At 52.5% G+C, this 71014-nt stretch overlaps 1 protein-coding gene across 2 annotated transcripts; it reads right to left on the bottom strand.

Annotated features, from left to right (window-relative positions):
* Positions 1–29237: 29237 nt before the first annotated feature.
* On the bottom strand, positions 29238–53208 carry TESPA1 (thymocyte expressed, positive selection associated 1). 2 transcript variants are annotated; one of them, XM_054012967.1, is made up of 11 exons: positions 53123–53208; positions 41904–42110; positions 41162–41204; positions 39663–39712; positions 39240–39293; positions 38648–38684; positions 38103–38204; positions 36356–36564; positions 34217–35460; positions 32028–32112; positions 29238–29795 (listed from the first exon to the last, which is right to left on the bottom strand). In XM_054012967.1, the coding sequence occupies exons 2-11, from the start codon at positions 42067–42069 to the stop codon at positions 29638–29640; spliced, it is 2148 nt and encodes a 715-aa protein (XP_053868942.1). In that variant the 5' UTR covers positions 42070–42110; positions 53123–53208; the 3' UTR covers positions 29238–29637. The 2 variants fall into 2 exon arrangements, with proteins under 2 accessions (XP_053868942.1, XP_053868943.1); XM_054012968.1 differs by having other exon boundaries at positions 38103–38201.
* Positions 53209–71014: the final 17806 nt, after the last annotated feature.

Raw genomic sequence — 71014 nt, 5'->3', positions numbered from 1 at the left:
TTACTGCTATCCAAGTTTCCTGTGTAAGGCTTCATGAGCCATGGCATTAAGAGGCACACTGGATCTCACTGTGAGCATTTCAACATCCCCCACTGTAATCTTCTGGTCTGGAAAGAAAGTCCCCATATGCAGCTTTCTGTACAGATTGGTGTTCCTAAAGATACTTGCGTCATGCACCTTTCCAGACCACCCCGCACTGATGTCAGTGAAACACCTGTGGTGATCCACAAGTGCCTGCAACACCATGAAGAACTACCCCTTCCTATTGATCTACTCCATCTCAAGGTAGTCCGGTGCCAAAATTGGAATATGTATGCCATCTATCGCCCCTCTGCAGTTAGGGAAACACATTTCTGCAAAGCCATCCGCTATTTCACGCACATTGCCAAGAGTCATGGTCCTTCGTAGCAGGATGTGATTAATGACTTGCATTAACACAGCTCCAACGGTCGACTTCCCAACTCCAAATTGATTCACGACAGACCGGTAGCGGGCTGGAGCTGCCAGCTTCCCCACTGTGATCACCACGTGCTTCTCCACTGAAGGGAGACCAATATTCTCAGGAATAGGCTGGCTAGAATAGTCAGGAAAGCATTAAACTATTAAGAAAAAGGGAGGGTTAAAGAAGGAAGAGATTCATACTCAGCACAAAATTGAGATGTTAAGAACAAATTAGTCAAGGAACCAAAGGACACGAAGAGAAGAAATTCTTGAATTCCATATACACCAGTGCTAGGAGCCAGTGTAACCAGGGCCAGCTCCAGGCAGCAGCGAATGAAGCAGGTGCTTAGGGCAGCCAATGGGAAGGGGCAGCACGTCTGGGTCTTCGGCGGCAATTTGGAGGTGGGTCCCTCAGTCCCTCTTGGAGCAAAGGACCCGTTGCCAAATTGCTGCCAAGGAATGAAGCGGCGCAGTTGAGCTGCCACCAAAGTGCTGCCGGTCGTGGCTTTTTTTTTTTTTCTCTTCACCGCTTGGGGCGGCAAAAAAGCCTGTGCCAGCCCAAGCAAGAAATATTGGAATTGCTCATTTATAAGCATAAATGTGATGTGGTATCAGTTGGTATTACTGAAACCTAGTGGGATGATCCCCATGACTGGAATGTTACAATCAATGGCTATTATCTATTTAGGAAGGATCAAGTGAGCATAAGGGAAGGGGGAGAATGACACTCTATGTGAAAAATGGAATTACCTGATCCCAAATCATGGATATCTCAGAAGAAAATTATCTTGATTACTTATGGATCAATGTCCTACCAGCTAAAGCACAAGATCAGGTATTAGCTAGTGGCGGCTACAGACAACCAAACTACACTAGGAACAGGATGACCAGCCATGGTGCACCTAACTATAATGTGTAGGGGGAAAAGCAAAATCCTTGGAATTTTTAAACATTATAGGCAACAATTTCCTAACTCAAGAAGTGTTGCATTTAACACGGAAATTCTATATTAGACCTCATCTTGACAGATAAAGAGGAACTGATCTCAGAAGTAATTAAAAACAATGGTAACATAGATACAAGGGATCGTGACTTGATCACATTTATAATGTGCAAACAGAATACAGTCTAGATCACTGCAATATATATTTGGTGCTTTAAATGGGCCAATTTCACAGAGCTGAAAACAATTATGTGCCAAATCAGTTGGGAGGACGAATTTACTCAGAAAAAAGTGAATGGTAATTTGGAATTGTTTAAGAACACTTTACTAGATGCCCAAAAAGCCACAATCAAGGACAAAAGCAATATTGATTTAGAGGGCAAGTGAAGGCAGCTATAAAAATATATATAACAAATGGAAGAAAGGGAAAAATTATAGTAATTAATATAAATCAGAAGCCAGCAATTGTAGAAAATTGATAAGGAGAAATCTATGATCAGCAGAGATAAGGACAATAAGAGGAGTTTTCTAAGTACATTAAGAACAAAAACAATCCTGACAATGATATTGGTCCATTAATAGATGGCATTGGTAGAATTATAAATAATAATGCAGAAGTGTTCAAAAAATATTTCTGCTCTGTATTTGGGAAAAATAGATTATATGACTATATCATATGATAACACACTGCATTCTACTAGTATCTCAGGAGGATGTTAAATAGCAGCTACAAAAGTCAGCTATTTTTAAATCAGTAGATCCAGATAACTTGCATCCAAGAGTTTTAAAAGAACTGGCCAAGGAGCTCGTTGGACTGTTAAGGTTGATTTTCAATAAATCTTGGAACACTGTGGAAGTTCCAGAAGACTAGCAGAAAGCTAATCTTGTGCCAGTATTTTAAAAAAGATAAACAGGATGACTCAGATAATTATAGCCCTGTCAGTTTGACATCAGTCCTGGACAAGATAATGGAGTAGCTCATGTGGGATTTGATGTTATGGTGATTTTGGAGTAAAAGTTTGTTACTATCCTAGTGGATGTAGATGGTGACAAACTTTTATTCCAAAATCATAAAGCATACTTTCAATATAGTTACATTATTCTGTAAATATTACCCATATGTACACCTCAAAATGACTATGAGTTTTGAAAAGTGATGAACTTTCATTAGATACCTTACATGTTACTCCTTCTGGATAACTACTCTGCAAGACATGTGTTTGGTGTAGTGAGTTTGTCAGGGCCGAGACAAGAGTTGACTGCAAAGAACAGGGAGCCCTTGCCAATGCGTCGCTGTGTCACAGCCCTCATAGCCTTAGCATCACACTGTAAGCTCATGATCAGTTATTTTCCATCATGACTCTTTTTCAGAGTTCCTGGTTTACAGGATACAATCCCCGTCTTGTAACTGTGACTGACATTCTTTGTTTCTAGGTGTATGACCTTATGTTTGGCTGTATTAAAATGATGTTCTTCAAATTAGCCCAGCATACCAAATGATCCAGATTGCTCAGCAGAATTGCTGTGTCCTATTGATTATTTACCACTTCACTTTACCAGCATTAATTTTTTGTTTTCTTCAAAAATGATTAGGGGTCTGGAGCACATGACTTATGAGGAGAGGCTGAGGGAACTGGGATTGTTTAGTCTGCAGAAGAGAAGAATGAGGGGGGATTTGATAGCTGCTTTCAACTACCTGAAGGGGGGTTCAAAGAGGATGAATCTAGACTGTTCTCAGTGGTACCAGATGACAGAACAAGGAGTAATGGTCTCAAGTTGCAGTGGGGGAGGTTTAGGTTGGATATTAGGAAAAACTTTTTCTCTAGGAGGGTGGTGAAGCACTGGATTGGGTTACCTAGGGAGGTGGTGGAATCTCCTTCCTTAGAGGTTTTTAAGGCCTGGCTTGGTAAAGCCCTGGCTGGGATGATTTAGTTGGGATTAGGTCCTGCTTTGAGCAGGGGGTTGGACTAGATGAGGCATTTCCTCCCTTTCCATCTGGATCAACCTCAGCAACACAGGCATGTGTGCGATGTAAGTAGGTACTGCCATGGCCTGTCACCAGTGTACCCAGCCAGTTCACACCCTCCCAGGGGGAAGGAAGCACTAACCACAGCTGGGAACTGAGGCCTAGAGCGATTCAATGACTTGCCCAAGTTCGCACAGGACAAGTGAGACAGAGCAGGGACTTGAATGCAGGGTTTTGGACCGCCAGTCCATGGCCCTACACACTAGACCATCCTTCCCTTCTTCGGAAAGGGCTTTCCCTACCTGGGGAGGAACCAGAACTGTAACCTGTTCTGCTGACTTTGATCACTTGCTGATATGGGCAGAGACCAGGCCAGCTCTGGGCGCTAGAAGGTGTTAGGTAATGCGCAGAGGTCTGCAAATGACTGTGACATGCTATAAACACCATGCAGACCCATCTTGCTGCAAGGGAGGCTGCACACTAGGCTGGATACGGTGGCCAGCTTATTAGTTTGTGCTTTATTGATGGATTTAGCAAAGGCTGGATTTTGACACTGAATGTTATTATCCTGGTGCAGGCTGGTGTCCAAGTGGATTCCATGCATGGCGTCATCTCTTCTCATCAGCCCAGACTCCAGGATGGTGGCCTGGTGCAGGCTGGTGTCTGAGTGGATGGTGTCACCTCTCAGCCTTTCCCAGACGCCTGGGCTTCCTGCATGGGAGGAACCAGCCTTGTTTCCAGCTTCTGGGATGCAACAAGATTTAATGTCAGGGAGCTGTGGCCATTGGCATGGAGACACAGGGCCCCCCAGGGCATGGCTCCTCCTGCACCCCCTGCTGTAGCTTTTGTCCAGGCAAGGGCTGCACAGCTAGCCCCTGTAGAATGACTGCAGAATTGCAGCTGCAAAGGAGCCCACAGGAGACTCAGGCCCCCTGTGTGGGGTTCTGTGTCTTCATCTCAGCTCTAGGTCGTCCCCTCCCAGCAGCTCCCTGACAGCATGGCATGAAGCCTCCCCTCAGCTGCCCTGTGAGCATGTCTTTCCCAGCCCAGACACAGCCCCAGAATAGTGAATGCAGCCTGAGGCCTCATTACCTTTGCTGGGGATGATGCGGTCTTACACCTCCTCTTCCTCCCAACTTGCCCCTTCCTCCACTGCCAGGCAGAGACTGTGGGTGCAGGGGGTGGGGGGTAGTGATGGGGAGGCAGTTAAACCACCCCTTTGTGGGAGGGGGTAGCCATACCCTGGCAACTGGCCGGGTGATCCAGCCCAGAGAATGTTCCTAGGCTCCATGGCAAGTGACTGAGTGAGAGGAACCTGGCCCGTGTGCCTCGCGGGGTTAGGCACATCTCTGCCTGGCAGGCAGTGGGAGATGAGCATTAAATCAGGTGGGAAGCAGGGGAGGGGGAAATTCTTCGTACCTCCATGGTGTGCCCCTGGCACAGGCGTGTCTGAAACAAAGCATGAAGGGTAAGAAGGGTATTGGTGCACCCAAACACAAAGGATTGTGGGAGACAAGGAAGAGGGGCTGGGAGTCAGTCTGAATGGGGGGGAGGATTCTGATCTAGTGGGCAGAACAGAAACAGGGTGGGACAATTCTCTTAACTGGAGCCTCTGCCCAGATGGGCATGAGCTGGAGGGGCAGACTCGGGAGGGAGATTAAAGCATTAGGTTTGTCTAACCTGGCTAAGCAACGGCCATATGTGGGGACATAACCCTGGTCCAGAACAGAAATGAGGGTGTGGATGCCAAGGCTGGGGAGGAATTCGTTAGCATGGTACATGGCAGTAGAACTAGGAGATGAAATTGCCATGCTCAGTGCTTTTTAGGATCAGTAGCACTGGAATGACAGACCCAGTGGCCAGCAATACACAGTCTGGAAGCAATTAAACCAAGATCGAGAAGAAGAGCTTTCTTCTGGCTGGGGCCATCTGTGTCAACTCAACGCCCAGCAGGGTGATGGACACACTGAGCTGTGTGAGAAAATCCAGGGATATGCTCGCTCACACAACGGGACCCCGGCCCCTGACTGGTGCCTATAGGTGCAACCGCAATACAAATAAACTATCATAAATCCAATAGTGGTGCCGCACTGGTGTGCCATTTACACCCATGGAATGTGGGTGTAAAATGGTGCCATGCTGGCAGAGCAGCATGGTCCACTCATGGTGCCCAGCTGTACATGATATGCCAGGTGTAGGGTGGGATTGATCCCCTGTGTGTGGAAATATTCCCCTTCAGGATTGCCATTTTGATTTTCAGGTCCTGACGCTGCTCTTCATGGTGTAACTCCAGAGTCACTCCTGATTTATGCCAGCATGAGAGACGGGATGGGAGGGGGGGGTTCTCATGAATCCCAGTCACACATGGGGCATTGGCCCCGGGCTGACCCTCTGCAGAATATCACCCAGGCTACAAATTCCCAAACCCCTCAGTTTCAATGGGAAGAAATGGCAACATCTCAGATTCCCATGCAGCAAGGCTATCGATCACATGCCCTATGGGGCTGGGATGGATTTGGAGCTACCCTGGAGCTAGTACCCCTAAGGATACAGGACACTGGAAGAGTGTTTGAAGCCACCGATATCCAGTCAGGGCTGTGTTTAGCAGAACATTGTTTTAAGCTGCACCAAAGGGTGAGTTCTGGGTAAGAGCAATTAATGCGACTAACCAGGAAGTGCCGCTAATGAAAATCAGACCATAGGGGCAGTGTCCAGTGTAGCTGGGGTCTCGAAGCCTCTCACGGGGCAGAGATCAAGCGCTATGTAGCAGCCCAGTCAGTAACAGAGCTAGGGGCTGACTTGGCAGAAGCAGCCATAGAAGGAAATTAAAGGAAGTGATTAAAACAGCTGCTCTTATTCCCCGAATGACACAGCTCCCTTGAGACCCTTGAGGTGTAAACGCTGCATCACAATGAGGCCCATCCCATCAGACTCTCATGATCATTCGGGATTCACATACTTACCGGAGCTGGTGGGGGACATCACGTCAGTAGCAGCTGCAGCTAGAACATCATAGAAAGAGACATGGTGCCATTCAATGGGATTCCTCCAAAAGGCAGAGAGGCCCAATGGAAACCATGATTCTTCCCATTACACCAGTCCCATCGATGGCAGGGGCCAGAGGAAGTTGCAAGTGAACTTGGCTCAGTCCTGTCCCCAAGACAGTGCTCCAGGGCACAGTAACAACCCTGACTGACAGCAAACACTGCGCTCCACTGGGACTCCTGCCCCTCAGTCGCCTGCCCCTCTGGCTCTGCTGGCTGCAGGTGGGCTCCCTAAGGCAGTCTAGGGCAGCTCTAAGGGTTGTGCTCCTGGCCTCTCTGGAGCTTTGCAGGGTGTTGAATGGCTGGGGCCTGTCAGATTCTAGGCTCCTGGGACAATGTTGGGGCCAGTCTACACTAGAATCGCTACAGCGGCGCGGCTGCATTGGTGCCGCTGTAGTGCTGCTGGTGCAGATGCTCTATGCAGATGGGAGAGAACTAATCAATCTAGCTCTGCGAGCGGCGGTGGCTAGGGCAGTGGGAGAAGCTCTCCTGCCGACATAGCTCTGTACACAATGGCACTTAGATCAGTGTAACTTATGTCCCTGGGGAGTGGGGGCTTTTTTCCTGATTATCCCAGAAAAGAAAAGATCAAGTGCTAGTAATAACTGGAGGTGCCATGGAAATGCTCCATCCACCAATTGTTTATTTAAATGAGGAGTAATAATGCCCAAGGTTTTTCAGCTGCACCCCTTCCCTGCCCCCCTAAATTTCCCATTTCAAAACCCAGCTATCCACCCTGTTAAAGCATCCCAGGTAACATAAGAGCTGTCTATAATTAGCCAATCAGTCAAACAGGCACTGGCCCCATGAACATCAATCGTTACAGCTCCAGCAGTGAGCAAAGTCCATTTTGATCACCCACATTAAAGCAATGACTCACAGAGAGGCTGTTGCTCAGATCAGGAGCATCCTGAATGTGCCCTTGCTGACACACAAAGACAATCGCCTGTGCTAAATTATCCACCCTCATAATTAATATCAGCTGATACCACCAGGGTCCCAGGACTATTGGAGCCTGGGCTCTGCTGGGAGAGTGAAGATTACCAATTTCCTTTAGACAGAGGGCACAGGGCACAGGGTATTAATCTCAGCCCAGCTCTCCCCTCCCTTGCTGTAACCTACACTAGCACAGTACGATTCTATCTCCTTGCTAGTGGCTGTACCAGGAAACAGGATAACAGTCTACTAGCATTACCAGTTAACAGAATCAGTCTTTAGCTCAAGTGGCAGAAACTTGTGGGTATTGTGCCGAAGGGCCAAGGTTCAATCCCTGCTCAAACAAACACAGGCCCACGGGGAAGGAACATAAGAACGGCCATACTGGGTCAGACCCAGGGTCCATCTAGCCCAGTGCTCTGTCTGATGACAGTGACCAATGCCAGGTGCCCCAGAGGGAATGAACAGAACAGGTAATCATCAAGTGATCGCCCTCTCGCCCATTCCCAGCTTCTGGCAAACAGAGACTGGAGACACCATCCCTGTCAATCCTGGCTAATAGCCATTAATGGACCTATCCTCCATGAACTTATCTAGCTCTTTTTTTAACCCTGTTATAGTCTTGGCCTTCACAACATCCTCTGGCAAGGAGTTCCATGGGTTGACTGTGTGTAAAAAAATACTTCCTTTTGTTTGTTTTAAATCTGCTGCCTATTAATTTCATTTGGTGACCCTAGTTCTTGTGTTATGAGAAGGAGTAAATAACACTTCCTTATTTACTTTCTCCACACCAGTCATGATTTTATAGACTTCTATCATATCCCCCCCTTAATCGTCTCTTTTCCAAGCTGAAAAGTCCCAGTCTTATTAGCCTCTCCTCATATGGAAGCTGTTCCATACCCCTAATCATTTTTGTTGCCCTTTTCTGAACATTTTCCAATTCCAATATATCTTTTTTGAGATGGGGTAACCACATCTGCACGCAGTATTCAAGATGTGGGTGTACCATGGATTTATATAGAGGCAATATGATATTTTATGTCTTATTATTTATCCCTTTCTTAATGATTCCCAACATTCTGTTTGCTTTTTTGACTGCCACTGCACATTGAGTGGATGTTTTCAGAGAACTATCCATAATGACACCAAGATCTCTTTCTTGAGTGGTAACAGCTAATTTAGACCCCATCATTTTATATGTATAATTGGGATTGTGTTTTCCAATGTGCATTACTTTGCATTTATCAACATTGAATTTCATTTGCCATTTTGTTGCCCAGTCACCTAATTTTGAGAGATCCCTTTGTAACTCTTCGCAGTCTGCCTGAGACTTAACTATCTTGAGCAATTTTGAATCATCTGCAAATTTTGCAACCTCACTGTTTACCCCTTTTTCCAGATCATTTATGAATACATTGAATAGGACTAGTCCCAGTACAGACCCCTGGCCAACACCACTATTTACCTCCCTCCATTCTGAAAATTGACCATTTATTCCTACCTTTGTTTGCTATCTTTTAACCAGTTACCAATCCATGAGAAGACCTTCCCTCTTATCCCATGACTGTTTAGTTTGCTTAAGAGCCTTTGGTGAGGGACCTTGTCAAAGTCTTTCTGAAAATCTAAGTACGCTATATCCATTGGATCCCCCTTGTCCATATGCTTGTTGACCCCCTCAAAGAATTCTAGTAGATTGGTGAGGCATGATTTCCCTTTACAAAAAACATGTTGACTCTTCCCATAACAAATTATGTTCATCTATGTGTCTGACAATTTTGTTCTTTAGTATAGTTTCAACCAGTTTGCCCGGTACTGAAGTCAGACTTTCCGGTCTGTAAGGAGCTATAAACTGGTTTAGAGCAGGTAGAGGGGGACAAAGGCTTTGGAAGTTGGGGCTCTTTTACTCTCCTGTTACAAACCCCAATCCTGGAGGAGCAGATCCCTCTGACAGGACTGTTGCACCTTCACACTGAGTTGTCTCCCTGTATCAAACTCTCCTGGGTGGGTGTGAAAATCTAATGTCTCTGGGCATCAGCTCTGCACTGATCACAGGGGGATCATAATCCTTCCTTTTCTTTCCCCTGTCTGGTCTATGTACTGTGAGCTCTTTGGGGCAGGATCAGTCTCTCGCTATGTGTCCATGTAGCACCCACCATGATGGGGCCTGATCTCAGTGAAGGTTACAGACACTACTGGTAGGTACACAGTAGTGCTCTAGACTAACCTCCGACGATCTCACCCACTGCTCGGACATTTCACACTCAGCTCAGGAGCCCTGTGATCACTCCCTCTTCGGGGAGGGGACTGTGTGTTCCTTCCCATGTCCAGCGCCCAGCGCTATGGGGCCCCGATCCCTCACAGGGCCTTGGGATAGTACCACATACAAATAACGAATCATAACAATTTGCAGTGAATGAGCCTAGCCCAACAACTGGTTCAGCCCAGTGGGGGATGAGCCACACAACGAAACAATCCAAAGGAATCTGCATTTTAACCAGGATTTCACAGGATCCCCTCACGGCATTGGAGCCATTCACTCAGCGCCCACAAGCCTGACCCTACCATGCACTTACTATTATAATTCATTATGCTGCCCCGGCACAAACACACAGGAAATGACTGTTCTGTTCTCCAGAGTGTGTCTTCACACCTTCCCCTTGTCCTCAGCTCTCTAAGAGCTCTGCCCTCTGTGCGTCTCCCCAGACAACACAGAACAGACCTGCCACCATCCATCCCCTGCTGAGCCTGGAGGCCCTCACAAGACCCCCCCAGTGACATGACTGAGGAACACACTGTGTTTATGTCTGAGACCCTCTGCTGGAGAGGCACAAGCTGTATCCTTCAGCAACAAGAATGGGGAACAACAATCGTTTGCCTGTCGGACTCCTCACAGAGGGCTGTTGCCCTTTCACTGTTATACGTATACGTCAGCTCGCAGACAGCTCTTTTGCTGAGGAATGTTTTGTCCTCGGTATAAATTAAAAGCATATTGGACCATAATGGGATGAGTGGGTGTGTAGCGTGGCCATGGCCAGCCCTTCTGTGCATCTGATCAATCCTCTGCAGACTTGGTGAATCTAGCAAAGCCAGAACAAAGCAGTATTTCTCCAGACAGGTATACAAATGTTTCTCTAGGAGTAGGAAAGGAAAGTTTTGCAACCCCCTCAGCAATGGAATATCATGCAATACAGATCCCAGATGGTACCTTTTAACATTCACTCCCTGCATCAGAACAATCCTACTCGATCTAGGAGTGGCGTGTTGGATTCTTCTCTGGATCACAGGTTCTCTGGGGGTGGATGGGGTGAAAAATAAGCAGGGTCCTGATGCATCAGTGTGTCACCCCCATTGGACTTACAGCAGCATAAAACTAGGGCCAGGCCGGGGTGATTCTGGGCTGAGTTTGATCAGTCTCCATTGCAGACTGTCTTCCTATCTGCAACTGGCTGGGGAGTCTCTCCCCTAGGAGATGGTGCTCAGGAGCTACCTAACCCCCATGTGCTCACAAGACCCCAGTGTACTCTCTGTCTCTCTCCTACATTCACAGAAATGTAGGGCTGGAAGGGATCTAGTCCAGCCCTGCAACTGAAAGCAGGACCAAGTATCCCTAGACCAGGGATAGGCAGCCGATGGCACGTGAACTGATTTTCAGTGGCACTCACACTGTCTGGGTCCTGGCCACCGGTCTGGAGGGCTCTGCATTTTAATTTAATTTTAAATGAAGCTTCTTAAACATTTAAAAAACCTTATTTACTTTACATACAACAATAGTTTTGTTATATATTATAGACTTATAGAAAGAGACCTTCTAAAAACGTTAAAATGTATTACTGGCACTTACATTAGAGTGAATAAATGAAGACTCAGCACATCACTTCTGAAAGGTTGCTGACCCCTGCCCTAGACCATCCCTGACAGGTGATTGTCTAATCTGTCCTTAAAAACCTCCACTGAGAGTGATTCCACAACCTCCCTTGGGAGCCTAATCACCCTTATAATTAGAAAGTTTTTCCTAATTTCTAACCTAAATCTCCCTTGATGCAGATTAATCCGATTACTTCTTGTCCTACCTTCAGTGGACATTGAGGAAAAATTGATGGCTATTCTCTTTATAATAGCCCTTAGCATATTTGAAGATTGTAACCAGGTCCTCCCTCAGTCTTCTTTTCTCAAAACTAAACATACCCAGTTCTTTTAACCTTTCCTCAGAGGTCCTCAAAGTTTGTCTAGACCTTTTATCATTTTTGTTGCTCTCTTCTGGACTCTTTCCAATTTGACCACATCTTGCCTAATGTGGGCACCCACAACTGGACACAGAAATCCAGCTGAGGCCTCACCAGTGCCAAGTAGAGTGAGACAATTACCTCCCATGACTTATGTCATAACTATAAAGGGAAGGGTAACAGCTGTCCTGTGTACAGTACTATAAAATCCCTCCTGGCCAGAGACTCCAAAATCCTTTTCCCTGTAAAGGGTTAAGAAGCTCAGGTAACCTGGCTGGCATCTGACCTAAAGGACCAATAAGGGGACAAGATACTTTCAAATCTTGGGGGGGGGGAAGGCTGTTTGTGCTCTTTGTTTGGGAGTTCGTTCGCTCTTGGGACTGAGAGGGACCAGACATCAATCCAGGTTCTCCACATCTTTCTAAACAAGTCTCTCATATTTCAAACTTATAAGTAAATAGCCAGGCAAGGTGTGTTAGTTTTACTTTGTTTTCTCAACTTGTAAATGTACCTTTTACTAGAGTGTTTCTCTCTGTTTGCTGTACTTTGAACCTGAGGCTAGAGGGGGGTCCTCTGAGCTCTTTAAGTTTGATTACCCTGTAAAGTTATTTTCCATACTGATTTTACAGAGAGGATTTTTACCTTTTTCTTTAATTAAAAGCCTTCTTTTTAAGAACCTGATTGATTTTTCCTTGTTTTTAGATCCAAGGGAATTGGATCTTGATCCACCAGGAGTTGGTGGAAGGAAGGAGGGGGATGGTTAATTTCTCCTTGTTTTAAGATCTAGGGGGGTTGGAACTGTATTCACCAGGAGTTGGTGGAGGAAGGAGGGGAATGGTTCATTTCTCCCTGCTTTAAGATCCAAGGGGTTTGGATCTGTATTCATCAGGGAATTGGTGAAGAGTTTCTCAAGGCTTCCCAGGGAAGGGAATCCATTTGGGAATGGTGGCAGCAGACCAGATCTAAGCTGGTAGTTAAGCTTAGAAGTTTTCATACAGGCCCCCACATTTGACCCCTAAGAGTTCAGCATGGGGAAGCAGCCTTGACAACTTACATACAACACTCCTGTTAATACACCCCAGAATGATATTAGTCTAGTTCACAACTGCATCACATTGTTGGTTCATATTCAGTTTATGATCCATGATAACCCCCAGATTCTTTCCAGCCGTGCTACCACCGAGCCAGTTATTCCCCGTTTTGTAGTTGTGAATTTGCTTGTTCCTTCCTAAGTGAAGTACTTCACACTTGTACTCACTGACTGATTTCAAAAAAGTTCTCCAATTTATCAAGGTCATTTTTCATTCGAATCCTGTCCTCCAAAGTCCTAGCAATCCCTCCCAGCTTGGTGTCTGCAAATTTCATATGCATACTCTCCACTCCATTATCCAAGTCACTAATGAAAATATTGAATATCCTGCAGGTCCCCAATAGATGTGTCCCCCAAGTTTAACAGTGAACAATTAATAACTATTTCTTGAATATGGTCTTTCAACCAGTTTTGCACATAGTAATTTCATTTAGACCACTTTTCTCTTCATCTGCTGTGGATCATGCACCAGTACCATGGATATCATACATGGGTGACACTCGCCCTCTGCAGAAAGTCTCACAAAGCCTATGCACCACTTCAGCTGCATTTAGAGGAGATAGGTGGTGCATGGGTCATGTGCTAGCTCCCTGCACAGGGTCAGCTTCCCTCTCTGCCTCTATCCACACTACTAAAAAGGAGGAGGGAAAATTGGAGAGGGTTTGGAAAAGAGCTACAAGAATGATTCAGAGTTTGGAAAAAACTGCCGGACAGGGAGAAACTGAAGGAGCTCTATCTGTTTAGCAGGAGCAGGTTAAGAGGTGACTGGATCCTGCAGCATAAGCACCTACATGAGGAGGAGAGTTCTGAAAGCAGGGGGCTCTTTAAACCAGCGGACAAAGTCAGAATGAGATCCAGTGGCTGGGAGCAGAAGCGAGACACATTCAGACTGGAAATAAGATGCACATTTTTAACAATGAGGTTGATTAACCATTGGAACAACTCATCTAGGGACATGGTGGGTTCTTCAACACTTGAAATCTCTAACCCAGTCCTGAGTGTGGCCTAAACAGCTGCTGCAATGATGGGCTGGATGCAGGAAACCCTGGGGAGGGTCCCTGGCTTGTGTTCTGCCGGAGCTCAGACTGGGTGATCGTAATGGTCCCCTCTGGCCTCAAAAAATATATGAATCAATGTCTCAGCGCAGCCCTTCGGTGGCTTCCTGACACTATCGCACCAATGTCTAAGATTGAGAACTGCTGATTAGTAAAACTATGGCTTATCCCCTGGCCTGGAAAGGGGAGGGTATTATCGGGACCGGTGGAGGACATCTGATCAGCTGTAGATACTGGAATAGCATATGAAAGAGGTTAGCATGAAATGAAAGTCCTCCTCATAACAGAGATGTTGGGGATCCCGGGCTGGCAGCTGCTTTCTCCAGGCACCATGCTGTGTCCTAGCAGATATGACCCATGCCCAAGGGGCTCAAAGGACTCCACCAAGGCACAGACGAGCATTTTAGCCACATGAGTTGAAAAGATGGAAGGATTTTGGTGGTGCTGCAGGGATTTGGGGACCAATGGTGTGTGCAGGGGAAGGAGAGAGGGCCACAGCTGACAGGGGGTAGAGCAGGGGAATAGTGGGTCAGTCATGGGGGGGGGGGAAATGAGGAGGGCACTGCCAGCTGCTCTTCTCTCCATGGTCCTGTATAGCGATAACCTGGGGCTCATTCCTGTCTCAGTTGTTCAGGGGAGTTCTCCCTGCAGTATTGGTTTGGCTGCTGGCACGACAGAGGCAGGAGATCTGACAGGGATTTATGTAGAGGGCAGGTCAAGGGATTCTCCAGTATCCTACTGGGAGTAGGGGAATAAGAGAGAGCCGCCTGTGATTCTGGGGCTGAAGGAGGAATGGGGCAGAGCCTGCTCAGATGGGGCCGGAGGGGGGATTGGGACAGGGACATGCTGAGATGGGGCTACAGGGGGGATTGGGGCAGGGGCATGCTCAGATAGGGCTGGGGGGGGCATTGCTAGCAGAAAGAATTAGTGGTAAGCAAAGGGATGGGTCCATATCACAGTTGGGGGACACACGTGAGAGTTGTGCTTTTTGCCCAGGCCTGCTGCACTGGGAATGGGTTCTCTAGAGCTGCAGCCCCACAGGAAGCCAGAGCAGGAATTGCACCTGGCTGTTCGGCAGCGATTCTGGATTGCGCCCCCATCAGGTGCACTCCCTCTGCGCAGAGTGGCCGGCACGGGTCTGAGCGCCATTGAAATCCCACATAAAGGCTGTTTGGAGGCCTTCGATGGGATGACACTGGCACATGGGCCTAGTGCTGGGCCTGTGCTCAGCGGAGCTGAAATAGGACACCAGTGCCATAGGTGGAGTGCTGCTTGCTGGGAGGGGGCTCAGGGCTGGGTCAGGGGGTTGAGGTGCAGGAGGGGGTGAGGGGTGCAGGCTTTGGGCAGCACTTATTTCAGGCGGCTCCTGGAAACGACTGGCTTGTCCAGCTCCTAGGCTGGGTTAGGTCCTTGTTCCTGCTCCCACAGAGATTAACTGGCCATAAACCAACACACCTGAGAGAGATGGTTTCCCAGCCCCAGGTGCTCCCAGTCAGTTTCCAAACCCTCCTTTACCGGGCAGCGCCTAAGCCAAGAGGAAAGAATTTTTCCACCTCTAAAAACCTTGTACTTTAGGTTTTTTTCCCCTCAGTGCCTAAGGAGAACCCCGGCCCTGCTCCCTTGCCCCAGCCAACCCAATGAAACTGACAAAATACAGCATGAGGTTCATATCGGCTTCTGGCCAACAGATACAGCAATGACAACATTTAGGCAGGTGGAGAGGGGTGTGAGAAAGAAAAGAAAGAGGGTGAAAAATCAAGGGTGGGGAGTAAATTCCCCAGCCCCCACCTGACCTTCCCTGAAGTGACGTTCCTCATTACAGGGCCTTTGTTGCTTTTTTGTTAGCATAATTCTTAAGCAAATGGCTGGGCGGAGATTGTCAAAGTTGCTGGGGGGGGGATGGTTCTGGGCACCCCATCAACATGAAAGGGAATGAATGGGGTGTCCAGTGCCTTAGAGGGCTGTGTAAATTGCCATTTGTACAGACATTAACATAGGGTTACCATTCGTCCGGATTTACCCGGACATGTCCTCCTTTTTGTGCTAAAAATAGCGTCCGGGGGGAATTTGTAAAGCACTCACAATGTCCGGGATTTCCCCCCTCCCCCAGAGCGGCTGGGAGGGCTGCAGGAAAGTCCCGGGCTGGACTCCGGAGCAGCTGGAGAGGAGCCGGATCCGCCCTGCATTCTGAGCAAGTGTATCAGCACAAAGTGCAGCCCTCCCCTTTTGCAACTGGGAGCGGTTACTGCCATGCAGTGTAGCAAAACGGGAGCGAGAGCACTTTGTGCTGATACAAGGGCAGCTCTCCCCTGCAACCCGGTCCGGATCTGGGACCGGGTTTTGTTGTGCTGCGGAGCTTAGCCACGTGTCCGGCTCGCACAGAGCCCAACACCCTGTTCTGAGCAGCAGGGTAAGGGGGGGCAGGAGAAGGGGCAGGGAGGTTCTGGAGGGGGCAGTCAAGAAACGGGGGGGGCTTTTTGGGGGGAGTGGAGAAAGTTTTGGGCAGTCAGGGTACAGGTAGGGGGTAGGGTCCTGGTGGGCAGTTGGGGGGGGTCTTAGGAGGGGGCAGTTAGGGGACAAGGAACAGGGAGTCTTAGGTAGGGGGTGGGGTTCTGGAGGGCAGTTAGGAGCAGGGGTCCCAGGAGGGGGCAGTCAGGGGACAAGGAGCGGGGGGGGTAGGGGGCTGGGAGTTCTGGGGGGGAGCTGTCAGGGGGCAGGGGTGGGGAGAGGGATCGGAGCAGTCAGGGGACAGGGAGCAGAGGGGTTTAGATGGGTTGGGAGTTCTGGGGGGGGCTGTCAGGGGGCAGGAGTGCGGAGAGGGATCGGAGCAGTCAGGGGACAGGGAGCAGAGGGGTTTAGATGGGTTGGGAGTTCTGGGGGGGGCTGTCAGGGGGTGGGGAGTGGTTGGATGGGGCGTGGGAGTCCCAGGGGTCTGTCTGGGGGTGGGGGTGTGGATAAAGGTTGGGGCAGTCAGGGGACAAGAGGCAGGGAGGCTTAGATAGTCCTGGGGGGCAGTTAGGGGCAGGGGTCCCAGGAGGGGGTAGTCAGGGGACAAGGAACGGGGGGAGGGTTGGGAGGTCAGGGGGGGCGGGAAGTGGGAGGGGCAGGGGCGGGGCTAGGGCGGGGCTCCTCCCGTCCTCTTTTTTGCTCGCTGAAATATGGTAACCCTAATTAACATATGCCTTGAAAACACACTGTTAACAACTACAGTTCTCTCTCTGCCTTGTAACTCCCTCTACAGCCACTAGGATTGCCACCTGTCTCCCTTATGCATATTCCAAACCATTAGCTCCCTCTCAGCACTAAAGATAATGAGTCTCATGTTCACACAGTCAACCTGTGGAACTCCTTGCCATAGGATATTGTAAAGGCCAAGACTATAACAGGGTTAAAAAAAACTAGATAAGTTCAGGGTGGATAGGTCAATTAATGGCTATTAGCTAGGATGGGCAGGGATGGAGTCCCTAGCCTCTGTTTACCAGAAGCTGGGAATGGGCGACATAGGATGGATCACTTGATCATTACTTGTTCTATTCATTCCCTCTGGGGCACCTGGCATTGGCCACTGTTGGAAGACAGGATACTGGGCTAGATGGATCTTAGGTGAGGCCTATTGATCATAAGAATGGCCATACTGGGGCACACCGAACAAGTGGGACATCTTGTCTGCAGAGTATTAATTAAGCTAAAGCTAAAATACACAATTCCCAGGAAAGGAGAGATCTGATACTTGAGACGGAATCTTCTAACTATTGTTAGTTCTTCAAACCAAAGAGAACCCCTGCCAGGTGACAGACAAAAATAACTGCCCCTTTCCCTGTATTGAACACCTATAGTGTCCTATACATGATCAGGGACAGGTGTGGAAACCATAGGAGTGAAGCCAACCAGAAATAAGTGGGTGTGAGATCCAGAAAACTGAAGGTCAATGGGGCAAACTGCCTGTTACCCCAAGAAACCCAAACCAAATTAGAAATGTGCAATTGTTTGACTTATGAATCAGATCTACTACATATTTATATATGTCTGCTATGTTCCTCCAATGTAATATCTCATATCCTATAATAAGCCCTGAAAGATGTGAAAGGAAAGGTATTAGCTTATTGAATCACAGTACCAACTCCAGCACAAACTAGCAGGACTGAACTTCCTGCTACAACCCCTGATCAGATACAACAACAACAGAACATACAAGACAACAACTTAATACTATGGCCTGGTCTACATTAGGAAATTAGGTCAGTATACCTATATCACTCAGAGGTGTGAAAAATCCGCACCCCTGACGGCACAGGTAAACCGACCTAACCCCCAGTGCAGACAGTGCTAAGTTGATGGACGAATTCTCCCATCGACATAGCTACCGCCTCTTGGGGAGGTGGTTTAGCTACACTGACACTCCAGCAGAGGGCAACAAAAATGATTAGGGGGCTGGAGCACATGATTTATAAGGAGCGGCTGAGGGAAATGAGATTGTTTAGTCTGCAGAAGAGAAGAATGGGGGGCGGGGGATTTGATAGCAGCCTTCAACTACCTGAAAGATGGATAAGATGGAAAGAGGATGGATCTAGACTGTTCTCAGTGGTGGCAGATGACAGAACAAGGAGTAATGGCCTCAAGTTGCAATGGGGGAGGTTTAGGTTGGATATCAGGAAAAACTTTTTCACTAGGAGGGTGGTGAAGCAGTGGAATGGGTTACCTAGGGAGGTGGTGGAATCTCCTTCCTGAGAGGTTTTTAAGATCAGGCTTGACAAAGCCCTGGTTGGGATGATTTAGTTGGGGATTGGTCCTGCTTTGAGCAGGGGGTTGGACTAGCTGGCCTCCTGAGGTCCCTTCCAACCCTGATATTCTATGAAATGAATCAGTTCTTAAAATAACGGTAAAAACAATAACATGGTATGACGAAAAGGCTCATTGAAGAAATGTGTTATACAATGAGGCCATCTACTGGATACTGATGAAAGCAGCAGAAAAGCAGAGAGCAGAAAGCTGAGTACAATTCAGCAAATGGCCAATAGCAATCAGAGGGCAGCCAACTCCAAGGAGGCCTGGAAGCTGGGTACATAAAACTGAGGTCACCATGTGGGATCTCAGAGCTTTGCTGAACCATCATCTGGGAAAGATTTGCCGTTCATTGAGGGTCACAGTCCTAAGAAGATTTGATTGAATCCATAAAGAGGCTGCAGAATCCAGATGTGCAAGCAACACCCACACCAGCCTTCTGAGCAGCCTGCCCCTGCTTCAGGTTGACAGGACAAGCAGAAGTGATGAGATTTCATGTCAAAGCTTGTCATTCCCCTCTGTGCTTTAATATAAATAACTCCAGGTTATCTTGTTGAGGCTACACTTTCTAGCCATACTTTGTACTGTAACTATCTCGTGCTATATGTATGCCATCCGTTACATGTCCAATCAAACTGGCCTAGGAGAGAGCTAAACCCGAGCTTTAAACAATTGCTTTTGATATTCTAAACTTGTCCCTTTCTGAGCAAACCATCCCAATCACAGGGCCCACACTTTTAGGAGGGCCTTTAAGATAAGTGCCTCCTTACTCCTTGGAGAGGTTCTGGCTATTGGATAAATGTATTTGAAATACTAAAGAATTGGTGATTGATGGTCTTAAGTGTGACAGACCCAGACCAGTGGGGTACAGGAGTCTGGTAGAGGGCAAATATACTGGTCACTGGATGAGTAGTTTTCTGTTCCCTGAGTGACCAGAGCAGGGGCTGCACTAGAGTAATCAGGAACCTGCTAGAACCAGGTAAGGCAGGCAGGCTAATTAGGACACCTGGAGCCAATTAAGAAGAAGCTGCTAGAATCAATTAAGGCAGGCTAATCAGGGCACCTGGGTTTTAAAGGGAGCTCACTTCAGTTTGTGGTGTGAGTGTGAGGAGCTGAGAGGGCATGCTGCTGGAGGACTGAGGAGCACAAGTGTTATCAGACACTAGGAGGAAGGTCCTGTGGTGAGAATAAGGAAGATGGTTGGAGGAGGCCATGGGGAAGTAGCCCAGGGAGTTGTAGCTGCCATGCAGCTGTTACAGGAGGCACTACAGATGGCTGCAGTCCACAGGGCCCTGGGCTGGAACCCAGAGTAGAGGGTGGGCTTGGGTTCCCCCCAAACCTCCCAATTGACCTGGACTGTGGGCTCTTCCAGAGGGGAAGGTCTCTAGGCTGTTTCCCAGCCCACATGGTGAATCTCTGAGGCAAGAAAATCTGCCAATAAGTGCAGGACCCACCAAGATAGAGGAACTTTGTCACATAAGTAAATGTGATAAATCTTGGACATTTGCTTTGTTTCTTAGTAAACTGCTGAGCCTCAGTGCTAGTCTACTATTTGTGTTACAGCAGCAATGAGAGATGCTAACAGAGCCTCATGGTAAATGGGGGGCAGGGAGGGGGCAGGGCAAGACAGCTGGGCACTGCATCTTTCTGCCTCTTCAGCAGTTAGACAAAAGTTAAAGTGACAAAAGCCTCCCACCTGAGGCAGCTGGGAAGCCAAAAAATTCCAGTTTGGTTTCCCTGGATGGAACTGGCTGGAGATCCCATGAGAAATGTAATGATTTTTTACTTTTTGTCCTGATCCAGGATGAGAAAAATTTAGAAAAACCAGAATTTTTGTGGGAATGGATTTCCATTTCCCCCACAGCACTCATTTGGTGCTGCAGTTTGCTCACTTGGCACACAAATTTCCTGGCTCACTGAGGAGTTATTGTAGATGTATTATTTGTATTGGAAGGAAAGATAACTCTGCCTGAGGGGAGCTAGTCTATAGAAGAGGGTTGGGCAGAGATCATAGCAGAACAGGGGGACTCCTTCTGGCATATTTGCATCTTAGCTGCTGGGGAGCAATGGGATGTGGGGGGCAGGAGGGTTGCTGAGGGGCAGGGGGATGGGTGGGCCGTGGCCCATTCAGGCTCACCCATGGCTACACCCCTGCGTTGCAGGGAGAGGGATTGGGTGGGGGGGGGGATGAGCCTAAGAGCATCCCTATGCCAGAAGGGCTGGGGCTCCCTGGTATCTAGCAGTGAACTTCAGCAGGCCTGATCAGCTGAGTGTTATAATCTGTATCTAAGAGGTGTCATGTAATATGTCTTTGTGAAACTAATAACTCACTGTTCAATAATATTCTTGTGTCAACCCAGAAGGAACTTTTGCTGGAAATATGTGAGATATGTGAGGGAAGTTGATAAACAGATTTCCTCTAGGCATGGGAAAGAGGCCAACACCCCAAACCAGGTGTGGCCAATTTCAATGGGCTATTCATTTGTATTAGAGGTTGAAGAAAGAGATCACTTACCTTGTCAAAATCCCCAGCAGGGGAGAAGCTAGCCTGGCATCCACACCAAGCAGGGAAAAGGAACTTGATCCAGGGAGAGCTTTCGGAGGAATACATTTCAAAGGGTCACTGGACTATAAAGAGAGGGGGTGAACCTTTAAGTTATCCTTCACCTGAGGAGACCAGGAAAACCAGCACCTTGGGCTCTGTGGGACTCCTGACTAAAAACTAGTTAACTGTTGCTGGAAAAGGAAGATCAGTGAGGAAACTACCTTGAATAAAGAGTGTAGGTTAGGTTTTAACCATTAGAAAATTTGTTTGTATCCCTTTCTGTCTTTATCCCTTGTACCTGAATTCACCTAAACCCACTTTTTAATTCAACTACTTTTTATCTAAACCAACCCAGTGCTTTGATTGCATGGCAGTGAGTGTTAACTCCAGTCAAGATAACAAGCTGTTCTTTCCATCTCCATAAAAGAGCAATGAACGCAATAACTTCTATGTTTGTTCCAGGAGAGGGCTGGACACTGCAGGGACACAGCTTTGGGGAAATACAGGATGTGGGAGGGTGTTGAGCTCACTCTGCAAACATTCACTGGGCACTGAAAGCCGGGGTGTGACCTGCATGCTTGTCTGCTGACTGCTGGTGTCCAGGCCCAGAGCTGCAGGGCAGGTAATGACACAGCCCCTTACTGGTCTGGGTTGAACCCAAAGGGTCACAGCGGATTCAGTAGGGGGCACTCTTCCCTGGCAGTCAGTGCTGACCCAAATGACCCAGCATTGCCTGGGTGGCTGGAAGAGCAGCCCTCCGCTGGACTCTCTCCAATTCATCCACATCCCTTCTGTAGTGGGGGACCAAAACTGGACACAATACTCCAGGTGTGGCCTCACCAGCGCCAAATAGAGGGGGAATAATCACTTCCCTCGATCTGTTGGCAATACTACTAATGCAGCACAATATGCCGTTGGCCTTCTTGGCAACAAGGGCACACTGCTGACTCATATCCCTATCTCTACCCTCCAGTGTATCTACCTCTCCCCCAGCTTAGTGTCATATGTGAACTTGCTGAGGGTGCAATTCATCCCATCATCCAGGTCATTAATGAAGATGTTGAACAAAACCGGCCCCAGGACTGACCCCTGGGGCACTCCGCTTGATACGGCTGCCAACTAGACATTGTGTCAAGTATCAGGGGGTAGCCGTGTTAGTCTGTATCTACAAAAACAACAAGGAGTCTGGTGGCACCTTAAAGACTAACAGATTTATTTGGGCATAAGCTTTCGTGAGTAAAAACCTCACTTCTTCGGATGCATAGAGTGAAAGTTACAGATGCAGGCATTATATACTGACACATGGAGAGCAGGGAGTTACTTCACAAGTGGAGAACCAGTGTTGACAGGGCCAATTCAATCAGGGTGGATGTAGTCCACTCCCAATAATAGATGAGGAGGTGTCAGGAAGAACACCATCCTGGCCACCATGGATGTAGAAGCACTTTACACCAATATTCCACATGAGGATGGACTACAAGCTGTCAGGAACAGTATCCCTGATGAGGCCACAGCAAGCCTGGTGGCTGAGCTTTGTGACTTTGTCCTCACCCACAACCACTTCAGATTTGGGGACAACTTATACCTTCAAGTCAGTGGCACTGCTATGGGTACTCGCATGGCCCCACACTATACCAACATTTTTATGGCTGACTTAGAACAACGCTTCCTCAGCTCTCGTCCCCTAATGCCCCTCCTCTACTTGCGCTATATTGATGACATCTTCATCATATGGACCCATGGAAAGGAGGCCCTTGAAGAATTCCACCTGGACTTCAACAATTTCCACCCCACCATCAACCTCAGCCTGGACCAGTCCACACAAGAGATCCACTTCCTGGACACTACAGTACAAATAATTGATGGTCACATAAACACCACCCTATACCGGAAACCTACTGACCGCTATACATACCTACATGCCTCCAGCTTCCATCCAAGACACATCACACGATCCATTGTCTACAGCCAAGCCCTAAGATACAACCGAATTTGCTCCAACCCCTCAGACAGAGACAAACACCTACAAGATCTTTATCAAGCATTCGTAAAACTACAATACCCACCTGGGGAAGTGAGGAAACAGATTGACAGAGCAAGACGGGTACCCAGAAATCACCTACTGCAGGACAGGCCCAACAAGGACAATAACAGAACACCACTGGCCATCACATACAGCCCCCAGCTAAAACCTCTCCAGCGCATTATCCACTATCTACAACCTATCCTGGAAAATGATCCCTCACTCTCACAGACCTTGGGAGGCAGGCCAGTCCTCGCTTACAGACAACCCCCCAACCTGAAGCAAATACTCACCAGCAACTACACACCACACCACAGAAACACCAACCCAGGAACCTATCCCTGTAGCAAACCTCGTTGCCTACTCTGTCCCCATATCTACTCTGGCAACAGCATCAGAGGACCCAACCACATCAGCCACACCATCAGGGGCTCATTCACCTGCACATCCACTAATGTCATATATGCCATCATGTGCCAGTAATGCCCTTCTGCCATGTACATTGGCCAAACGGGACAGTCCCTCCGCAAAAGAATAAATGGACACAAATCGGACATCAGGAATGGTAACATACATAAGCCAGTAAGTGAACACTTCAATCTCCCTGGTCATTCTATTACAGATTTAAAAGTCACTATAATTGAACAAAAAAACTTCAGAAACAGACTTCAAAGAGAAACAGCAGAACTAAAATTCATTTGCAAATTCAACACCATTAATCTGGGCTTGAATAGGGACTGGGAGTGGCTGGCTCACTACAGAAGCAGCTTTTCCTCTCCTGGAATTGACACCTCCTCATCTATTATTGGGAGTGGACTACATCCACCCTGATTGAATTGGCCCTGTCAACACTGGTTCTCCATTTGTGAAGTAACTCCCTGCTCTCCATTTGTCAGTATATAATGCCTGCATCTGTAACTTTCACTCTATGCATCCGAAGAAATGAGGTTTTTACTCACGAAAGCTTATGCCCAAATAAATCTGTTGGTCTTTAAGGTGCCACCAGACAACTAGACATTGAGCTGTTGATCGCTACCCTTTAAGCCCGACAATCTAGCCAGCTTTCTATCCACCTTATAGTCCATTCATCCAATCCATACTTTAACTTGCTGGCAAGATCATAAAGTGGGGCCTGGTGTGTGGTTCCTAGGGCACTAGGACTGTCCCAGCCTGACAGCAGAGGAGCCAAGTAGGCAAGAGCAAATGGGACAAATGCCTTCTTTTGCCAAAAAAGTTGTATCTCAGGGGCAGGGCTTAAAAAGGGGACTGTCCCAGCCAAAATGGGACATATGTTGACCTTGGGCTGTGGTAAGACCTACCCAGGAAGCAGTGTGGAGCCCCAGACCCTCCACCTGCCCTGGACAGGGTGCTGGGGTGCACTGCCCAGGGCAGGTGGAGGATCTGGGGCTCCCCGCAGTAGCCCAGGTTCCCTGTGCAACTCTTACCACAGCCTGGCTTCTGCCCAGGTCAGAGGATGGGGTCTGGGGGAAGGGGAGGAGCAGGGCCCCAGGGGGTTGGGTGGGGGTACAAATGTTCTTTGTGCCCAGGGCCCCAATAAATCTTAATTCACCTCTGCCCAGGAGAAACTATGGGAGCCCCGATCGGTGCAGGCCCCGGGTCAGGCTGTGGTGCAGGTAAGGCATCTCCTCCCTTTCACAGACAGTCCCATAGATGAATTTTCACTGGCTGGAAACCCCCATTCACACCCACAGGATCCGGGAGCAGCAAAACTATGTCACGCTTCACACTGTGCTCAGCTCTGCCTGCAAATTGCTGCTTGGCTGGTGGATTTCCTGTAAACACTTATATGCTGGCTCAGAAGCTGAAGAAGGAAACAGTAGCTGGGATTGGCATGAGCTGTTTTTAGGGGCCCTTAGAGACATCTCTGAGCCCCTCCAACCCTGGCTACATCCCCCTTTCTGGGGCTGCTGCAGTGAACCATGGGGTGGCTGGTGTCTGTCTAAACCTGCTCTAAGCCTTCTGTCTAACCCTTGTGACAAAGTTCCTCCTCTATCTTGGTGGGTCCTGTGCTTATTGGCGGATTTTCTTGCCTCAAAGATTCACCATGTGGGTTGGGGAACAGCCCAGAGACCTTCCCCTCTGGGAGAACCCATAGTCCAGGTCAATTGGGAAGTTTGGGGGGAACCTAGGCCCACCCTCTATTCTGGGTTCCAGCCCAGGGCCCTGTGGACTGCAGCTGTCTATAGTGCCTCCTGTAACAGCTGCATGACAACTATAACTCCCTGGGCTACTTCCCCATGGCCTCCTCCAAACACCTTCCTTATTCTCACCACAGGACCTTTCGCCTGGTGTCTGATAACACTTGTGCTCCTCAGTCCTCCAGCAGCACACCCTCTCACTCTCAGCTCCTTGTGCCTCTTGCTCCCAGCTCCTCCCACTCCTACCACAAACTGAAGTGAGCTCCTTTTTAAAACCCAGGTGCCCTGATTAGCCTGCCTGCCTTGACTGGTTCTAGCAGGTTCCTGATCTCTAGTGCAACCCCTGCTCTGGTCACTCAGGGAACAGAAAACAACTCATCCAGTGACCAGTATGTTTGCCCTCTACCAGATTCCTGTACCCCACTGGTCTGGGTCTGTCACACCCTGCTCTGAGCAAACCTGCTCTGAGTGGACGCTGGAGGCTGTTACAGCTATGGTGATGGTAATGAGCTGCATGGTTTGAGTTATTCGTCTTTTCCTGTCCTCCACGCTCATGTAGCTCTAATGAACCCCCTGCCTAGGTCTTCAGTGGGGACTGAACCATGGTCATCAGTGCTAAAAGCATAATCCTCTACAGCTAGAGCTAAAAGAGCATCCCCACTAGCTGATGGGAGCAGTAGGTTCTTATCCTCTTATGTCACACACATGTAAGGGGACTGTTGCCCCCTTAGGGTACGTCTTCACTTACCGGAGGGTCCGGCGGCAGGCAATAGATGTTCTGGGATCGATTTATCGCGTCTGGTTAAGACGTGATAAATCGATCCCGGACATGCTTGCCGTCGACGCCGGTACTCCAGCTCAGCGAGAGGAGTACGCGGCATCGACGGGGGAGCGTCCCTGCCACGTCTGGACCCGCGGTAAGTTCGGACTAAGGTACTTCGAATTCAGCTACGTTAATAACATAGCTGAATTTGCGTACCTTAGTCCGAAGTGGGGGCTTAGTGGGGATCAGGCCTAACTAACAGTCAGTGGGGGTGTTTTGGTTGGCTAGCTCCCAGCACTAAAAGGGGAAGGGTCGATGGCAAATCCCCAGAAACAATGGGGAGAGGCCAATGCTCCATATCAGCCTGATTGACAGGGCAGGCTAGGCAGAGAGTCAGGAGGCCAGGGGGGGTCCTGTCCTCCGGGTGAACTGGAATTGCCTGGGTCAGACAGAGTGGGGCCGAGCTAAGGAGAGAGCAGGGGCCCAGGCTGAGCTGCTGGAAGCAGAGCTGCAGCCCCAAAGCCAGAGCACAGCCCGGAGAGAGCAGAGCTGCCCTGGGAGCAGAGCTGCAGCAACCAGAGCCAGAGGGGCCAGACAAGCAGCCAGGAAGCAGGTCAGAGCTGGGAGCAGAGTCACAGAAGCAGCCTGCAGAACAGACCTGTCCTGGGGGCAGAGCTGCAGCCACCAGAGCCAGAGGGGCCAGACAAGCAGCCCAGGGAGCTGGAGGCAGAGCAGCAGCAGCAGCCGTGCTGAGGCCGAGTGGAGCTGGAGCTGGGGCTGGAGCCGTCCGGAGCTGGGTGCGGTGAGCAGCTGGGGAGAGTGAGGGGGACCCTGGGCAGTGGGCCCAGCACAGGGAGACGCTCAGCCAAGAGGCTCTGCAGGCCAGACTTGGAGGGGGATCGTAACCCTGTCCGGGCGGGGGAGATGCTGGGAAAAAGGGTCCTGCCACCTAGAGCCTGAGAGCGTGTGGCCACCGCCAGAGCAAGTGTCCAACCCGCAGCGTCTCTGCAGCACGGCTAGGGCCTGAGAAGGAGCCTGGGACCTACAAGGAACAGCCTGTGACCTGCCATGACGTTCCAGAGACACTGGTTGGTTGTAATGTTCCCTTCCACAGAGCAGGGTGATGTGTTTTCTTTTAACCTTTCCCATTTTTCCTTATTCTTTTTTAAAATTAATTGTTAATTAAACAAATTGTATTTGCTTTAAATTGTATGAAATGATCAGTGGGTCAGGGAGGTGCCCAGTGCAGAGAGAGTACCCCGGAGTGGGGACACCCTAGCCCCTGACCTGGGTGACCACAGCAGGGTTGGGGGTTGAGCCCCCCAGGAATACTGGGCCCAGCCTTGTCGGGGTTTACGAGGACTCTGCCAGACAGGAGAGTGGAAGGGGAGTCCTCAAGGGCAGGGAAGCCTCTGGGTAAAGGAAGTGGGAACGAGGGCTCAGATCCTTTCGCTAGCCCACTTTACCAGGGTAGTGCAGAAGCCAGGAAAGTTCCCCACAATAGCGGGACCATTCCCCCGCTTACACACACACAGAAAGACACACATTGTACAGGCTTGGGTGACTAGTGCTACTAGGGCCAGTGAACTAAGTGCCACGTCCCCTCCCGCCAGTGCTGGGACGGTCGAACCTGTTGGGATTAACTCCCTGTTGGATTGGAATCTTCACTCCACTCCTGACAGAACCTGCTCCCAGCGCTGGGCAAGGCTGCTTAGTTTGTGGGTGGGAAAAAGCATGAGAAGCAGCCTGTGAATGTGCTCTGGTTGAGGCAGAGACCCAGAGCTCCAAGGCTGGAGCACCAATGGAAAAAAAATAGTGGGGGCTCAACACCCACCGGTGGCCCCGCCGCTCAGAGTCTCCCACTCCCTCCCAGTGCCTCCTGCCTGCCGCGATCAGCAGTGATGGTGGGGTACACTCGGGGGTGGGATGGGGGTGGGAAGAGGCAGGGCATGGGCAGAAAGAGGCAGGGCAGGGTGAAGACTTGGGGGAAGGAGTGGAGTGGGGATGGGGTAACCCCCCAGTAGAACAATAGAGAACCCCCATCCCCTGTTGAGACAGTGGAGAACGCCCACCACCCACCCCGTGGAGAAGAATGGGAGCTGCTGGGTGCTGATCTCTTCTGCAGATCTGGCCCTTAGTCTCTCAGGGCCTGTTTCCCCATCAGTAAGTGGGGACAATGCCTCCCCGTCTTGCAGAGCTGTAGCGAGTGTCTGGGGAGGCTCCGCCACTGTAGGTGGAGCAGGGATAGCCTGAGCTGGAAAAGGAGCAGAACTGAACTGAACAGTCACACCCTCGCCCCACACCCCAGATGTTCTAGTGCCATGCTGGAGCAGCATGGAGCCCGACCCGTGGGGGACACTGTCCATGCCTAGGGTAGCACAGCTGAGTCCCCATGGCAGGAAGTAAAGTAACAATCCAGGGAGAAAAGTTGCTGGATGCAGCCGGTTCGGACATTGCAAAGCTACCTACAGGTGCAGCTCTTGAGAGCCAAGAGCGGGGTGTGGAACCAGACAGACCTAGTGCCATGCTACAGATGGGAAAACTGAGGCACAAAGAAGGGAAGTGACTCACTACAGTGAGTGGCAGGGTTAGGAATGGAACCCAGAAGTCCTCAACCCTGAGAGCCAGGAGTAGAATGTAGGCAGGCTGACTCCCAGTCCCTGCTCTAACCACTAGAGCACGCCACATCTTCTTGGTTCTGGGGGAGTAAGGTGGACTGATGTTGCTGGGATTGGCAAATTGACCCAGGAGATCAATTCTGTCCCCCCCACGCCCAGCGTCCACACTGAGCCCAAATGCGTGGGATGCCCAAAGCTGGAGGAAAGTAACTCTCACTTGTGTCCATTTATACAGCTCCATAAAAGTGCACAGACGTCCTCTCCATGTGTTTATTTACAGTGTGCACGGGCTGTTCCCAGGCAGGATCCCAGCTGTCCTAGTGTTGCAAGCGCTACAGCGTGTGTAACAAGAACCAGTTCCAAAGTGCTAGTGAGGTTGTGAGTGATGAGCCGCAGGTCACATGGAGCCTGTGGAGCCGAGCAATTCCTCATTTGTGCCAGCAGGGGGCACACAACAAAGACAGAGAAATCCCCCTAACTCCACCCCATCATCACCCTGGCAAGGCCATCGCTGTGCCCCAAGGGTTACTGATCTTGCTGGCGAACTAGGGGCTGGGGGAAGAAGGACGATTTTCTACTGTTTTTGGCAAAAGTTCTGAGTCAAATTTTCTTTTTTAAACACCAGAAAGCTGCGCCTCCCCCTCACCCTTAGGTCACTATGGCTGCCTGGCAGGTGGCTGTCCACCTGCCCCCAGGTTCACCCTGGTGAGTGGATGCCCCTCCCACTCTGCACCCTTGGTCATCCTAGATTCCTGGTGGGTGCCCCCTGCTCCATGCCATGAGTTGGCCTGGATCCCGGGTGGGTGCCTCTGCTCCATGTCCAAGGTCGTGGGTTGCCCTGGCTGCTTGGTGCTGTCTGGATTTGAGGTACAATTCTGCTGTTCCCAGGCCCAGGAAGCTGTGATCCCGCTGCCCCAGGGATCGTGCCCGGACCCTGTCATCGCTCATGAAGGGGCTTGGGACAGGCTATGTGGAAGAAGTGTGTGGCCTGGAGACAGCAGACATCTTCCTCCTGCTCAGATGAGTTCTCTCAGCCAGGGAGTCCTGACCTACACCGCCTGCCCTGTGCCGCATGGGCCCCCCACTGGCCTGTCGAGCTCGGAGCAGGCTGTGTCAGGAAGCTGGGTGGTGAGCGTTGAGTTGGGCGCCGGCTCCTCCACAAAACCGCTGCTGTCAGAATGCGCGCTGTGGGCATGGAGCATGAAACCTAAAGCCAATGGAAACAAAGACTGAGACTGGGCACCTCTTTTCAGGGCATCAGCGTGAAAACCACAGCCCTCTGCACACTCCACACCGGCAGGGCTCGGGGCTGTGTGCATGGCTGTATGCAGGGCTGGGGGCTGTGTGAGTGTCTGGGAACCGCGTGCAGGACTGTGTGAAGGGCTGGGGGCTGCGTGTAGGGCTGGGAGCCACGTGCAGGGCTGGGGGCTGTGTGAAGGGCTGTGTGCAGGGCTGGGGGGAGTCATGTGCAGGACTGTGTGTGGGGCTGGGTGCAAGTCATGTGCAGTCTGGGAGCCGTGTGCAAGGCTGGGTGCAGGACTGGGTGTGGGCTCGGTGAGGAGTAGGGTTACCAGGCATCCGTTTTTTTACTGGAACACCCAGTCGGAAAGGGACCCTGGTGGCTCCAGTCGGCGGCCGTTAAAAGTCTGGTTGGCAGCGCAGCGATGGCCTGGGGCTAAGGCAAGCTCCCGGCCTGCCCTAGCTCCATGTGGCTCCCAGAAGCAGCCGCCAGGTCCCAGCAGCCCCTAGGCGCATGGGTGGCCAGGGAGGCTCCACACGCTGCTCCTGCCCTGAGTGGCGGCTCTGCAGCTCCGAGGGGCTGCAGGGACCTGGCAGCTGCTTCCTGGGAGCCGTGGTAAGTGCTGCCAGGACCCCGCACCTCCAAACCCTCTCCTGCACCCCAACCCTCTGCCCCATCCCTGAGCCCCCTCCTGCATCCCAAACCCCTCATCCCGGCCCCACCCCAGAGCCCACACCCCCAGTCGGAGCCCGCACCCCCTCCAGCACTCTGAATCCCCCAACCCCCTCTTGCACCCCAAACCACTCTTCCCTGGCTCCACCCCAGAACCTGCACCCCCATCCAGAGTCCTCAACCCCCCACATACCCCAACCTCCTGCCCCAGTCTGGAGCCCTCTCCTGCAACCTGAACGCCTCATTTATGGCCCCACCTGGAGCCCGTGCCCACAGCCCATACTCCCCTGCACCCAAACCCCTGCCCCAGTGAGGGTGGTGGAGAGTGAGTGACGGAGGGAGGGGGGATGAAGCGAGCGGGGCAGGGCGTCAGAGAAGGGGTGGGGCCAGGGCAGGTCCTCGGGGAAGGGGCAGGGCAGAGGTGTTCAGTTTTGTGCCATTAGAAAGTTGGCAACCCTAGCTGAGGGGCAGAGGGCTGTGTGCGGGGCTTGGAGCCGTGTGCAGGGCTGGGGGCAGGGCTGGAGGCTGGGTGCAGGGCTGAGAGCTGTGTGCAGGGCTCTGTGCAGGGGTTGAGGTCATGTGCAGGGCTGGTAGCTATATGCAGGGCTGAGAGCTGTGTGCAGGGTGCTGGGGGCAGGGCTGTATGAGGGGCTGGGGGCCACGTGCAGGCTTATGTGCAGGGCTGGAGGCTGTGTGCAGGGCTGGAGGCTGGGGGCCGGGCTGTGTGAGGGGCTGGGGGCCATGTGCAGGGCCGAAGGTCATGTGCAGGGGGCTGGGTGTGGGGCCACATGGGGCTGACTGCTCTCCCACAGGCTGGGCCCAGGGTGCCCACTGTCAGGCACCCAGCCTGGCCGAGACGTGCTCTCCAAGGTCAGTTGGGCTCTTATAGATTCACCCATTCCAAGGCTAGAAGGGCCCATTGTGATCATCTCGCCTGACCTCCTGTGTCACACAGGCCAGAGACCTGCCCCCAAAACAATCCCTAGGGCAGAGCTTTGAGAAAAACATCCAAGCTGGATTTAAAAACCGGCAGTGATGGAGACCCCACCAGTACCCTTGGGAAGTTCTTCTGGTGGTTAATTCCCCTTGCTGTTAAAAATGTACAGCACCTTACTCCCAGTTTGAATTTGTCTGGCTTCAACTTCCAGCCGCTGGATCACGTTCGACCATTCTCAGCTTCCCCTGTCTTGTGCGGCTCTGACACCCCTGCGCTCGCCCTCCTGGCTCCCAGACTGCCTGGCTCTGTGGGGCACAAGGGGTGTGTATCGGGGTGCAGGATTCCAGGCCATAGGGTACAGAGCCCACCGGCTCCAAATGGGGCTGGAGGGCTGGGCTTTGCCCAGAACCAGGCCTGGCCCATCCCATGGGCAGGCAGCTCCGCAGAGGCTCCCTGCCCCCGAGACATCGCTACTGCCCCTCCTCTCAAGCCCCAGTGCCCCGAACCATCCCCCCACAGAGACTGGCTGGCAGCCGGAGCAAGGCCATTCCCTGAGCATGGCTCAAGCCAGAGCCAAGGAGCCTACTTACGCCTCCGGTGTCTCGCCAAGGTGGGTGCGGGCAGCCAGGCTGCTGCCTCGGGGGTGCCACCCTCATCCTCACTGGTGCTTTGCACCTGCAAGCAAGAAACCGCACAGGGGGTGAGAGTGCAGGCATGGCACTGGGCGGGAGGGGGAGACTCAGGGGCCAGCAGCAGTGCTGTGTGTGTGTGTGAGTGAGAGAGAGAGAGACTAGTGCCCCTGCTGGAGAGAATAAGACCCCAGTGCACAGGCGCTGACTCCTCACCGACCCCCCCCTTCCCTCTGTGCGAGTGGCGGGCGTGGCCTCGGGGGGAAGAGGCCAAGTGGAGGCAGGGGCTGGGGGTGGAGCGGGGGCAGGGCCTGGGGAAAAGAGGCCAAGAGGGGACAGTAGGGTTACCATATTTAAAAAATAAAAAAAAGAGGACACTCCACGGGGCCCTGGCCCCACCCCTTTCTCACCCCCAGCCCCGCCCCAACTCCGCCCCTTCCCCAAAGTCCCCGCCCTAACTCCGGCCCCTCCCCTGAGCGCCCCGCATTCCCCCTCCTCTCTCCCAGCCATGCGATAAGGGCTGCCCCAACGCTACTGGCTTCATGGTTTGCTGGGCAGCCCCCAGACACTGCGCCCCCGGCCGGCGCTTCCCCAGTGCAGCTGGAGCCCGGGAGGGGAAGCGCCCAGCCGGGGGCGCAGGGTCTGGAGGCTGCCCGGCAAACTGTGAAGCTGGTAGTGCTCGGGCTTCGGGCAGCCCCCATGCCTCCGGACCCTGCGCCCCCAGCCGGGCACTTCCCCTCCCGGGCTCTGGCGGCTGCTGTGCTCCCTGAACTCCTGGGCTCTGTAAGCGCCGAGCTGCCCGAGCGCTACTGGCTTTGGGCAGCCCCCATGCCTCTGGACCCTGCATCCCCGGAGCCCGGGAGAGAAAGTGCCCGGCCTAGGGCTCAGGGTCCAGAGGCATGGGGGCTGCCCGAAGCCGGTAGCGCTCGGGCAGCTCGGCTCTTACAGAGCCCAGGAGTCAGGGAGCACAGCAGCCCCCGGCGCCCGCTCTAAGTTAAGCCAGGGAGTATTTTTCCTGGACACGTTCGGCTTTTTGGAAATTCCCCCCGGACGGGGGTTTGATTGCCAAAAAGACGGACATGTTCGGGAAAAACCGGACGTATGGTAACCCTAGCGGACAGGGGCTCAGGGTGGAGCGCAGGCGGAGTGCGGGGTGGGGGTCACAGTCCAGGAGCCAGGGCCCACAAAAAATCCAGCCCTTCGGGTTCTGAGCACCCCCTATTTTTTCGGTGGGTGCTTGAGCCCCGGAGCACCCACAGAGTAGCGCCTATGCCAGTGTGTGTGTATGTGTGCGCGCACAGGTGCGTGCCAGGTGGAGGACGCTAAAGATGCAATAGCCTGGGTACTCAGCGAAGGGGCAGGGGGTGGGCAGCTGCCCTGCCGTGAAGGGGTTCTGTCAGGATGCTGTTGGACGGACTCGTTGCACTAGCTAGTGCTTCAAAGAGGCATGAGAGTGTGTCACTGCCTCTGTTCCACCTGCGTCTTCCTCCCCAGCTGCTACAGGAGGCCGACCCCATCATCCTCGGCTCCCTCCCCTCCTGGGACCAGCTTCATTTAAAGCTTTCGATCTTTCAAACCCAAACAGCCTGGATCATTGCTAGCGCATAAGGGACGTTTGCTGCACCGGAGCCCAGCTGCCCTCTGCTGGCCATTCATCCTTGACTGTGTCAGGCCGCCCTACTCAGTGTCTAGCCAGCTATCACTCCCGTCATCCTGTCATTCTGGCTCTTTGAACTCTCTCTGTGCCCAGCCAACAGAAAGGGTCAAATCGTGCCCCCGAGCCCCACCCAGGCAGCTCCCTGCACGTGGCCCACAGCTGCCCTGCAGTGGATCCGTCCCAGGCAGCTGGTGCATTCCATAGTCTGTCACCAAGCAAGGGCATGGCCAGCTGTCCCTGTGAGGCGCTGGCCTAGTCAGACTCCCTGCTGTGGGAATTGAGTGCTGCGTGCTGGGAGCTGGAGGTGGGGAGGTACAGGCGCACCGGGCCAGGGGCAGGGCCATTGAGGCATGCATGCAGTGCAGGGATGCAGTGACCATGGCTATCTATGGGGCACTCCCTGCAGGTGGAGGGTGGAACTTCTTCCTCTCCCCTCCTCCCCCCGCGAGGAGCTCAGTGATTAGGCTCAGGGCATCCCCATGTCTATACCCACCTCTTCCAGTTCAAAAGAATCATCCTCCTGGAGGGGCAGCGTCGGTGCCCAGCAGGGCCCATGGAGCATGGAGCCCCCGCCTGCTACCCACAAAGCAGGAACCTCCTCCAGGGAGAGCAACGCTGGCCCCGGGACTTTGGTGTCCTGCCCCTGGGGATGTGCCACGTCCCGGGAGCCACACATGTGGGAGCTCCCTCTGTGCTGTGAGTGTCCTTCGCCTTCAGCCCTCAGCTCCTCTGGGCACATGAGAGCTCCTCTGTAGGCCTCCAGCCCATCCTTCCCTGGAGGCCCCCCTGGGTGGGGCAGCTGGGCTATGCAGGAGCCTGCATCATCACTGCTCAGGGCCCTGGACAAGTCTAAGGCGAACCCAGCCTCACTTCTGAGCCCCTCTCTGGGCTCCGGATGGAACCACGTTGTCCCGACAGTGCCCATGGCTTTGGTGGCCGTGTAGTGTGTCCCAGGAGAGGGGATGAGACAAGCCCATGGTGCAGCCGTGCTTCCAGCATAGGAACCCTTCTCATCAGATCCTGCTCCCCCTGAAGGGCAGGATGCGTCCACGGAGACCTCCCATTTGGTAGGAGCCATCTCCATAGGGGCTTCTCCAGGGCCTTTCTTCTCCTGGTAGCCTGGACTACCCGCCCCCTCTGCACATGCCCCGACTATGCCAGCAGGTAGCCCCTGTGGGGCCCATTGCAGCCTTGCTGGGGCTGGCACTGCGTGGAGCTCTCCTTTCCCTCCTGGAGAAGTGGGGGCTGCCTCACCTCCATGGCAGAGATGCTCTGAAACATTCTTTGCCAGCTCCGGTGATGGTGGCTCTTGGATGGAGCGCTCCACTCTATGCTGGCACTGGAATGTCCCCGTGGGCATCTCACGGGTTGCCCCTTCCATGTCCTCTATATCTGTTTGGTCAAATCGGAACCGCTCCTCCTTCACCCTCTCCAGCACCTCCTGTACCACCCTGCCCAGGCTGCTCCTCCGGGAGCTGGGTACCCTGCTAGCTCTCCGCGGGGACCCGGCTCTGGGCGAGGTGTACAGGCACATCTTGGAGATGGCTTTCTTCAGACGGTCCACAGGAGATGCAGCCTCAGCCTTCGCGGGCACGACCCAGAAGTTGGGGATTTCTGGGCAGGCCCAGAAAACCTGGGCTGGCGAAATCTTCTGCAGGGGGGTCTTGGAGACATAGGAATAGAGGCAGAAGAAAGCATCCGCCGTCGCAGTCAGTGCCTGCACCTGCTGGAACCGACCTGGCAGCATGGAAAGGAGAGAGAGGAAGGTCAGATGCTAGGCAGAGATTGGGGATGCTCATGGCCAAGCAGAAGTTACAGAGCCAGAAGTCCCTGGGGGCATTCTCTCGCATGGGCCATGCCCAAGGACAGACTAGTGGTTGGAACAGTCCCTGCTGGCCTCGATGCCAGTGGCTCTATTAGCAGGGTTGCTGTGGGGAGCTGGCGAGTGGAACCTGACTGTAGTAACCAGATCTTCTGATGGCCCGTTCAGTATTGGTTGAAGGGGGTTCCTGTGGGGGGCAGAGGGGGGCAGAAACACAACTCCCCAAGGATCAGAGGGTCTCCATGCACTTCACTACAGTGGATCTCGTTCTGCCCAGCTCACAAGTGGGGGAAACTGAGGCACTAGAAGGGAAGCAACTTGCCCAAGGCTGCTCAGAGTGGGATGAGTTGGGAATAGAACCCAGGAGTCCTGACTTCTAATGGCCTTCTCTAACCACTAGGTCCCCCACACCATCCTCCACTGCCATGACCTGTCCCAATACCTCATTTCCCCACTGGCACATCCTATCCCCACCCCAGCCCAGCTCTGCTCCCCGGGCAGAGCCCCAGAGCAGGCCAGCCCATGCCTCTGCTCCGAGCACCGGTCTCTGAGATGGAGCAGCGACTGCAATGGGAACCTGCCTCTGGCACCACAGGTATGAATCCCTTGAGTGCAGTGACTGGCCAGTAAGCTGGGCTTGGCTAGGCAGGGTGGCAGGGCTCAGAGGCTGTCCCAGCCTTGGGCACAGCTCATGGCCTCTTACCCCCAACTGCAGGTTTATCGGCCAGGCTGTTTTAACCCCCCCACTATCCAGGTTCCTCTGGAGTGCCCAGGCATCACCGTGGGAGAGGTAACCCCAGCAACACCTACTGGCCAGGGTCAGGCAGGGATCTTCCATCTCCAGGCGCTGCACCTGGGCCTTCAGGAAGAGCTGGAAATCGATGCCTTTGGCTTGGGAAGGAGCTGAGAAGAACCGGGCCGGGATCCGGGCTGTGGCCTGAGGCTCGTCCTGGACGAAGCCCAAGTTGTAGAGAATCTCCTCAGCATCCTCCTGCCACCGCTCCAGGATCTCAGAGACACTGCAGAGACAGCAACACAGTGCACTGAGATGGGGTGATGGGGCTGGATAACCCCTCCTGCCGGGGCAGCGGTCAGAGCAGGGGGAAACCCCACACACCATCCCCACTAGCATAACCGATCCCTATGGCACGTCCCTACTGCCATGCCCATCATCACTGCCAGGTCCCAGCCACCGGGTCCCCAGCGCCACAACCATCCACACCAGCATAACCCATTCCCCGCACCATGCCCCATCCGCACACACCGTCTCCACCAGCATAACCCATCCCTACCAACACGCCCCATCCACACACACCATCCTCATCAGCATAACCCATCCCCACCACCACACCCCATCCACACACACCATCCCCACCAGCATAACCCATCCCCACGGCCCATCCGCACACACCGTCCTCACCAGCATAACCCATCCCCACCATCACACCCCATCCACACACACTATCCCCACCAGCATAACCCATCCCCATGGCCCATCCGCACACACCATCCCCACCAGCATAACCCATTCCCCACACCATGCCATCCACACACACCATCCCCACCAGCATAACCCATCCCCACCACCACGCTCCATCTGCTCACACCAACCCCACCAGCATAACCCATCCCCACCACCACACTCCATCTGCACACACCAACCCCACCAGCATAACCCATCCCCACTGACATGCCCCATCCGCACACACCTCTCCACCAGCATAACCCATTCCCCACACCATGCCCCATCCACACACACCATCCCCACCAGCATAACCCATCCCCACCACCACGCTCCATCCGCTCACACCAACCCCACCAGCATAACCCATCCCACCACCACACTCCATCTGCACACACCATCCCCACCAGCATAACCCATCCCCACCACCACGCTCCATCCGCTCACACCAACCCCACCAGCATAACCCATCCCACCACCACACTCCATCTGCACACACCAACCCCACCAGCATAACCCATCCCCACTGACACGCCCCATCCGCACTCACCTCTCCACCAGTATAATCCATCCCCACACCCCATCCACACACACCGTCCCCACTCCCACCCCTCACTATATCCCATTCCCACACACTCCCCGTGAATATGAGCCATCCCCAAACACCATCCCCACCGCTCCCCCCCATGCCCCATCCCACGCACCATCCCCCACCACACACCATCCCCAAACACCATCCCCACTGCCACACCTCATCCCCATGCCCCATGCCCCATACCCCCGTCCCATTACCTACCTGCCCCGGGCCTTCCTCTCCAAGTGCCCTGGCTGAGGCCAGTGAGTCTCAGGTTGGAGGCTGTTGGGTTGGGGTGGGGGCTATTCCAAGGAATTTGCCACTGCTGTACAGACACCAAAGGGGAATGCTTGGCTGTGGCTGAAGGACCCCCAAGAGATCTGGCTTGGATGCAGCTGAGCCCACCCCTCTTCCCCCCAGAGGGGCCGGGACTGGCTGTATCTGCCTCAACAGAGCTGAAGGCCAGACGGGAAGTACCAACCAATCCCTGGGGTCCTGTCCTGAGGTCCTCGGGGTCCTACCTGGAGGTGGTTTTGTTGGTGCCACCGGAGATGGCACTGGATGCCATGCTGTGCCCGAGGTGGAGGTACCGGCCTGGCCAGGGCTTCTCCAGCAGGGTCCTGCTGTGGCAGAGAAGGCAGGGGAGGGTCAAAAACATTTAGGGGTAACGTGGCCTGGCCAGGGTCATGCCCAGCCAGGGTCCTGGTCACCATCCCCTGGCCAGTAACATCCGTGCACCAGATCCTGCCCTACATCACCCCAGGGCTCAGGCCCTGCAACTGAGTATGAGGCCCACACACATGGTGCAGGGCCTGATCTGGGGGAGGTTTTCAAGGGGGCTGCTGGGAGCGAGGCCTGCAGGTGCAGGGTGGGCCACGCAGGGCGTGCTCCTGCCCAGGTATGGGCTGGCAGGTGGAGACAAGGTGTGAGGGGACGTGAGGGGGCAGGCAGCTTTGGTGCAGGACCTGCAGGGGCCTGTGAGGGCACAAGGGCCTGTGCTCAGGGCTGGCTGGGGTGGGGGGAGCTTGAGCTCAGAGTCCCCTGAGGGGGGGTTCAGGACTCTCACCTGCCTGCGGCTTTGTCATTCCTAGGTAACAACAGAGCTGGAAGAGCGAGGAGAAGCAATGGGTGAGTAACACAGGGTGTCTCCGAATCCCAGCTTGGCACCCCAAGCACCCCCACCCCCTGGGGCTCCCCTTGCCTTGGGCACCCAGAGGCAGGCCTCACGTGGGGCACTGGGGAGAGTGAGTCAGCCCAGAACCAGCTGCCCTTGCCAAGATACCTGGGGCCCAGGCTGGTCAGGGTGTTTACGAGACGCTGTACCGGTGCCTGCCCAACAGGGTGGCTGGGTCTGACATGCTGGACCAGGGGCATTGGGGGATCAAACTGCTGAGGGACGGAAAAGGGATTTGAGCACATCCAGCCCCCTCCCCCACATGAGCCGGGGGATTCGGGCTCAGCTCATCCCAAGTGCCTGGTCTCCTCCCCCTGGAGGTGGCAGGGAAATCACACGCCTGCTGGGTTCAGGGCTGTGCTGCCCCATGGTGGCTGACACTGGTGAGAGCAGATGTGGACTGCCCCACACCAGGGGTGACTTTGGCCCCACTCCCTGCTGTCGGGGGAACCGTCCGGGAGCTGGCATCCTTCACGGCTGGTACCTTCCGCTCCCAGTGTCAAGTCGTCCTCAAAGCTGGTCCCGTTACTGCTGCATCCTGCAAGAGAGCAATGGCTGAGCAGATCCCTGGGAGCTGGGCAAGCAAGCCCTGGGCTGGGCAGGGTGCTCACTGGGAGCAAAGGGGGTCCTGGTTCTGGGAGTGCTCAGGGCACCCAGGGCTGGGCAGCTCGGTCCATGGACTTTCCCCTGCCCACAATGAGTGGGGCTCACTGACCATTGGCTGGTCCATGCACAGGGTCATGATTGGTGACATGCAGTGACCTGCACAGGGGCTCTGCTCCCCCCCCGGCTGGGCCTTTGGTTCCCTCCCCCGGGACCATTCCCTCTCAGCTCCACAGCTCAAACCAGCTCTGAGTGCCAGGTCCTGACACCAGGAAGGGGCCAAGCACAGGGGAGAGCAACCTACCATAGGGGGCAGGCAGGCCAGGCTCCTCAGGCAGGACCTCCATGGACGCCCTGAGCCAGAGAGAAGAGCTCGTTAGCAGCTATCAATGTCATTGTTATTTCAAGTGTCACGGTCTCCCTAGCACCCCCGATCCCCTTGCAGACTGAGGGGGTCTCTCCCTACTGCCCCCAATGCAACTTCTTACTCCTATAACTTCGCTGAGTTCCTCTGCCCCCAGAGAGAGTACAAGGTGTCCAGCCCCATGGAAAAAGGGAGTGATGTGCAATGGGTGTGAGGGGAGGGACAGGATGCTACATTTAGGGAAGGAAAACCAAATGCACATATTCAGACTGGGGGATAACTGGTTTGGCAGCAGCACTGCTGAGAAGGATCGGGGAGTTGTGGTGATCACAGCCTCAACATGAGTCAGCAACATGCTGCTGTCGCAAAAAAAGCAAATGCAATTTTAGGTGCATTAACAGAGACATAGCATGCAAGACACGGGAGGTGATAGTACCATTCTATTCAGCATTGGCTAGGCCTCATGTGGTGTACTGTGTCCAATTTTGGTCACCATTGTATAAAAAGGATGGAGAGAAACTGAAAAAGATCCAGAGGGGAGCAACAAAGATGATCAAAGGGGTGGAATGCCAGCCATATACGCAAAGGCTGAAGTTACTGAATATGTTTAATTTGGAACAGAGGAGAATCATAGAATATCAGGGTTGGAAGGGACCTCAGGAGGTCATCTAGTCCAATCCCCTGCTCAAAGCAGGACCAATCCCCAACTAAATCATCCCAGCCAGGGCTTTATCAAGCCGGGCCTTAAAAACCTCTATGGGTGGAGATTCCACCATCTCCCTAGGTAACCCATTCCAGGGCTTCACCACCCTCCTAGTGAAATAGTGTTTCCTAATATCCAACCTAAACCTCCCCCACTGCAACTTGAGACCATTGCTCCTTGTTCTTTGATCTGCCACCACTGAGAACAGCTGAGCTCCATCTTCTTTGGAAACTCCTTCAGGTAGTGATAGCAATCTTCAGATACTTGAAAGGCTGCCATAAAAAAGATGGAGAAAAGTTCTCTCCTGCCACAGAGAGCAGGACAAGAGGCGATGGATTTAAACTACAGCACAGCAGATATAGATTTAATCTCAGGAAAAACTTCCAAACTGTAAGAACAGTAGGACCGTGGAACAGACGCCCTGCGAGGCTTCTTCACTGGAGGCTTTCAAAAGGAGGCTGGACAGCCATGTGTCTGGGATGGTTTAGACACAACAAATCCTGCCTCTTGGCAGGGGGTTAGATTAGATGACCCTTGTGGCCCGTCTAACCCTATGGTTCTATGATTCTATCACACACACACACATACAGAGCTGGGGTCAGCAGTCACACACATACATACACACACAGAGAGAAAAGGTGGCAGCAGACACACACATACACACACACAGAGCAGGTGGCAGCAGTCACACACACACACACACACACTCTTACACACAGAGGGCAGTTGGACTCACCCACAATCCTGCAGCCAGGTCTCAATCTTGCTGGAGGAGCTTCCTGTTGGAAATACAAAAGTCCATCAAATAAACCAGAGAGAGCCTTTCCCCTCCCCCTTCTCAGCCCAGCACTCCCACCCTGTACCTCTCTGTACCAACAGCCCCATGACCTCCCCAAGGCCCACCCCAGAACAGCGTGCTCGTTGGGATGAGCAGGGTGGGTGCACCAGCCTGGGGATCTCAGTGGGTTTTCCTGGGAAGTGGGTTCTCCACTGGCTGGGAGCTTCACCTCTCGGGCTGAGCACTGAGCATCTTCCTCCTGTAGACAGAGGGTGCCAGGCCAAGAGGGAAGGTCCAGTCCTGGCCCTGGCCACTCTGCAGGGAGAGTCTCATCCCCAGGAACAGGGGCAGGGGTTGGGGTTGGGGGCCATGGCCTCAGGAATGAGCTGTTAGGGTCAGGGAAGCAGCCACAGGGCTGGGCACAAGATCTGCAATGGGGTCATCGGGGTCAAGAGCCAGGGTCATTTGATGGGAAAATTTTCCAGTTACTTGAACTTTTTCAGGGATGTTTTTGCAGATCTGAAAAGGTGGCGGGACAGGTGCTGTTCTGCCCAGTGCTCATTGTGAATGAGAGTGGACGCTGTCCAAGTCCCACCGTGCACTTACCTCTTGGGAAGTACAGCACAGGAGCTAAAGGAAGAACCCGGGTTCCCCCAAACACACGCCCCACCCCTGCCCACTTCCCTAGCTGCTCTCCCACCTTCGAGGAAGACATCGTCTAGATGCGGTGGCTGCAGCCCAGACACATCCTGCACGGCCACCGCTGCCTCTTCCTCCAGCACAGTGGTACGCCAGCACCGGCTCTGCCGGACCCACGCTCTGCGCTTCTCCCAGGATGAGGGGCTCAGCACTGATGCAGCCTCCATGGCTCGCAGGGCCACAGGACCTTCTGGGCAGAGCCAAGACCCTGAGAGAAACCAACAGTCAGTCAGTGCATCCATGTCTGAGCTGAGCCACACCTCCTGTGATTTCTGCTGACAGGGCACAGCCGGGGATTGCCTTCTGCAGCCTGCCAGGGGAGCCATGCCTGCCATGGGCTCCCAGCACCCGGAACCTCTCCCGTTCCCTAGTGCCCAGAACTGCTCCCATTCCCAGCACCCGGAACCTCTCCCGTTCCCTAGTGCCCAGAACTGCTCCCATTCCCAGCACCCGGAACCTCTCCCATTCCCCAGCATCCAGAACCTCTCCCGTTCCCAGTGCCTGGAACCTCTCCCTTTCCCTAGCACCCAGAACCTCTCCCATTCCCAGCACTCACAACTGCTCCCAGTCCCAGCTCCCGGAACCTCTCCCATTCCCAGCACCGAGAACTGCTCCCATTCCCAGCACCCACAACCGCACCCAGTCCCAGTTTCCTGAACCTCTCCCATTCCCCAGCGCCCAGAACTGCTTCCGTTCCCAGCACCCAGAACCTCGCCTAGTCCCAGTACTCACAACCGCGCCCAGTCCCAGCTCCATTCCCAGTGTGACATTATGCCCCATATTCTTCATAATAATATTATTATGATATGATTATGGCATAACTATGATGTATTTTATGCATGATAGATCATGTAAGATATCACTGGAAAGGTTATGATTTACTGAATATGATTATGCTTTTTGTATGCATGAATCATTTTGCTATCTGAAGTTAGGAATATTGTCTATATATCTATTACCAATGTGTGTACACCTGGGGAATGCCCATTAGGCAGAATGCAATCAGTCTAGATGGCTGGCTGGGAAGGGCCATTAGGAAGAACAATAGGTCTTAGAAGATGCTTATCTCCCATCGGGGAGCCTTCCTGGGGATGCTACAAACAGCCTCTGACACATGGCTGCTATGCAGTGTTTTCCCCAGGAATTGAAAGTAGGGGTGTTCGAATTTACGGGGGGGGGGGGTCAGGGCCAATGAGGGGTGAGACCATGAGGGTGAAGGTGGGCTGTATGGCACCATAGTAAAAACTGAAAACTGTTTCATGGCCATTTTATTAGATTTAACTCATGTTTTGAAATCATCACACAAATTAAAGTTGGCTACTCAAGCATTCTATGAAGTACGACTTCTATGTCTCTCTTGGTTTCTTGTAATTTTGCACAACTCTGTTAATGAACTTTTTGAATGCAACGCGTTCATCTTTGGTGGCTTCTTGTGTGTCCAGTATTTCCATTCCTTCAATTGATATCCTCATTAGTTCATTCACATGATCAGGCAGAAGGCGACTTCTTTCAGAACACAAAATTCATTCAGTGATGAAAAAGAATGCTCGACTGTAGCTGTTGTGACTGGGAGTAGCGAGAGATGAATTCCTACTTCTTTCATCTCAGGAAACATAGCATAAAGATCAGGTTGAGCCACTAGTGATGATAAAAAAGAAGTTGAAGTCAAATCTTCATTGATTCATCGTATGATATTCCACTCTGTGTTCAAATTCTTTATTCTGTCCTGAGCACATGGCAGCCCCATTGCTGGTAGTGCCTGACTCCACTCAACTTTTATAGGACAGGGATCTGTAAGAGCTATGTAGAGGTTGAGTAGAATCTAGAAGTCGCAGTTGTAGATTTTTAAGAATAAAGTCTGCATAGCTCTCTGATTGATCCAAATGTAGCTTCTATTGCTGGACAAAGATCTACTACTGTTGTAGCAGATGCCTGGATGGCATTGTTTAATGACCCAAGTTGTTTCAATAGAAGACTTACAAGAGAGAGAATGGCAATGGTCTTCTCTGAACGTAGTAGCAAAAGTCATATCCAACTTCTAATCCACTGTAATCCCTGGGTCCTTTTCTGCAGAACTGTTGCTTAGCCAGTTGGTCCCCAGCCTGTAGCAGTGCATGGGATTCTTCCTTCCTAAGTGGAGGACTCTGCACTTGTCCTTACTGAACCTCATCAGATTTCTTTTGGCCCAATCCTCCAATTTGTCTTGGTCACTCTGGACCCTATCCCTACCCTCCAGCATATCTACCTCCCCCCAGCTTAGTGTCATCTGCAAACTTGCTGAGGGTTCAATTCATCCCATCATCCAGATCATTAATAAAGATGTTGAGCAAAACTGGCCCACTCAAGGCCCACCTGGAACAAAGCACTCCCAATTCACACTTTTCAAACAAACAAGCAAGCAATCAAGCACACGGTCAAACTGACCAACTGTCCCAGCAGCAGGCACTCAGATACTCACCAACACAGCCCCCCTAATGCAGCACTTAGCGTACCTCCTCTTGGACAGCTCCCAGGCAAACTCCCGCTGTTAGCCTCTGCTGTTCGCCAGAGATCGCAGGAAGTAATTATTCCCCTCTATTCGGCACTGGTGAGGCCACATCTGGAGTATTGTGTCCAGTTTTGGGCCCCCACTACAGTAGGGATGTGGACAAATTGGAGAGTGCAGCAGAGGGCAACAAAAATTATTAGGGGGCTGGAGCACATGACTTACGAGGAGAGGCTGAGGGAACTGGGCTTATTTAGTCTGCAGAAGAGAAGAGTGAGGGGGGATTTGATAGCAGCCTTCAACGACCTAAAGGGGGGTTCCAAAGAGGATGGCGATCAGCTGTTCTCAGTGGTGGCAGATGACAGAACAAGGGGCAATGGTCTCAAGTTGCAGTGGGGGAAGTCTAGGGTGAATATTAGGAAACATTATTTCACTAGGAGGGTGGTAAAGCACTGGAATGGATTACCTAGGGAGGTGGTGGAATCTCTATCCTTAGAGGTTTTTAAGGCCTGGTTTGACAAATCCCTGGCTGGGATGATTTAGTTGGGGTTGGTCCTGCTTTGAGCAGGAGATTGGACTAGATGACCTCCTGAGGTCTCTTCCAACCCTAATATTCTATGATTCTATGATTCTAACATGATCCCTGCTGAATGTTGAAGCTAAACAAATTCAGACTGGGAATAGTTTACCAAGGGCCATGGTGGATTCTCCCTCACTAGCAATTTTAGACTGGATTTATCTTATGCTCTAGTTCAAACAGGAACTATTTAGGGGCAGGTCTCTGGCCTATGTTGCACAGGAGGTCAGACTTGATGATCACAGTGGGCCCTTCTGGCCTTGGAATCTATGACTGTATGAATTGCTGCCCTTCCCAGCGCCCAGAGTGATTCCCAGGGTGTGTCTATATGGGAAGAGGGGTGTATTCCGAATTCGAATTAGCCAGCACAGGGCACCTAACAGTGAAGACAGGGCAATTTAGCTTTAACTCAGGTGAGGCACGTTTGTCAGGGGATCTTTTTATAAACTTTTGTTCATCTCTTCATGGGCTCTGTGGGCTCCTTCCCCCTTACTCCCAGCTCATGCCATCTGTGAGCGAGTGGGCGGGATGAGCCCTGATTTGGACACATCAGAAATTCTACGAAATTGGGGCCCTGGCATGAGGTTCTGCTGTGCAGCCAGATGGCTGGGGTAACTGTCAGGCACAAAGCAATGAAATTAATAGGCAGCGGATTTAAAACAAACATAAGGAAGTATTTCTCCACACAAAGCACAGTCAAGCTGTGGAACTCATTGCCAGGGGATGTTCTGAAGACCAACAATATAACTGGGTTCAATAAAGAAAGGATAAGGTCATCATGGAGGACAGGTCCATCAATGGCTGTTAGCCAGCCATGAGGCTGTTACCTCATGCTCTGGGTAACCTTAAACCTCTGAGATAATTGCCCTGTTCTATTCATTCCTTCTGAAGCATTTCCTGGGTGCTGCACAAAAGAGCCGGGCCCAGGCTGTCTGCAGTGATCCAGCTCCGGGACAAGTGAAGAACCCAGAGTCTGGCTGGTGAGGAAACACTGAGGAACCTTCCCTTCCCTGAGCTCTTCCCAGCAACAATGACCAGATCGCAGCTTCTTCTTTTTTTTTTCCACTTGGGGCAGCAAAAACGCTGGAGCCGGCCCTAGGTCTCACCCATATAACCAACCACCTGCCATTAAATCAGAAGCCTGATCCATGAGTTTTCATCCCATGGCAGGTGAGAGTTGGCTCCTGGCCGGCTCAGAGCTAGGGCCAGAGGGTGCAGCCAGCGAGAACTGACCACAGGGCTCCGTGCAGCTCCATTAGCAATGGTCCTGCTGGCAGCTCCAGCTCCCGCTCTCACCAACAGAGCTAAGGGATGAGGGAACCCTAGGCTGATATAGCAGGGCTTGGGTCAGGACTGAGGGGCGCTGGCAGAGTTGTTTGGGGGGACCCCAGAGCTGGAGCACTGAGTAATCTGAGGGTCTCATTCTCTTGCCATGGCCCTACCCGGGTAGTTGGGCTGGGCATTGGGAAGGTGCCACCCCATGCTGCAGAGTTCCCAGAGGTGCTATTACAGCCTATAATGTGTCCAGTGCAGGGTAGAAAAAGGGAAGGTGTGAACCCTCAGCCCCTCCCTGCTCCACCCCCACACCCAGCCCCCCTGTGCTGCTCCACAGGGAGCCCACACAGAATGGGGCACTGTTCCATGCAGAGGGTACACTGCCTGCCCCTCACCCCTCCGCTGCCACAGCCTGTCCTTGCCCTGGCTGATTCTCTAGCCAGCAACCCGCCATGGGCAGAACGCACCCCTGTGCTGGTCAGTGCGTTAGGACATGACAGAAATTCCAGGAAATTGGGGCCTGCCCAGGCATGCGGTTCTGCTGTGCAGCCAGATAGCTGGGGTACTGGCGGGCAGCACCTCAGCCTGGCCAGCGGCAGCACCGTGGCCTGGTATGCAAAGCCCAGGCTGTCGCACCTCTGGGGCGTTGCAGATTAGAGTCCTGGGTACTGCACAGGACAGCAGGGCCCAGGCTGGCTGCAGCAAGGGGATCCAGCTTCAGGACAAATGAAGAATAAATGGTCAGTTTTCAGACTGGAGAGATGTAAATAATGGTGTTCCCCAGGGATCTGTAGTGGGCCCAGTGCTGTTCAACATATTCAACAATGATCTGGAAAAAGGGGTAAATGGTGAAGTGGCAAAATTTGCAGATGATACAAAACTACTCAAGATAGTTAAGTCCAAAGCTGACTGTGAAGAGCTACAAAGGGATCTCACTAAATTGGGTGACTGGGCAACAAAATGGCAGATCAAATTCAATGTTGATAAATGCAAAGTAATGCACATTGAAAAACATAATCCCAACTATACATATAAAATGATGGGTCTAAATTATCTGTTCCCACTCAAGAAAGAGATCTTGGCGTCATTGTGGATACTTTTCTGAAAACATCCACTCAATGTGCAGCGGTAGTCAAAAAAGTGAATAGAATGTTAGGAAGTATTAGGAAAGGGATATTAATAAGACAGTAAATATCATAATGCCACTATATAACTCCATGGTACTCCCACATCTTGAATACTGTGTGCAGTTCTGCTCATCCCATCTTTAAAAAGCTATATTAGACATGGAAAAGGTACTGAGGAGGGCAACAAAAATGATTAGGGGTATGGAACAGCTTCTGTATGAGGAGAGATTAAGAAGATTCTAACTGTTCAACTTGGAAAAGACACAAGTAAGGGGGGATATGATAGAAGTCTATAAGATCACGAATGGTGTGCAGAAAGTGACTAGGGAAGTGTTATTTACCTTTTCACATGACATGGGAACCAGGGTCACCCAATGAAATTAATAGGCAGCAGATTTAAAACAAACATAAGGAAGTATTTCTCCACACAAAGCACAGTCAACCTGTGGAACTCATTGCCAGAGGATGTTCTGAAGGCCAACAATATAACTGGGTTCAAAAAAGAAAGAGATAAAGTCATCATGGAGGATAGGTCCATCAATGGCTGTTAGCCAGCCATGAGGCTGTTACCTCATGCTCTGGGTAACCTTAAACCTCTGAGATAATTGCCCTGTTCTGTTCATTCCTTCTGAAGCATCTAGCACCAGCCACTGTCGGAAGACAGGATACCGGGCTAGATGGACCATTGGTCTGACCCAGTATGGCCGTTCTTATGTCCTACCCACAGTGGGGTTGGTACCACATGTCCTCCCCACATATATACCCCAGGGCAGTGGGGTGTGTGGCCTGTGATAACCCCACCCAATCACAGAGTGGAAAATTGTGGCCCCCCTCCTGCAGATGGAAACTCCTACAGCGTGACAGCTGGGCAGACACCAGGTGTCCAGGCGAGGGAGGTGAGCGACTCACCCTCCATCAGCATAGCTCAGGGATTCTTGCACCAGCAGCAGCTACCGAAACCACCGCCCACCCCCTGCAGCCGTGCAGATATCATAAATGCTGCATTGCTAAATCACATGACCAACAGCCGTGGGGCCCATGGCCATCGGTCTTGTGCTGGCCCAGACCAGGAGTCATGAGCATCTGAGAGTGGCTCAGGGCCTATGTAAGACATGCTGGGAGGGTCTCAGCCCAGTTCCCTAAGTTGCTGTCTCTGCTAGGCTGGTGTGAGGCACCCTGCCAGGTGCCAGAGGGGGAGCTCTCTGCACCATCCCCCTGCTGAGGGCAAATAGATCTCGGCCCTGTGGCAGAGCAAGCAGTGTGCAGCGAGACATTCACTGAGAAACTAGAAGCAGAACCCCCCGTACATCCATGCCCCATATGGGAGAATTGCCAGGCCAGTCGGTCAGAGAGACAGCATTCACTGCACCATCAGGGCCAATGCCACCATCCCACCCCACTGAATGTGTGGCCATGCCCCAATCACAGCCAAGGGGCCGCTCGGGCCCCAACATGCCCTGCACCATCACTTCCAATGCCGGGATTTGGTTTAGCTTGATGGCTCCTGCCACAGTGAGAACTGGAGTGGGGTCCTGCCTGAGGGATGAGCAAGATGCCTATGTTTGGGGACCCCTCCACCCCCCACCCCCCACGATTGGGGTAATGCCAAAGAGCTTGAGGTCACCACAGGCAGCAACAGGCTGTGTCCTGTGACCACAGGAAAGAACTTCAGAAATGTCCAATTTCTTCTAACTCTGAACAAGGAGCTCTTCTAGAGTTCTCCCTATCATACTCCCTGTCCGCTTCCACTGCCATCTTCCCCAGCCTCCCTGTGCACTCCCGGATGGAGCACAAACCCGCCTGCGTTTCCTGAGCACCCGTGCAAGCGGGATTGTGTCTGTGCAAATATTGGCTGCACGGGGAAGTGCTGTGAATCCTCCTGCAAATCGATCTTCGCATGAGTGTCTGGGGCTGAAGTGCCTGTGTGGCCATCTTGTGGAGAAGCCTTGTCACATGACTGAGGAGGCGCCAGTCGCCCAGCTCAGCCAGCACATCACAAACAACCCCTGCTCAGAGCAGCAGCCACGGAGAGTCTGCAGGAGCCACTGGGAAATTATTCATAGATCCACAGAAGGGGCCATTAGACCCTCTAGTCTGACTCCGGGATAGCTCAGGGCAGAGAATGTCACCCAGTCCCTCTGTGCTGCTGAGCCCGCTAACTTGGGTTTGCCTAACACCTCTTCCAGAGACAGGCTCCAGTTGACATTGGAAGAGACCAAGAGAGGGAGACTCCAACCCTTGGGAAGGGGAAACGCTTTGAATAACTGGCCAAGCTGTCACCACCTTCCATCCAAGGCTGCGGCCCCCAGCGGTCAGCGCCTCGGGGTGCTGTGTGACCCCTGGCTGAGCCTGGACCCCCAGCTGCCCTCAGTATAATGCTGCCTTTCACCTCCAGCTTGCTGGGAAACTCTGCCCTCCTCTCTGGCTCTGGGTTACCCTATCTCCGCGCTGGGTTACCCTAACTCACTGGAGCTGAGGCTGATTAATGTGCAGGCTACAGCTGGTGCAGGATGAGTAGGGTGACCATGAGTCCCGTTTTGGCCAGGACAGTCCCTTTTTTAAGCCCTGTCCCGATCGTCCTGACTTCTTTGGCAAAACTGGGCATTTGTGTGATCGTCCATTGGGAAGAGCAAATGGGACAAATGCCCAGTTTTGGCAAAAAAAAGGGGGGTGCGACCCCTAGCGGGGCACAGAGGAACTTGGGGGGGGGGGGCAGCAGCAATACCAGCCCCACATGGGAGGAAGGGCTCAGGAGAGCAGCTCGGGCTGGGCTGGCCCCGCGGATGGCAGAGGCCTCGGGCCTCCCTGCATGTGGGGAGAAGAGAGGCAGGCCTTGGGCTGTCCTTGCACAGGTGGGCAGCTGGGGGCTCAGGCTGCCTCGCACACGGGGAGAGAGGGGACCTCAGGCTGGCCCCAGGGCGTGGCGGGAGAGGACCTCAGACCAGCCCACTGTGGGCGGGAGGCAGGGAGGGCTCAGGCTGGCCCCACACAGGGTCCCGTTTTCCCTTTAGGAAAATATGGTCACCCTAAGCATGTGGCTGCCCACCTTCTCCATGGCTCAGCCCCTGGGAACATATCAGGTCTGTGCTCAGGTCCCTTCACTGGCTCCGTCAACTCCCTGTGCTGGTTTAAAGCTTTGGTCCAAATCAGCACCGCAGCTAATGGGACGAGCCTCAGCGACACCAGAGATCGAATTTCAATCTGTGACCCACCGCAACAGCTGTGCTCCTCTGGGACAGTGCAGATCTCAGACCCAGGGGAGTTCAGGAGAGCTGGGGACCCCGCACTCCCAGTCAGGGGGGTCTGGCTGTGGGACGCACTCCCAGAGATCAGGAGAATCCAGTGTCTGACCAGCACAAGAAAACATTGCAACACCTTCCTCTTTGAGAAAGCCTCTCTACCATGAGAATGACAGCCATACACTGACCCCACGTCTACCTGCAAACCCCAGCACTGGCCTGCCTTCTATCCCCAGACCCCAGCACTGAGCCCCCCCTCCTATCCCCCAAACCCAGACCCTGACCCCCCCTACCCCCTAAACCCTGACTCACCTTCTATCCCCAGACCACAGCACTGACCCCCCTTCTATTCCCCAAACCCAGACCCTAACCCCCCCTTTTCCCCCAGACCCTTACCCCCCTTCAATCCCCAGACCCCAGAACTGAGCCCCCCTTCTATCCCCCAAACCCAGACACTGGCCCCCTTTCCCCCCAAACCCTGACCCACCTTCTGTCCCCAGACCACAGCACTGACCCCCCTTCTATCCCCCAGACCCTGACCCCCACTTTCCCCCCAAACCCTGACCCACCTTCTATCCCCAGACCACAGCACTGACCTCCCTTCTATCCCCCAAACCCAGACACTGGCCCCCCTTCTCCCCCAGACCCTGACACTGATACCCCTTCTATTCCCCAAAACCAGACACTGGCTCCCCTTCTCCCCCCAGACCCTGACACTGACCCCCCTTCTTCCCCCAGACCCAGACCCTGACCCCTTTCATTCCCCAGACCCCAGCACTTAGCCTCCTTCTCCCCCCAGACCCTGGCACTCACCCCCTTCTATCTCCTAAACACTGACACAGACCCCCCCCTTCTATCCCTTAAACCCTGTCACTGATCTCCCCCTCCCCCTTCTCCCTCCAAAATGGAAATCTTAAAGAAAAGAAAAGGACCCGAAGCAGAGCCTGGCCCCTCCCTGATGCAGAGTCAAACTGGCCAAGGCTGCATAGCCCACTGCAGTGACACCGGTGCCTGCCAGGCTGCCCTTGTGCAGTTTTGTTCTGTTGCAGCTGGGCAGTGTGCTGGGCTTGGCACCTCCAGAGGCGCAGGGCTCCCAAGGCACGGTACCAAAGTCACAGGGGTCATTGAGAGTATCCTGCCCCCTCCCAGGCACTGCCATGGCTGGGCCAGCTCCCCATGCTGCCATATGCTGCAGAGTCCATGGGACGAGGCCGCCCCAGGCCCCAGCCCTGGCTCCTGGGCAATGAGGGGAATGCTGGGAAGCTGCGCGTCTGATTGCCCATGGTGCCATGGGGAAGGGCACACACAGTACACGAGCCAGCCCCCCATCCCCAGCGCCACAATGGCAGCTGCAGCCACACTAGAAGCTGCAGCCCCACCACAACAAAACAGACCGGGGCTGACCTGCCCCCCCAGGTCCCCACAACAGGCTGGGCGACGGCAGCCACAGACCCTCCCAACAGAGAAGCAAAGGGCCACGAATGTTTCAGCATGGATATGCCAACTCTACTAGGGTGAAACCACTGATTCCCCCCGGCCTCCCTACCCCCCACCCTGCCCCTACTGCCTGCCCCTGCCCTCCCCACCCTGCCCCTCCAACCCTGCCCACTCCCAACCCTGCCCCCCCACCCTGCCTCTACTGTCTGCCCCTGCCCTACCCACCCTGACACCACTCCCTTCTCTCCCCACTCCCAACCCTGTCCCTACTGCCTGCCCCTGCCTTCCCCACCCTGCCTGTACCCCCTTCCCTCCCCACTCCCAACCCTGCCCCCCACCCTGCCCCTGACAGACCCACCCTGACTCCACCCCTTCCCTCCCCACTCTCAACCCTGCCCCTACCCTGCCCCTACAGCCTGCCCCATCCTCCCCACCCTGCACTCCCAACCCTGCCACCACCCCCTTCCCTCCACACTCCCAACTCTGCCCCCCACCCTGCCCCTACTGCCTCCCCTGCCCCCACTCCTTGCACTGCCCTCTGCCCTCCCCACTCCCCACCCTGCCCCCCACCCCCTGCCCTGACCCTCACCCCCACCCTCTGCCCTCCCCATTCCCAACCCTGCCCCCACCCTGGCCCCTACTGCCTGCCCCTATCCTCCCCACCCCCTGTCTTGCCCCCCACCATCCCTACTCACAGCCCTGACCCTGCCTTCCCCACCCTGCCATCCCCACTCAACTCTTCCTCCTGCCCTCTCTGCACTCCACCTCCCCCTTCTATTTCCCTACCTGTCTCCACTCCCCATCTCACCCTCTGAAACAAAGCAGCAAGAGGGTAATTTCCCGTTTTTTCATGTATACTGTCCTGCCCACCATACATCCCCTCCAACACCATCCTTCTGGGTCCCTCTCTCACCTCCCACCCCCACCCTCTTCCTCTCCTGCCATGCCCTCCCCCTGCACCTCCTCCTCTTTGCCGGCGCCACCTGCAAACCCTGCCCTGCGGAGCCCTTGCCCAGCATGTTCTCAGAACAGGTGCCCAGAGCAAGGGGTTTCAGCCGCCCAGCAGGGTCTGTCACTCACCGGGGCTGGGGGGCGCCAGCGTGACCCTGGTCACTGGCTGACCAGCGGATCGCCGTCTAGCTCCGGAGAGGGGCCATCAGTCGTGGCATCCCGTCACAGCACTGAGGCACAACGGCCCACGCATGCATCTGTCGTCAGCAGGGAGGGAGGAAGCTGATCTGTTTTGAAGAGGAAATTTAAAAAAATCAACAACGAAACCTCAAACGTTGACCCACATCCGCTGCCTAGACGGGAAAACTTAATGATCCGCCAACGCAGGAGGGGGTGGCTAATAATAGCACACAGCCCTGATATAACCCTTTGTCATCGCCCCATCCAGAAAGGGTAAATTGAGGCACAGGGAGGGGAAAGGAGGTGCCAGAGCTGCAGATAGAACCCACTGTCTTGGCTCTGGGCTCTAGCGCCATAAGGCTCAACCAAAATTGCTCCTTTGGTTACTCATGCTCTGCAAGGTGCTGTCCCTTCAGTGACTCTGAACACATTCACCCCAGCAAGGAGGGCCACAATTATTACTGGGGGAAACTGAGGCATGGAGCCAGGAGAGTCACATAGCAGATTGGTGGCAGAGCTGGCAGTCAAATCCAGCTCTCCAAACTCCTAGTTCCATGTTTTCAAGGTGATCTGCCCAGTTTTGGGGAAAGCGAGTTTGTCCCAATATTCTGCTGTCTGTGATGGAAACGGGTCGGAGAAGCGGGAATAAAGTCTTTGCAAATCCCATGGGCAAACAGGGCTGGGATCTTAGTGTCAAGCAACGCAAACAACCCCAGCTGGCAGTGAGAGCGCCGCCAGCTGATCTGGGCCTGCCACTTGACTTCTGTCACAAAAAGAAGAACAGGAGTACTTGTGGCACCTTAGAGACTAACAAATTTATGAGGTTGATGGATTTCCATTCCATACGGCTAAATGCAGTGGCTTGCATAATGACAGGTTTCAGAGTAGCAGCCGTGTTAGTCTGTATCCGCAAAAAGAAGAACAGCAGTACTTGTGGCACCTTAGAGACTAACAAATTTAGACTAACTCCTGTTCTTTTTTTTGCGGATACAGACTAACACAGCTGCTACTCTGAATCCTGTCACAATGTTTCACAAGGGGGTTTGAAATGCTGTTTATGGACAGCAAAGTGTTCATAAACGGGCATAAATTGCTGGGGTGCTGGAACAATGTGTATAGTGGGGGTGCTGAGAGCCATTGATCCAAACTGCAAACCCTGGATAAGATGAAAACCACTTCAAGCCAGGGGTTGCGGCAGCACCTCCAGCACCCCTAGTTCCAGCACCTATGAAAACCTGTCGATTTAGATAGATCTTTCCTTAGAACACAAATTTTCAAAATCTGCCTGGTCTCCTGCTAGCGCCTCAGAATCCCATCAGGAGGACTGGCCAGGGCTGGGGACCCCAGACCTTCTTGACTGCTGGGCCAGCTGGCTCCCTGTGCTGTCTGATTTCCACAGCCTGAAGAACAAGCTGCCCCACGCGCTGGGCAGCTCAGGAAGCCCTGGGGACCCGGCCTTGGGGCAGGCCGCACAGCAGGGCTTGGGTGGCTCAGCAGCTGAACCACAGACCTTGAAATCCCTCAGGAATCCTTCCAAGGCAGTCAGCTTGGAAGGGCAGACATGGAGCAAGGGACCCTGCAAGACCTTACAGGGGCAGAATGAAATTAACATGATTCTTATCAATTTCACTGCTATTCTGAAACTGGGGTCTTCCTCCACTGCCAGTTAGGGCACAGCAAGCTGCTGCGCTGTGGACTCACAGCCTGGCTTGCCTTGCAGTAACTTACCACCTAGACAAGCCCTGGCTCAGTTTGATTGCTGCTAGTCAGTAGTGCACAGCAAGGAAACTGACAAAAATTATGTCAATTTCAGTGCACAGCTGACCAGGATACTGGGGAGCACATTTTGTTGCAGAAACCTTTCAGGAGTTCCAAATATTGTGGGGTTTCAGTTCTGTGAAAAGTTCTGACTTTATGGCTCTTTGTCCCAATTTGAAAATGACCATGGAACAGAAATTGGGTTTTCTGGATGGCTCAGTCTCACACGCAGTTTGCACTAGTGCAAATGGCTGCACGGTGTGAAGGAGGGGATGGCTCAGTCTCACAGCCAGTTTGCACTAGTGCAAATGGCTGCATGGTGTGAAGGAGGATCAGGCCCCCGTGTCCACCTGTGTAATTGTAAGAGGAAATTGGCCCATAAATACACTGTCCCCAGGTGTCTTGGTTATGGATAAGTGTGTAGGTGTGATGGAGGAAAACATTTCCAGTGCTTGTACTGATGGTGCAAACATCCAGCAGATGCAGCTTGGTGTGTGCGGGGTGCTGGGTGCTTGGGACGAGTGCGATAAATCACGGCAGCCTTGAGAGAGGCTGAAATGAAACAGGGGCAGAACCTGAGCTGGTATCAATGGATCCTGCTCCAGTGGTGCCAAGGGAGCTGTGCTGATGTAGCATGCAGACTCCAGCACTACATGTGTGCATGAAAGCCCAGGCTGGGATCCAGCCACCACAGACACTTGGTCCCCGGTTTGAAGCCCCTGTAGAAATCAGACTGGATTTTTCCATAAAGCATCAGTCCAAGCACTGACCGTGCTTCCAGCTTGGCACCTCTCCTGGAAAGATCCTGGTGCAAGCAGCACACTGGCGCCAGAGAGACCCTGCCACAGAAATAGATGCTCCCCGCGGAGGGAGTGTCAGGGCAGGGTTTTTGCCAGCAGTGTCAACACTCTTGCCTCTCACACTAACTCCTGCAGAAAGTCAGCGAGAAGTGCTAGTTGAATGCCCCCCCACCCCTGACCAGGGATAAGGGTGGGGCAAAGGGACAGGAGGGATAGCTCAGTGGTTTGGGCATTGGCCTGCTAAACCCAGGGTTGTGAGTCCAATCCTTGAGGGGGCCATTTGGGGATTGGTCCTGCTTTGAGTAGGGAGTTGGACTAGATGACCTCCTGAGGTCCCTTCTAACCCTGATATTCTATGACAGAACCATGACCTTCCTGATTCACCAGCCAGAGGCTCTCATTGAGGAAAGACCAGGGCTGCAAGAAAGGGGATGAGGTAGCATCATCCACACATTAGGCCTGGTCTACACAAGAAAGTTGCACCAGTTGGTTTAACTTAAACCGGTTTTGTTAACCTGTGGACATTCTGATTTGGATTTAAAAGAGTGCAATTTAGTTTAAACTGGTTCCTGTTTGGCTTTGTGTGTAGAGTGACTGACAGTGCACTAGCTAGGCTGATCAGAGTCAGGTATCCATACCAGGGGTGGCACCGCTGTAAAGGGCTCTTACACTGATGTATATCAATCCAGTGTACTTGTGTGTGTAAATTCCTGAAAGATCCAGGGCCACACAGCATCCCCTGGCAGAGCAACGAGGACATTGGGAGAGGACAAGGGCCTGATGCTGAGCCTTTATCACTGGGACTTTGTACACAGATGACCAGGGCACCAGCATTTATTCTCACACCATTTCACACCCCAGACTTTCATACTTTGGAGGGGTTTTGCCAAGAGGGTCATTTGGCCGCATGCCCAGTCCAGGTGAAGGGCAGGGTTCAGCTTGGAAAGGCCCCAAACGGTCAGACCTGGGCAGTGACTCCAGGTGCCCAACTCGGGACACAGAGGCCTGTCTCTGACACTGTTGTGCCCCCAGCCCTGAGTCAGGCTGCTGCAAAGGTCACGGGTCAGGGCCCAGCATCTCCCAGGCTCTGTCATTTTGGACGTTTTTATTCTTTCTCTTGTTTTAGGCAAAAGTCCGGGGGCTCTATGCAGGGGATTCTCTGGCCTGTGTTACCCAGGCGGTCAGACTGATGACTGTGAAATTTACCAAAATGGACCGTGAATTTGGTAGGGCCCTGTTAATGGAGTCTGCCCTGAAACTAGCGTCAGGTTTGCAGAGGGTTTGACTGGATATTGTGACCAGATCAGGGGATAGGATGGGGAGAGAACAACAGACAAGTGAAAAGGGCTGTGACTGAGAGGGAAAGCCAGCTGGCTAAGGAGCAGCTGGCAGCACAGCAGCAGACTCTGGAAGAAACCTTGGAGAGGTTTCCGGGCCAGGGGGCTCTTGGGGGTGGTTCCTGCTATTTGATTCCCCCTGCGTTCAGAGACACGGGACTTTGCACATTCTATGTAAACAAACAAAACTCCACCAAAGAAATACCCGACTAGCCCCAGTTTCTACTCCCAGCAGGAACATCCACAGGGCCCCAAACTCTGACTAGCCACTCGGGTTGAAAAGGGGCAATGGGCCTGTTCTGGACCCAACATCCCGAAATCCATCAGCTGTACGTGTGGCCAGTCAGATCCCGATTTTAAACTGAAGGCGGGATCTGGGGTCTCAAAGTACCCCCAGATTTGGGAGGTGAAATGCCCCTGGGGCTGCCAAAGGCAGTTCTAGTGCCTCACTTGGGCGTGGGAGGCCGATTGCTGGGCTTTGCTTTAGACTTTCCTACAAAGTTGCCAGTTGCCAAGAGCTGGCTGTCCAGAGGCAGCGGCATCACTGGGTTCCAGGGGCTGCCTGCAGCTCGCTCCCCGGGGCTCTGCAGGTCACAGCTGTCTGCAGGGGAGCTCTGGCCCTGCAGATAGACAGATGAGTGCAGGCTCCAGGCAGGCAGCGTGAAGAACTGCTTCCCCCTTGGAAGGGGCAGGTGGCCCCACTCGCTGCCCTGGATCAGCATGGAGACTCAGGGAATCCCAGCATGGAGACTCAGGGAATCCCAGTTTATTCCCTGTCCCAGGCTGTCATTGCACTAAAGCAGAGCTAACTGTTGCCCTGGCTGTAAAGGGGCTCAAGGAGCTGAGAATGAACCAGTCTCTCCTCCCCATTCCTTGGGGCTGGTGCAGGATGAAACATCAATATTCCAGAGCGGGTTGGGACCACTGCAGGGCTTGGGAACTTACCACTCCCCAAGGGAGAAGGGGAAGAAAACAAGACATAGCAGGGAAAACAGACCCTTCTCCCAAGATACTTGCTCAGGGCCAGGCAGAGGCCAGAGAGCCCCAGTCATGTGACATCCAGTGGGAGCAGTTTAATAATACCGTGTGCTGGCCTGGCTCTGTGGTTCCTAATAGGGGCTGTCTGGGATGGTCCAGCCAGGTAGGGTGACCAGATGTCCCGATTTTATAGGGACAGTCCCGATTTTGGGGTCTTTTTCTTATATAGGTTCCTATTACCCCCCATCCTCATCCCGATTTTTCACACTTGCTCTCTGGTCACCCTACAGCCAGGAAAAAGATGGATCAAGATGGTCCCCTAATAGCTTCCACTGTAGGGTGTTTACAGGACAATGCTGGATGCTATGGGCCAATGACAGTACTGCTAGCTCTGCTGACACTGACTCGGGTCCTGGATGGGACCAGGAGAGGCTGAAGCAAACAACATGGGAAGACACGTCCTGGAGAAGAAAGGGCCCCGCCCCTTGCATAGTTTAATGGGACACTCCAGGGCACAGGAGGAACCAGCCTGAGCCACACCAGAGCCAGGGTAGCTGCAGACGCTGCACCGGTATGAAAGCTGCAGGAGTTCAGGGCAGCCGGATGTGCGCCCGGGGGTGGTTACTTTAAAATCCTTTGAGTTCCAACACATTGATCCAGCTGCTAAATAAAGACACTGTTTGCAGGAGGCTGCTGGCCACTCATGCTGCTCACCAGTCAGCGAAGACAGGAAATGCAGCCGGGGCCAGGAACCCCACCCAATCTGCAGGGTGATGAGCGGCTGGTGCATGGGCAGTGCACCCAGGGCCCAGTCTGAGAGCAGGAGAGTCACGAGATTCCAACCCCAGAATCTCAGCTCAGGGCAAGAGGCCGACACAAAGCAGTGGGTGCCCCAGTGACGCCCACAAAGCAGCAGCAGTGCTGGGAAAGCCTGGCCCCAAGGCTCTGATTGGCAGAGGGGAGCAGGAGACATTGATTAGGGAGGGAGAGCAGGAAAGCCTGTTGCACTACATCCTGGAAAGAAGAGGAGGTGAGTACGCTGTGCCCTTGGTGTCCCTGGCAGCACAGGGCAGCGAGAGCTCCGGGCATGGATGCTGCTGCAGGCACCCAGGGAGCTCAGGGCTGGGGGATGCCGCTGATCGCTGGCTGAGGGACGAAGGCTAGGGGGGCACTGGGGCTGTGAGGTGCTAACTGAGGTGCCTGCCACACACCTAGGGCAAGGAGTGGGCCCAGGCCACTCCCTGTCTGTAATTCCAGCTTGCCCTGGAGAGGAGGTCCAGCATTGGAGAGACCAGGAGTGGGGGATGGGCACGGAGGGCAGACAAGTTCACACTTTCCATCTCATAGTGGTGTCATTGAATGCTAAGGAGCACATCTTAGCACTAACAGGCCCCCATGGGTTTAGCTGATGGCCTAGTACTAGGTGAGGCCCCCTGACCCTTGGACTGAAGATGGTTTGATCTGACAGGCAGCCCCTTGTCTGCATTCCCATCTCCAGCAGCCCACCAGCTGCAAAAGCTGAGCACGGCATTAGGCCGGACAGATCAGCATTTCCTCCAGCCATGTTAACATGCACCGGACATGGCCACTTGCGAGGAGACAACAGATCAATATGGCCAGGAACTCAGTGCCTGGAGCATGCAGAGAGCCCCTCAGGAGCAGTGAGCCAGAGGGTAGGGGGACAGGCAGGGAGGCTGAGTGCTGATGGGAAGCCACCTTGAACTGGCATCTGAACACTGCACGTGACCCACCCCTCCAGGGCATGGCTGGGCGATTCTTAGAGGTCTTGGGGAATCACAGCCCCACCCAGCATTCCGTCCAGATGCCACAGCGATTCCTGCAAGTACCCAGGCTTGGTCTGTGCCGGCCTTTGGAGGTGGTTGACAGTGTTAGGGCTGAGGGGCGCAGGCTTGGCTATGGAGTTGCTAACAGCGTACCATGGAGAGTGGATTGGGCAAGGAGCCTGGCTTGCCTCTTTTTCCAGTAGCTGAACATCATTGGCAGACTCTCGGGAAGCGCAGCTGGGCAGTGACCATCGGGCAGCAAGGCGGGTCCAGGGCTGGACCAAACATGGGAACTATTTTAGGCAAAAACTTTGAAATGAAATTAAATGCATTTGAATGTAGCCAAATGCAAGGTCCCCCACCTCGGAACAAGAAATCAGGCCATGGCTACCGAATGGGGACTGGAAGCATGCACAATGACACCTGAAAGGGTTAGGGTTGGTGGAAAAACAGCTGAGCATGCGCTACCAGCACGATGCTGTGGACACAATGGCTGGTGGGCTCCTTGGCTGAATAAACAAGAGAATAGTGAGCAAAAGGAGGGAGCCAGACACATTTCAATTCGAAGTTAAGCACTAATTTTGAGCAGTGAGAGTGATTAACCTGCCAAGCGCCAGGGTGGATTCTCCATCTCTGGATGTCCAAAGACATCTAGCCAATGCTTGTCTGGAAGATGCTTTAAACAAACACAAGTTAGTGGGCTCCACACTGGGGTAACTAGAATCATAGAATCATAGAATATCAGGGTTGGAAGGGACCTCAGGAGGTCATCTAGTCCAAGCCCCTGCTCAAAGCAGGACCAATCCCCAACTAAATCATCACAGCCAGGGCTTTGTCAAGCCGGGCCTTAAAAACCTCTAAGGAAGAAGATTCCACCACCTCCCTAGGTAACGCATTCCAGTGCTTCCCCACCTTCCTAGTGAAAAAGTTTTTCCTAATATCCAACCTAAACCTCCCCCACTGCAAGGTGAGACCATTACTCCTCGTTCTGTCATCTGCTACCACTGATAACAGTCTAGATCCATCCTCTTGGAAGGATGGAAAGCTAGAAGCCTCTGGTAAGTGGCTGAGCCTTAATCAGTGGGCGGGGCATTCATACAGGCCAGGGCTTTATAAAGCAGTGCACAAGCGACCAGGGGCTGCTAACAGGGAGTTTCGCAAGGGAGTTCTCCAGGTGAAGGAGGAGCAATACAGCACCCTTTTGGGGTAAGTGACTGTCTGTAGTGTGTTTGTTTGTGTTTGAGGGTTACTTGCTGTGTGCTGAGCTTGTGTTTGTCAGTCTGTTTGTTTGTTTTGGTTGTTTGAAGGACCGTGTGCTGTGGCTGGCAGTTGGAAGCTGTGAGCTTCAAAGGAAGGTTTGAAAGCTAGAAGCCTCTGGTAAGTGGCTGAGCCTTAATCAGTGGGCGGGGCATTCATACAGGCCAGGGCTTTATAAAGCAGCGCACAAGCGACCAGGGGCTGCTAACAGGGAGTTTCGCAAGGGAGTTTGGAAGGGGAGCAGGAAGGGGGCGAGGGTCCCTTGCCGGTTCCATCTGTTTTCTCTTGATTCCCCTTAATACCCAAAAAACAACTACATTCTAACTGTTTGCTTAAACAACCCTTTCAGCTGACAGAGGGCTGCAGACGGGAGTTTGACAGAGGGAGGCTTACGATGGTTAGGAAGACCCGCAACACCTGTGCCAGCACTGCTACTGTCTCCTCCACCTGTGCCTGTAGCCAGACAGAGTGCCTAAGCATGGATGCCTCTACCCAGATCCTGGTGTGGTTTTGCAAAGACTGTAACTTGCAATTTCCACTTACTGATATCCAGGCTGGGGGGACCATCCAATGTGAAAGGTGCCTGCTGGTGGAATCTCTCAGGCAGCAGGTGGGAGAGCTACAGGAGGAGGTGGCTAGGTTGAGGAGCATCCGTATCCACGAGCAATTCCTCGACAGTGTCCATGTGGAGACAGCTGAGGTAGCTGTCCCAGTACACAGGACTGCTGATACACCACTGGTGGAGGAGGAGATGGCTCAGGGTGGACACTGGCAGCTGGTTACTTCTGGCAGCAGGCAGTGCTCCACCCTTGCTCCGAACCCTCCTGCCGTGGTTATAGGTAACCGTTATGCTCTTCTTGATACAGGAAAGAAGGAATCACTCCCTACAGTAAAGGAGGAGAAGCCTCGTACCCCTAAGGCTGGAGAGTCTGCTGCCACCACTGCGAATAGGAAACGTAGGGTAGTGGTGGTCGGAGACTCTCTGCTGAGGGGGACGGAGGCGCCCATCTGTCGCCCTGACATTTCATCTCGGGAGGTATGCTGCCTGCCGGGGGCCCGTATCCGAGACGTTACGGAGGCATTGTCGAGGATTATCTGGCCCTCTGACTACTACCCCATGCTACTCATCCATGTGGGCACAAATGATACTGCGCGGTGTGACACTGAGCGGATCAAGAGTGACTACAGGGCTCTGGGAGCACGGGTGAAGGAGTTTGGAGCGCAGGTGGTATTCTCTTCAATTCTTCCTGTCAAAGGTAGGGGCCCGGGCAGAGACAGATGCATCATGGAGGTGAATGCCTGGCTGCGAAGATGGTGTCGCCAGGAGGGCTTTGGCTTCCTAGACCACGGGATGCTATTCGAGGAAGGACTGCTAGGCAGAGATGGCGTTCACCTTTCGAGGAGAGGGAAGACCCTATTCGGACACAGACTGGCTAACCTAGTGAGGAGGGCTTTAAACTAGGTTCGACGGGGACAGGTGAGCAAAGCCCACAGGTAAGTGGGGAACATGGAGACCGGGGAAATGAGTCGGAAACAAGAGGGACTGTGGGCTATATTGGCAGAGAGAAAGGAGAGTCAGGAAAAAACTGGGAGGAAAGATCAAACCAGTATCTTAGATGCCTATATACAAATGCGAGAAGTATGGGGAATAAGCAGGAAGAACTGGAAGTGCTAATAAATAAATACAACTATGACATTGTTGGCATCACTGAAACTTGGTGGGATAATACACATGATTGGAATGTTGGTGTGGATGGGTACAGCTTGCTCAGGAAGGATAGACAGGGGAAAAAGGGAGGAGGTGTTGCCTTATATATTAAAAATGTACACACTTGGACTGAGGTAGAGATGGACATAGGAGACGGAAGTGTTGAGAGTCTCTGGGTTAGGCTTAAAGGGGCAAAAAACAAGGGAGATGTCATGCTAGGCGTCTACTACAGGCCACCTAACCAGGTGGGAGAGGTGGATGAGGCTTTTTTCAAGCAACTAACAAAATCATCCAAAGCCCAAGATTTGGTGGTGATGGGGGACTTCAACTATCCGGATATATGTTGGGAAAATAACACAGCGGGGAACAGACTATCCAACAAATTCTTGGACTGCATTGGAGACAACTTTTTATTTCAGAAGGTTGAAAAAGCTACTAGGGGGGAAGCTGTTCTAGACCTGATTTTAACAAATAGGGAGGAACTCGTTGAGAATGTGAAAGTAGAAGGCAGCCTGGGTGAAAGTGATCATGAAATCATAGACTTTGCAATTCTAAGGAAGGGTAGAAGGGAGAACAGCAAAATAGAGACAATGGATTTCAGGAAGGCAGATTTTGGGAAGCTCAGAGAGCTGATAGGTAAGGTCCCATGGGAATCAAGACTGAGGGGAAAAACAACTGAGGAGAGTTGGCAGTTTTTCAAAGGGACACTATTAAGGGCCCAAAAGCAAGCTATTCCGCTGGTTAGGAAAGATAGAAAATGTGGCAAAAGACCACCTTGGCTTAACCACGAGATCTTGCACGATCTAAAAAATAAAAAGGAGTCATATAAAAAATGGAAACTAGGACAGATTACAAAGGATGAATATAGGCAAACAACACAGGAATGCAGGGGCACGATTAGAAAGGCAAAGGCACAAAATGAGCTCAAACTAGCTACGGGAATAAAAGGAAACAAGAAGACTTTTTATCAATACATTAGAAGCAAGAGGAAGACCAAAGACAGGGTAGGCCCACTGCTTAGTGAAGAGGGAGAAACAGTAACAGGAAACTTGGAAATGGCAGAGATGCTTAATGACTTCTTTGTTTCGGTCTTCACCGAGAAGTCTGAAGGAATGCCTAACATAGTGAATACTAATGGGAAGGGGGTAGGTTTAGCGGATAAAATAAAAAAAGAACAAGTTAAACATCACTTAGAAAAGTTAGATGCCTGCAAGTCACCCGGGCCTGATGAAATGCATCCTAGAATACTCAAGGAGCTAATAGAGGAGATATCTGAGCCTCTAGCTATTATCTTTGGAAAGTCATGGGAGACGGGAGAGATTCCAGAAGACTGGAAAAGGGCAAATATAGTGCCCATCTATAAAAAGGGAAATAAAAACAACCCAGGTAACTACAGACCAGTTAGTTTAACTTCTGTGCCAGGGAAGATAATGGAGCAAGTAATTAAGGAAATCATCTGCCAACACTTGGAAGGTGGTAAGGTGATAGGGAATAGCCAGCATGGATTTGTGAAGAACAAATCATGTCAAACCAATCTGATAGCTTTCTTTGATAGGATAACGAGCCTTGTGGATAAGGGTGAAGCGGTGGATGTGGTATACCTAGACTTTAGTAAGGCATTTGATACGGTCTCGCATGATATTCTTATCGATAAACTAGGCAAATACAAATTAGATGGGGCTACTATAAGGTGGGTGCATAACTGGCTGGATAACCGTACTCAGAGAGTTGTTATTAATGGTTCCCAATCCTGCTGGAAAGGCATAACGAGTGGGGTACCGCAGGGGTCTGTTTTGGGACCGGCTCTGTTCAATATCTTCATCAACGACTTAGATATTGGCATAGAAAGTACGCTTATTAAGTTTGCGGATGATACCAAACTGGGAGGGATTGCAACTACTTTGGAGGACAGGGTCATAATTCAAAATGATCTGGACAAATTGGAGAAATGGTCTGAGTTAAACAGGATGAAGTTTAACAAAGACAAATGCAAAGTGCTCCACTTAGGAAGGAAAAATCAATTTCACACATACAGAATGGGAAAAGACTGTCTAGGAAGGAGTACGGCAGAAAGGGATCTAGGGGTTATAGTGGACCACAAGCTAAATATGAGTCAACAGTGTGATGCTGTTGCAAAAAAAGCAAACATGATTCTGGGATGCATTAACAGGTGTGTTGTGAGCAAGACACGAGAAGTCATTCTTCCGCTCTACTCTGCTCTGGTTAGGCCTCAGCTGGAGTATTGTGTCCAGTTCTGGGCGCCGCATTTTAAAAAAGATGTGGAGAAATTGGAAAGGGTCCAAAGAAGAGCAACAAGAATGATTAAAGGTCTTGAGAACATGACCTATGAAGGAAGGCTGAAAGAATTGGGTTTGTTTAGTTTGGAAAAGAGAAGACTGAGAGGGGACATGATAGCAGTTTTCAGGTATATAAAAGGGTGTCATAAGGAGGAGGGAGAGAACTTGTTCACCTTAGCCTCTAAGGATAGAACCAGAAACAATGGGTTTAAACTGCAGCAAGGGAGGTCTAGGTTGGACATTAGGAAAAAGTTCCTAACTGTCAGGGTGGTTAAACACTGGAACAAATTGCCTAGGGAGGTTGTGGAATCTCCGTCTCTGGAGATATTTAAGAGTAGGTTAGATAAATGTCTATTAGGGATGGTCTAGGCAGTATTTGGTCCTGCCATGCGGGCAGGGGACTGGACTCGATGACCTCTCGAGGTCCCTTCCAGTCCTATAATCTATGAATCTTTGGAACCCCCTTTCAGGTAGTTGAAAGCAGCTCTCAAATCCCCCCTCACTCTTCTCTTCTGCAGACTAAACAATCCCAGTTCCCTCATCCTTTCCTCATAAATCATGTGCTCCAGACCCCTAATCATTTTTGTTGCCCTCTGCTGGACTCTTTCCAATTTTTCCACATCCTTCTTGTAGTGTGGGGCCCAAAACTGGACACAGTACTCCAGATGAGGCCTCACCAATGTAGAATAGAGGGGAATAATCACATCCCTTGATCTGCTGGCAATGCTAAGTGGAAATTGATGGCTTGTGATATACCGGAGGTGAAACTAAATGTTTAATGGTCTCTTCTAGGGATTTGAAACATTTTTCATTTTGTTTGACATTTCTGATGTACCTTGGGGAAAGAGTCAGCAAAATGAAACAAAAATGTCACGAGTTTGGTTCAAAGCAGAATGAAAACTTCAGTTTTTAGAGGGTTAGGGGTCCTACCGTAATACACCTAATAAGCAATGTACAGCTCCTGGCACAATGGGGTCCTGGCCTTGATGGGCTCCAGGACGCTACCATAGTACACCCAATAAATCATCATCATATTCTGCTAGGTAAATAGCAGCACATGAGAAAGAAGCCTCAGTATGGGCATGAGAGAGGAGAGGAAGCTGAAGGCACATGAGGGAGAAGGCAGCTTCCTAGCACTGAACATGGCAGCTTGTACATGAATCCTTCCTCATCAATAATTGACAGTCTCGGAGTGAGATCAGAGCAGGACATAGCTGCGTTTGCAGCCGTTGGGAGTGAAGTGGGTTTAGCGCAGGGTTTCTCAATCCAGGGGTCACGACCCAAAATGGGGTCACCAGCACATGACACAGGGTGGCATGCGAGGCTGTGGTGGGGTTGCAGAGCTCGCCCTACGCTCACCCTGCAGTAGTGGCTCCTGTGGCTCCAGTCCCGTGGGGATGGCTGGGCTCGGCTCGGCTCTCCACTCCAGGCATTGCGAGTTGGTGCATGGGGTCGCAGCTCTGCTCAGGTTTGGCCCAGCACCCTTCTGTCCTGGTGACAGGGGCTATCTGGGCTGGGACCCCATGTACCAGGTTGCAACGCCACTCGCAGAAATTTGGTCCAGCTGGCCCCCCCGTCAGAGGAACTGGACCAAATCTGAGTGGTGCTGAGACCTTGGAGATTGCAAGGTCCAGAGCAGGGAGCTGAGCCTAGCCAGCCACACAGGAGGTGCTGCTACGGTGAGCACAAGGTGCTTACTGAGAACGTATTACATGAATGTGTATATTATAAAGCGTGGGTAAGAAATGTTTAGTAAGCCAGGTGTTTTTGCACTCCAGCTATTTCCTGGGTCATGACATGCCGTCAAGATGTACAAATGGGTCCTGAGCCCAAAAAGGGTTGAGACCCACCGGTTCAGCACTTGTATTCTTAGCCAGAGGTCAGAGTTTGGGTATCCCTAGGGCCTTTCACCCTGTCTTCAGCTGGGGGAAATCAGCACCCAAGTCAATGCAGTGGTGCTGAGTTACTGCTGCTAAGCATCTGGCCACAGAATCTCATGACACTGGGCAAAGCAATGAGTTTGCTAACAGTGGGGCGGGGCCTGCGTGTGTGGATGCAGTGACAGTTACATGCTCAGCTAGAGGCATCACCCAGGGACAACTGGACATGGTTTGGTTACAACTGGACATGGTGTACAGGCAAATGTAACCCAAACTGCTGCATCAAGCCAGGCAGCCCCTAGTGGCTCCAGCCCATCTGGCTGCAGGGCATTGGCTGGCCAGTTGGCTGAGACACAGAGGGACCACAGAGTGCCAGTGAGTAATGAAAGGCCAGATAAAATAGGAGGAGCTGATTTACATTAGACCTTGCTCCAGGCTATGGAGTGTCTCTGTCCCAGCCCTATTGGTAGTGATGCCACTAAAGTCACATTGTCCCAAACGTATCCAGGAAATCTGAGTTGGTCCTGCAGTGCTGAGCAGCTGCCCACTGGTGCCGCCCTGCCCTAGCCAGGCACTGGATGACACTGCAGGCCGGGCTGGATTCACTCATTCCTGTGTGTGCTACAGTAATACAGCAGGACAGCGAGACCCCCTGGCTGGGCCTTGAAGAGACACTAGGTGCTTCCGCTCCCACAGCCACACCTGGCCTGTTTAGTGAAGCTTGTGGGTTTGGGTCAGGGGAGCCCAGAAAAAAGGGGTCCAGAACCTGGTAAATCTGGATTAACTCCTTTGGAGTCAATGGAGATGCACCAGTGTCCAAGAGGTGTGAGGTCAGAATCAGGCCCTGGGTTCTAGGCCACGTGCAGCCTCGAGATCAGGCCAAGTGGGAATTGCTCTCCCAATGCTGTTCCCATTAGTCCCCAGCTGGATGGATTATGCCCCCTCTCCCCCTATCACCACTGGGATCCTGGTTCTCCCACATCCGCACCCAGGGAGATGGGCAGAGGCTATAGCGAAGAAAGCCAGCCCAGCTTGCCAGGTGCTTAGTTTGGCCCAAGTCTTGGGGCAGGGCCAGACGGCTCTTGTAGCAGCGCTCCAGTTTAGATACAATTCTGCTTCTTTAGCGTGTTTCCCATCCCCGTCTCCTTGTGACCAAAGGTGTAAACAAAACCACACACTCACAGACCCTGCAGACGACGATCCAGAGAGACCAGCACCTTGCACGCAGGCAGGGGCGTCAGACACTGAACGCACGAGGGTCAGTCCTTGGCTCCGGGCCAGTGCCCGTATCACCCTGGCGCCAGGAAGAGGAAGTCGTTGGGTCCAACGACAGCAGCACTGCGTGTTTTAAAGCTTTCTGCCAGGCACTGGAAGATGCTGTGCCATCAATATCTCCCCAGCCTGCTCTGGGATTTCAATGCGCCCCAAAAGCACACACCACTGCAGGGATGCTCCCGGCACCGGCAGGAGCCACAGAAGAAAAGTGCCTCAGCCAGATCTCTGCTGCACTGGGAAAAGTGGGGGTGGGGGCGAGCGAGGGGACCAGGGCAGAGGGAGGGAGGCTCCACTGGGACACCCAGAGACCATGCCCAGCACCTGGCCCTCCCCTCCTCCCCTGGCTGACTGATTAGCCAGCGAGTCAGAACAGACGTAGCCCATCTCGATCCCCCACGTTCACTGACCTAGTTAGTTAATTCCTTCTGCTGGAGACTTGCAGAAAACCAAAAGAGCCTCCCTGCTGCATGAATAAGTGATGGTACTTTCATTTACTTGCTGCTGTTTGATGCAGGCGGCTGTGGACCACCCCCCACCCCATGTCTGTGAGTCTGGGCCAGCAGCTCTCAACCCCAGCAGCCTGTCCTCCCCCTCTCCAATGGGGCAGGAGGGGCTGTTTGTCTGGGGCTGTTCCAGATGGACTGTTTGAAGGGCCCGTGTCCTGAGGACTTGCTGACCTGAGTCAGACTGATTTGTTTGTGGACAGAAGCAGGGGCTTGGCCTCAAACCTGAGTCAGAGCCTGGATTACGGTATGTCTCTACATGGAAAAAAAACCCAAAGCACAGCTGTGAATCTCAGAGCCCAGTTCAACTGACTTGGACTCCCGGCGCTCAAGCTAAAAATAGCAATGTAGACACAGCTCAGGCTGGAGCCCAGGCGCTGAAGCCAGGGGAGGGAGGTGGGGTTCACAGCCCGAGTTCCCACGCCGGAACAATGACATGGCTACTTTTAGCCCTGCAAGCCTGAATTTGCAGACCAGTGCTCTGAGACTCACCACCACGAGATTGTTTTGCAGTAGATGTACTCTCTGGGCACCAAGTTACAGCTTGCTTGCTGCAGACCCTGGCTCCATCTGTCTACCTGTCAGTCTGCCTGTGTCAGCCTGCTGCATGCTGATTGTATCCCGTCACTCCGCACCCCCAGCCCCGCTTCCTGCCAGTGGCACTTGTCTAACCCCTTAGGGATTTTTGATCTCAGTCCTAGCCTTGGGAAGAAAAACCATCTTCAGGGCTATATCTAGGCTACTGTTCTGCCCTTCCTGCTGCCTCAGGTCTCTGACAACCTCCTTTGATTTGCCTGTGCATCCAGGCAGGGCAATGTCACTCACAACAAAACAATACAAACATTGCCCAGTTTGGCCTAGCGTGGGGGGAGGGATTCACCCTTTCTGCATAACCCTGCAGGGCTAGACCCAGCCAAGCTAGTGCAGGGAGGGTCAGTTACCCTTACCCCTGCCTGTCTCCCTGCCCCCAGACAGGTGTGGGTGCTGAGGCTGCCAGTCCTGCTGGGGAGGGCACCCACAGGCTGCACTTGGGACTAGAGCAGTGGTTCCCAAACTGGGGTTTGTGAACCCTTGGGGGTTCATGAAATGTATCAGGGGGTCTCAGAAAAAAATCTGTAATGGTGGACAGAACCGTCCCTAGGGACCCCGGGCATGGGGGCTGGCAGCCCGAGCCCCGTGACCATGACTTCCTGGCAGAACAAGTTTAAGCTTTGTTGTAGTTGTGCGTTGTTTGCCTGGACTGCTCAAGACCCGAATGCTTGTGGGAGGAACTCTTTATTGAGTTGGCTTCTTAAATACCTTCATGATGTTTCACGTCTGGTACTCCTGGATGAAACATGTAGGAGGCTTAATCGAAGTGATATAAACTACAAAAGGGAAATCTTGGAAGAGTGTTACTGTTTTCATAATGTAATAAAAGTAATAATGTAATGATAAATAATAATGTAATAATAAATAGTGTGTAATAAGCATGTCACAAAAAAAAACAAATTATTTCCAAGATCACTGCTTCTATCATTTATGCTCAGGCAAAGGAGAAAATCCCTGCAAATATTCTTTTTTTTTTTTTTTTGGGGGGGGGGGGGGGAGGTTTCGCAAGATTTGATATTTTCATGAAAGGGGTTTGCAGGTTGTTAAAGTTTGGGAACCACTGGACTAGAGGGATGCGCTGACCCTGCCCAGGATCTAGGCCTGCCTCAGCTTCGGAGAATGGAGCCAGCTCCACTCTACAATATGCCACGGAGCCAAAGCTCCATGTCTATGTCTACACTGCAATAAAACACCTGCAGAGCAAGTCTTGGGGCCCAGGTCAACTGACAGACTCAAAGGGCACATGCTCAGGGGCTAGAAATAGACATGTAAACATTTGGGCTCGGGCTGGAGCCTGGGCTCTGCCACCCAGCGAGGGGGGAGGGTCCCACTGCCCAAGCCAAACATCTACACTGTTGTTTTTTGCCTTGTAGCACAAGCCCTATGAGCCATAGTACAAGACACTGCTGAGATCTCATCTGTAATGGTGTGTGCAATTCTGGTCTCCAGTTGTGTTTCAGAAAGATTAAGATTAAGGCTGGAACAGCAAAGAAGGGCTACCAGGATAGTCAGAGGAAGGGAAAAACCTACCTGACAAGAGGAGAAAGCCTTTGACAAGGTCCACCACCAAAGGCTCTTAAGCAAAACAAGCAGTCATGAGATAAGAGGGAAGGTCCTGTCATGGATCAGTAACTGGTTAAACAACAGGAAAGAAAGGGTAGGAATTAATGGTT

The sequence above is a fragment of the Malaclemys terrapin genome, chromosome 23 (assembly GCF_027887155.1).
Source record: "Malaclemys terrapin pileata isolate rMalTer1 chromosome 23, rMalTer1.hap1, whole genome shotgun sequence".
NCBI lineage: Eukaryota > Metazoa > Chordata > Testudines > Emydidae > Malaclemys > Malaclemys terrapin.
Note: the sequence above shows the minus strand (reverse complement) of the source record. Positions and strands in the feature narration are given on the sequence as shown.

What these genes read in the sequence shown, in the direction of transcription:
- TESPA1 (XM_054012967.1), bottom strand. Translation starts at nt 42,069, where the DNA reads ATGGAGGCTGCATCAGTGCTGAGCCCCTCATCCTGGGAGAAGCGCAGA. An exon ending in ACCTGGCTGCAGGATTGTGG is followed by an intron (nt 39,713 to 41,161) that starts GTGAGTCCAACT and finishes TCTCTGGCTCAG; the next exon opens with GGCGTCCATGGAGGTCCTGC. An exon ending in CTTGGCGAGACACCGGAGGC is followed by an intron (nt 29,796 to 32,027) that starts GTAAGTAGGCTC and finishes CATTGGCTTTAG; the next exon opens with GTTTCATGCTCCATGCCCAC.